The sequence below is a fragment of the Cylas formicarius genome, unplaced genomic scaffold (genome assembly GCF_029955315.1).
Source record: "Cylas formicarius isolate icCylForm1 unplaced genomic scaffold, icCylForm1.1 PGA_scaffold_25__1_contigs__length_1324815, whole genome shotgun sequence".
Classification (NCBI taxonomy): domain Eukaryota; kingdom Metazoa; phylum Arthropoda; class Insecta; order Coleoptera; family Brentidae; genus Cylas; species Cylas formicarius.
Window position 1 is genome coordinate 1041011 of NW_026844294.1, and position 72089 is coordinate 1113099.

At 38.4% G+C, this 72089-nt stretch overlaps 2 protein-coding genes across 2 annotated transcripts; both read right to left on the reverse strand.

Moving 5' to 3' along the window:
- Positions 1-17862: 17862 nt before the first annotated feature.
- LOC132697593 (uncharacterized) lies at positions 17863-20764 on the reverse strand. Its single transcript, XM_060663145.1, has 2 exons — positions 19483-20764; positions 17863-18356 (listed from the first exon to the last, which is right to left on the reverse strand). The coding sequence occupies exons 1-2, from the start codon at positions 20610-20612 to the stop codon at positions 18194-18196; spliced, it is 1293 nt and encodes a 430-aa protein (XP_060519128.1). The 5' UTR covers positions 20613-20764; the 3' UTR covers positions 17863-18193.
- A 34366-nt stretch (positions 20765-55130) lies between these two features.
- Positions 55131-56168, reverse strand: LOC132697612 (uncharacterized). The gene has a single exon (XM_060663168.1). The coding sequence runs from the start codon at positions 56166-56168 to the stop codon at positions 55131-55133; it is 1038 nt and encodes a 345-aa protein (XP_060519151.1).
- Positions 56169-72089: the final 15921 nt, after the last annotated feature.

The following is a 72089-nucleotide window of genomic DNA, read 5'->3' on the forward strand; positions in this document are numbered from 1 at the left end:
CGTTGCTTTGAAAAGATTAAAATTTTTTTTTGAAGATGGAGGTCAATGAGGACTATCCATAGAAATTTGTCCTCCCCAGCTCCTACCATTTAATTATAAATAATAATTAATACTATTTTTTTAAAAATTGCAGTCTCCAACAAAAACTGTTCCCGACCAAAAGTCATACAACTTGAGAAACATCTTTTGGTATCGTTAAATAGAGAAAAGACTGAAACACATAACCTAAAGACTATAGAAATATAAAACATTTTATCAAGCAACTGACTACTTTTTTTTTAATACCCCCGACATCCTATCTTCGTGCCAAATTTCAGCCGGATCGGTTAATATCGACCTCGATCCAAAATTCTTTCCAAAAATTTGTTTTTAATTTATTAAAATACCTGCGTTACTCCGAGAAGATTGAAATTTTTACGAAATATGACGGTCGATGAGATCTATGCGTATATACCCTAAAGTGTCCCCCAGCCCCCTACATTGAATTATAATTAAGCATTTTTTAAAAATTTGCAGCGTCTCACAAAAACCTTTCCCGACCGCAAACGGTACGACCTACATAAGACTTTTTGGTATAATCGGATAGAGGAAGAAAGGTAGATAACGTATAAATTTGAAATTCTGAAAATTTTAAATAAGCGAGATATTGAAGTTTCAAAATTGACAATCGATTTTCGGGCGTGTAACGAACACTCACAGTAGTCCCACCTGGACGTACCATCGTAGGCCCAGACCGCTGTGTCAGTACTGACGCGAGTGTCAGTCGGCAACGAGTTGATACAGAGATTTTACCGCGTATAACCGTTTAAATTCTGTTTTCATCCCAACAAACTCTTCCTACCCATTTTATAATAATAAATACCGTTTGCTTGAATGAACTTTGGGCCAGTTGTGGAAGAAAAACGATTTGTAACGTCGTGCGCCGTAAGGTCGAATATCGGTCAGCGGTGTAAGGACAACGAAAATTCAGTATTGTGACAAGAACTAAGAACTGTTTGTGACTAGATTTGGCATAGCAGATTTCTGTCGCCTGGTAACCAAAAATCGAAGTTAGTAAAAAAAAAACTCGCTTATTAATCACTAGAGTTTGTCGGTGAGTGAGTTTTTTGAATCAATTGTCGTTGAAAGTTCGCTGTGTCGTAGAAAGAGGATTATTCTTATTGGTTCAGAAGCTCATCGCGGGAAGCCCCGATGATCATGGCAAAGGGCAGCGTAACACTTTCCAAAGAACAGTTCGAAATTTTGATTTCTAGGTTAGGAAACGCTAACCTACAACCCGGGGGCAGCTTCGCGTCTTGTCGTTCGAGATTCGATTGCGGTAAAGACAGTAGTGTCGAGGCATTTATAGATGCCGTAGAGACTTATAAACAATGTGCAAACGTATCCGATGCCAATGCGTTACGCGGGTTTTCTATGTTGGCTGATGGATCTGTACACAACCCTGAAATGAAGATTACCAGAGTTGACGTACTGTTGAGAGATCGACGTATCCCCACTACTTTCATAGCATTACCCAACGCTGATAAAACGCTGCTGGGTGTTGATTTTCTTACAGATGCCTGCGTCAGTCTCAATATAAGCCAACAAAAAATTACCGATGAACCGCAAGTCACGTACTCATTACACTTCGAAACATCAGTAACTCGTTCTAAACGTGTTCCTTCAATTATCGAAATATCCTCACTAAATGTTTTAAGGCTAGACGAAGGTTCAATGCTCACCTCTGAGCAAAAGCAGACCTTGTCAGCCCTAATATCGGATAACCAGGATATTTTTGCAGCAGGGGGAGATCCAACTCCATATGCAGAGCATCAAATCGACACTGGAACACATGCACCCATTTCAGTACCACCTTATAGAATGACACCGGCAAATAAGGAAAGACTGAGACTGAAACTCATAAGTTTCTGGAAGATGAGGTAATCGAAGAGTGTGAATCCGCCTGGACTGCACCAGTCGTGCTTGTGCCTAAGAAGGACGGAGGTACCCGTCTATGTATAGAATATCGCGCTCCGAATTCTCGAACCAACCCTGTCTCTTATCCGTTGCCGCGAATGGACGATTTGCTACACGCAACCAAAAGGACGATATTCATGACCACCCTAGACTTACGTGCGGGTTATCTCCAAGTTAGAGTTAGCCCGGAAGATCGTGACAAAACTACGTTTGTCACCCCGTTCGGAACATACCGTTATATAGTGATGCCATTCGGACTACGAAACGCGCTGGCCACGTTTCAAAAATTTATAGACCGTTTTCGTAGTGGACTATAGTACATAGTTCTTCTAGCGTATCTAGACGATTTGTTCATTTTATCTGAGACATTCGAAAGTCACTTGTCGGACTTAAAAAATGTATTCGACCGGTTAAAGCTGTTCAAGTTTCGCATCAACCGTGATAAATGTACATTCGCTAGCGCGCGAGTCAAGTACTTAGGACATATTATCACCGTCGACGGAATTGAAGTGGACAGTGAAAAGACTGCAGCTATCACCCACATGAATCCTCCTACCACTGTCAAACAGGTCCAGTCCTTTATTCATAGTTGTTAATGGTACAAAAAATTCATCGATAAATTTGCAGACATATCGCGACCGCTAACGAATTTGTTAAAGAAGAACGCCACCTGGGTCTGGAGCGCGACACAACAGAATGCGTTCGAGCTACTGAAGGCTGCACTTACCAGCGCCCTCATCCTGTAACAAGACGACGAAACGAAGTCCTACATCCTACGCACTGACGCCTCAGCATATGCCCTGGGAGCCGTTCTCCTGCAAGGTGAAGGAGAAAACGAACACCCGATAGAATATGCTAGCAGATTGTTGACCCCCGCCGAGAGAAACTACACTACTACTGAGCGAAAGGCTCTAGCAGTCGTATGGAGTTTGAGCAAATTTCGAGGATACCTGGAGAGTTCTTCGGTAATCGTGGCTACCGACCACCAACGCCTAAGGTGGTTGCTCAGCCTGAAAACACCAACAGGGCGACTTGCTCGTTGGGCACTACTAATAAAAAGCTACAATATAAAAATTGAGTATCTACTCGGAAAACAGAATAATCTGGCTGATATGCTGTCCAGGCCAAATTGCTCCCATGGTAACACAACGGCCACATGTGACATTTGCTACGTAAGCATAGATATGCCCAGAAGATCATCAGATGGCATCCGTGATGAACAGTTGAATGACCCCGAACTAAAAAAGATCATAGAAACTTTCGAGAACAGCGAAAACGATGATTATGATAAATGGACAGCGCGTAAGATGAGTGTGAAAAGGCTCAACTAGTGGTGCCTGCCCATGAAAGTGTCAAAATACTACAGGAACAGCATGACTCTCCCACAGCCGGACACTACGGAATAGAGCGAATATATCATAAAATTACAAAGTTGTACTATTTCCCCTAAGTCAATTGACGAGATAGAAGCGAATTTGTGCTTGAATTACTTCGATAATATCGAGAAAACTGTTGTCCATTAGGCCGCAATTCCAGTTGGGTCAGAAGCAAGCGATTGCGAAGCATCTTTAGCCGATGCCATGAATTTCTTTTAAAGATGACCTTACCGATTATGAAGTTGTTGACATGGATATTGATTACGACTTAACTTCAATTAGCGCGGAAGAACAAGAAACATTTTCCGATCTATCGGAAAAGAATAATTTTGAAGAAGCTAAGGCTAACAATTCCACTCAGCAGTGCGCTAAGAGGACTGAATCCTGAATTGATGTTTAATGTTACTTTTGCCCATAGTCAGCGCAGTCGGTCTTTTTTGACCACTACACAGTTGCGAACCATCGCCAGCTTGAAACCTTCTATTCCAAAAGAGCAAAAAGAAAATCTACCCATAAAAAAGGAAGGAGCCAACAGTGAAGAAGTATGTCAAGATGTTAAAAACCTAATGCCTTTCTAAAATTTTTTAAAATGTAATTTAGATTTATTTGTTTCATTATTAGTATTATCGTTATTGTAATTGATTACAATTAATATTATGTATTGTCGTTAATAAAGAAATTTTCTTAAAGTCTCATTTAGTTAAAATGACCAAGAATTTTTATAAGTGAATAATATTTTGATATATTTTTGTAAATAATGTTTATTCCATGAATGAAAGTTACATAATTTGGTTACTGTTCACTATCGTATACAAACAAACAATATACAAGTAAAGTTAAAATAGCCCCTGTGTTTTGCATGTTTTTAATTACATTTTCTACATGTAGCTTCACGAAACTTATTCTTTATTAGAAAAAAATTATTGCAAATCTTAATTTAACAATATTACACATTATACTCTATGTTACAAAAATTATTAGTGAGCTTAGATATAATTATTACAAAATTTTAGTTTATTTAAAAAAAAATTAACTTTACTACTGAAATGTTGTAGTTCACAACAAAAAAAGTATAACATATAAAATTAAAACAAAAAATTGAAAAATTTGTACTTCAAAAACGCTTCTATAAATAGGTAAAAAGTAACAAAAAATCACATAATAGATGCTGCTTTAACTATGAAAAACAAGATATAAAACAACATTTAAATCGTTTTAGGTACATAAGTGTATTTTAATGAACCACAGGCTCGCAAAAACACATAGTTTTAAACCTATAATCTTGAAACATTACGATTTGCCAGTTTTGAAGAGAAATATGGAAATGATGCTCAATTACTTTAATAAACTAATGTGGACAAAAAAGAGAAATATTTTCTTGGAAGGCAGTACAGAATTTCAAATTTATTATTTATTTTTGCTGCAAGAAAGATACGGTGCTTATTATTGCTTGAGTTTTTATTTCTATTAATAGCTTACTAAGTTAACTGTGGTTACAGTAATAATGGATGACCCTAACGGAGACTATGATAGCGATGGAAGTGACGATGGCAGAGATGAATTTCCCAAGTACGCATCGTCGCCAGAGGAAACTCCTGGGGTATTGGAAAATTTAGTTCGGTTGATTGTAAAGAATTTCGCCATACTCGCAATTTTGTATTCATTGGGTTGGTTTATCCGTTACCAAACCTAAAAACCCTCGCATAGGCATATAGGGTCAGAGCCCCGGTTGGGGATCGCCCCGTGTGTGAGGCGGGGAGCTCTCGAAGCCTGGGCGAGAGACCGGGTCGCGGGGGCTAGAGAGTTGCTCCGGGAATGAGGCAGGCGAGGCTTATGATGGATGGGCCCGCCCTTCCTCGGACCAGGGAGCTGCTTAGACTGACCAGAAGAGAGTGTAGAGCACTAACAGGGGCCTACACAGGACATTGCAGGCTTAGGAGGCATCTTTGCTTGCTTGCTTGAGTGCCCTGCCTTGACATGGGCAAGATTGGGAGTTTTCGGAACGGCCCTGATCGATCCGGACGGTATTGGGCTAAAGGAGTTGCTGACCTTCTATAGGAGGGGCGGCATTCTGGACGCCCTCTAGAGCGGCCTGGGGGCACAATGGGCCCATCTGGTGGCCTAAGTTCTTGGACGCCCCCCTTTAATACCAATTCCAATAATGCCTCGTGCATATTTCTCGTTTTGTCTGAAATCATAAAATTTAGATCTTTAAGTCGACTTTCGAAATCGGCATAGATTACAAATGGCGAAGTTTCTTTGTCGTCGGTACCGGATCAAAATCATTAATTTTTGTATAATGCTTATTTTGAAATAATATTAAATTGACATTTTTTTCGCGTTTGTCTTTAGTTAAACGGTCCGGTAACACTGAATAAAAACATTTACTGTGGTTTTGAATTTACTCTAAAACCTACACATTTAGGCAAATTCCGTTGGATTTATCAAATATATGAATTTGGTTTAGATTCACCGTCGTTGGACAGTTGTCATTTCATAATACGTTCTTAAAAAAGGATATGAAGTCGGTAAGTATTGTTGGCCACGTTCTTTTGCAGGAAAAAAAAACCACTGATCACTAAAATGCCTGCAATTTTTTATTATTTCTGGGAGCAACTCAATGTAGGTTCTTGAAATTCAGATAATATATTTAAGATTTTACTTTAAAGTTTTTCAAAGAATCATTCGTTTAAATTCGTTCCTTGTCGATTTTCGGTAGAAACATATTTCACTTCGGTCACGTCTTGGCCGTCGTTTTTTCTTTTTATGAATTCACCGCAGTCGCTTAAAATTTGTTCGTCTTTTTGTTTCAAAGTGATTATTACACCCGTTAAAGCTCTTCCCTGGAAACAAGACCCGATCTGCTCCCGCAAAACCCTTTGTTTTATACATATTTGCGGGACTGTTGTTTTGCAAACCCAATCGAAAATGGCGATGATGCAAAATCATTTTTTTAATAGGGAATTGCTGTCTGCAATTTTCTTTGTATCATCTTACCTCTCGATCTCAGGGTAAGACACTGCCCAGGCTAGTTCACTAACAAAAAAGAAAAATTAATAAGGTAAAAAAAAAATACTAAATAGAAGCCCAAGTTGGAAGACGGTAAAGGGCACCTCGGTCAATTCCAGAAGGTGGTAGGTAGGCGCCACGTGATTCAAAAAGCTAAACTTAACAACCCGAAGTTCCACCCGTGAAAGAAATAAACAAGTGAATCGCGAACAATAATTTATTCCCTCGAACCTGGTGGTAGGTGTAAGTGTCAAATCTCACTTTCAAGTTTTGGCGGTGCAAAACAAGGCTGCAAGAACAGGCCACTGAAGTTACAAAAACCTTAAGCTGTTCCGAACATTACACAGCTGTCTGTTACTGTTCCGGGAACCAAACCAAGGTGGAATGTTGGCTTAGTACTCGCACTCAACACCCGCACGTGGGCAGTCCCAGCCTCCTACTCGATAGGGGAAACTCTACAACTAAATATGTAAAAACATTATTTGCCTAACAGGCCTGTAATAAAACAAGTTCGTATCTCATAGGGCGAAGCAGCTTTGTATTTCAAAATGAAGCCGCTTGTCCTACAGGGACACATTGTATCCTGTATAAAGCGTCTTTCACGTCTGGCAGAACTTAAAGTCACGGCAAACTTTGTTAAATATCAAAATTTGTACAAATAATGGCGTTGTCGAATGATATTTTTTCAAATATCTCGCGCGCCCTGTAGAATTGACGAAATCTGAAACTCTTTCTCGACACAGTCTACGATACTGTTCAAATCAAATTAAGGGATCTTCAGAAGTTTTTCATTTATCCCCAATAATTTATCCAAAAAAACGGAAATTTTTAGGTTATTTTAGATTTTTTGTCCATAAACGACACACCCGGCACATAATTTAAACAATGTTCGAAATAGAGGTAATAGCCCTGGAAGATCTTCGATTTTTCCTGGTATATGCATACTTCCAATACAGCAAATGGTTTTGGAAAAAATTCTTGTTTTCTGAAACCATACAGTACGTAGTAATAGTAAATGACGTCATCGCGTTTAGATTGACAGCGTGAAATAGTAATTTTCATTTGGATGTTTTCAAATATCTCGAACAGTGTATGTGATAGATGTGATTTTTTTGTTTTAACTAATAACGTATGTCATTGTAAACCAACCGAAAAGATCCAATAAGGCGTTCAACAACCAACATGGCTGCCGACAGTTCGTCAGTTCGTTCGTTTAGATGTAGCATTTTTACGGAAACATTTTTTTCAAAACATGTCCAGACCTCGTTAAATTTTCTAGGAAAACGAGTTAAATGTGTAGAAATCGCTGTTTTAAAAACATTTCTTGGCGACAATTTCATCTGCTGTCTTGCCCAACTCTACCATACAGTCTTTGGAAATAGTCAAAAAATCGCTGCTCGTATAACAAAATCATCCTAGCAGAAGAGTAAGTGAACACTCTGATGAGACGTCCGTTTTAACTGGCTGATGCGTGAACTGCCAGCCCCGTAAGTCGAAACGGGCTTCGGCCATGGCATTATTCGACTCTCTGATAAACTTGTTTAAGGTGCCAACATTCACATAAAACCTTTCGGACAACTCCCCTCCCATCTTTCCTGACAACGAGATATAAAATATGGTAGCCCCTAACAAAAAAGGACCATTGTTGACTCCAAAAACAAATCGTCTGTAAATTTTTTTGCGGCCCTCTGAAGAAGCGAAGGTAGTCTCTGTCATCTTGATGAACAAATGCCTTACAAATGTCCGCTTTTAACCTGATTTGGCACTGTCTGAACCTGAGTAAGATGTCCGGAATTAGCTCAGTTAAGTTCACCTTCTTATCAAGGCATTGCTTCAACGAAGGACTTTTCTTCCCTTTGGCTGAATCGTCAAAAACGGGTCGTATCTTGATGAAATCGATTTTTTTCGAAGGTAGACGCGCTTGGCAACGTAACTCATATCTCGGCAACGTTTGGTATACAAATGATCAGCGTAGAAAAAAAGTTTTTATTGTCTGTTTGCCCGTTCTCTGTTATTCGTTCTGTGTGGACGCTTCCTAAAAACGCGAATAACTTCAGAACCGGCCACGAGATATTGGCGTCTATCTTTTTTTTGCAATTTTCGTCTGTTTTTCGTACATCGCTATGAAACACGATAAGTGTCCGAGATTTGCAGTTATTTCAATATTGCCGCCCATATAGAGTTTAGTACCCTAATGCGACTTATTGAAATTTGGTGGGGGCGGGGGCTGGGGGGTCGGTAAATATTTTTTAAAAATTAAAAACAGAATAGATGATCGAAAAAATTCTTGACCCAGAAGACGTATGAGGTAGTGAAAATTATTTATTCTTAAAAATGGATAGGTGCGCCGGCAAATTGCAAAAAACTGAAAATTAGGTTCCCCTTATATGGACAATTGACCATAACTAAAAGGCTGTGGCTGTACCACATTCAAAAGTGTAATACCACACCCACATCCAAACCGTAAAAACTGGGAACAATCAAGACTTGCGTAGTATTTTTTTTAGTTTTGAAATTTTTATTTCTGTTGTTTTTTCTTTTAGAAAAAACAAAATTTCTTGAAAACTATTAACTTGATCGGCCAAATTATTTTAATAAGAGACGCGGAAGATTCGGTACTATAACTTTAATTTCAAACATTTTTTTGATTATGTACAGTGTTTTTTAATTATAGACAAAAATTCTTTTCGTCATTAAATTATTAGATATAAAACAAAATTCGTCAAAAATATGGTCAATTTTTTTAAACAGTGTTATAGGTCACATCGACAGCTACAACTTTTGTATTTATAGTTTTCGTCTATCACATACACTGTTCGAGATATTTGAAAACATCCAAATGAAAATTACTATTTCACGCTGTCAATCTAAACGCGATGACGTCATTTACTATTACTACGTACTGAATGGTTTCAGAAAACAAGAATTTTTTCCAAAACCATTTGCTGTATTGGAAGTATGCATATACCAGGAAAAATGGAAGATCTTCCAGGGCTATTACCTCTATTTCGAACATTGTTTAAATTATGTGCCGGGTGTGTCGTTTATGGACAAAAAATCTAAAATAACCTAAAAATTTCCGTTTTTTTGGATAAATTATTGGGGATAAATGAAAAACTTCTGAATATCCCTTAATTTGATTTGAACAGTATCGTAGACTGTGTCGAGAAAGAGTTTCAGATTTCGTCAATTCTACAGGGCGCGCGAGATATTTGAAAAAATATCATTCGACAAGACGTAACCGAAGTGAAATATGTTTCTTCCGAAAATCGACTAAGGAACGAATTTAAACGAATGATTCTTTGAAAAACTTTAAAGTAAAATCTTAAATATATTATCTGAATTTCCAGAACCTACATTGAGTTGCTCCCAGAAATAATAAAAAATTGCAGGCATTTTAGTGATCAGTGGTCTTTTTTTCCTGCAAAAGAACGTGGCCAACAATACTTACCGACTTCATATCTTTTTTTAAGAACGTATTATGAAATGACAACTGTGTAGGTTTTAGAGTAAATTCAAAACCACAGTAAATGTTTTTTTTCAGTGTTACCGGACCGTTTAACTAAAGACAAACGCGAAAAAAATGTCAATTTAATATTATTTCAAAATAAGCATTATACAAAAATTAATGATTTTGATCCGGTACCGACGACAAAGAAACTTCGCCATTTGTAATCTATGCCGATTTCGAAAGTCGACTTAAAGATCTAAATTTTATGATTTCAGACAAAACGAGAAATATGTACGAGGCATTATTGGTATTGGTATTAAAGCGGGGCGTCCAAGAACTTAGGCCACCAGATGGGCCCATTGTGCCCCCAGGCCGCTCTAGAGGGCGTCCAGAATGCCGCCCCTGCAAGCAAAGATGCCTCCTAAGCCTGCAATATCTATATATATATATATATATATATATATATATATATATATATATATATATATATAAATGAAAAACTTAAAACGTGGATAAGACAATGTAAAGGTATGGGAATAGCCCTAGATGAAAACCTCCTTATGACCCTTTTCTATGCTGTTGATCAAATAGAGATAGCCGAAGATGCAGATGATCTGAGCTATATGGTACGGAAACTGAACGAGTATTATGTCCATGCCGGTTTGAAAATAAACATGACGAAGTCAGAATACATGATTGTAGGTAATGACAAAGTAAGAGATCTACCACTCGAAAACGAAAAAATGATAGGAGTAGAAAGATATAAATATCTGGGTGTAATATAGCAGTGTATATAGATAGCAGAGAAGAAATTCGGGAAAGAGTAGCAAAAGGAAGAAGATAATCCGATCACTTAACTCAGTACTATGGGAGAAGAACATACGGAAGACAACAAAAAAAAACGAATGTACTCTTCCTTTGTGGAAAGTGTGACATTATACGGAGCGGAGATCTGGGATCTGAATAGAGACAATAAAAATACATTGTTATCTACATTTATCACGATTAGAAAGAAAAAGAAACATCGATATAAGAAGCGAAATGGAAATATAAAAAGACATTATAGAGGAAATAGAAAGGCGACAAGTGGTATGGTTTGGACATGTAAACAGAATGACAGATGATAGATGGCCAAAACGAATTTTAAAATGGACTCCCCCGCAGAGACGAACAGGTTATTGGTGACAATGTCAACAATTACTTGCATACCTGCGTATGCTTTATCGCGACTATTTTTTTTAACGACACACATCCTTTGAAGTTTTACTGTTTCGCATAATTATCTTTGCGATACATTCATGTACATACCGAATTTCCGCATTTTGTGGTATTCGAATTCTTTGGTGGCAGATGATTTTGATTTTGATAAAAACAAATTTTGGTTATGCGCATTTTGATTTTTGTTTTTGGTTGAATCGTTTTATTCAATAACGGGGTTGTTAATTTATATTAAGATTGGCTGGTTATTGCTCTTTCGTAAATGGAAGCAGAAGTATAATAACAAATAAATCAATAAAATTTGAGGCAACCTGTGGAACCTGTGATAAAGAATGAAAACTTGGGTGTACATGTTCTTATTTCTGGCCGCTTCTTCCTTCCTTTGGATGCTATTTCAGTTTATTTGAAGTCGTGGTTGAACGTCGTCACCGATTTCTCGTTTCGGAAATGTTTTTAATGAGATATTGAGAGATAGAGTTTCTATTAGCGTCTTAAGTTTATTTCGTCAAACGAGATGTGCTGTTCAGAGTTTTGTTATTAACTGGCGCGTAGAGTGTCACAAGAAATGAAATAGTATATTTTTGGATCATATTATTTAAGATACTATGTTAACTAAAGTAATCTTCATGATATATTTTTAACATATTTTGTCAATGTTTCGTTGTTCTCTCGTTTAATATCAATAATAATAATAATAATAATAATAATAATCATAATAATTTTTATTGTATGAGACTGAGAATAATCTATTGAACAAATCCAATAAGACACGAGTTTTTCAATATCTCCTCGGTGCTGGTGCAGGTGCAGGGGGAGTGGTTTTTTTCATCGTTAATTCGCATTGCTCTTCTTCTGGTCAATAAGTTGCTTGTAGGGTGTGCCCCGCGGGGCCCATAGTCGCGCTGACGCCCCCAGTGCTGGGGCGTGGTGAGAATTACATGACATAACGCAACTCGCTGATTAAATTCGTCGAAAACATTTCTCCGGAAATGCAACAAGCTATTTTTATGCATTGCATACCTTATTATGGTGCAATTTATGCCAACAACTTGTTGCAATATGAAATAAATATTTCTATTAAAAGAAGAGAAACTATTTACCGGACCACATCTGTTTTGGACCTATTAAAACCTGTTCCGTAGACGTTTTGGATCTGTTGACATCTGATCTAGACCTGTTCGAGAGATGATAAGCAGACATTCTAGACCTAATTAAGATATGACTAAGAGCGTCCTCGCTAACATTAACTTACTTAAAATAAAATGACTGCAAATATTTTCTGGAGATATTATTGCTTATATTCTTGTTCACGTAAGCGCAGTACTTGGAGATCGGTCTGAACAAGTTTCGAGTTGCTGAATACCTTCTTCACATTCCGTCAGCTGCTTTTCCAAATTATTCTTCAAATTGAACGCTTCACAAACTACCCACGACCAGCGCACTATTTTCTCGCTTGCGCAACACAGTTTCGACGAGAGAAACGTCAGGCTTAACGGTTTCCTGCAATTCTTCCTTTTAAAAAGCGCCAATTTCGAGCTTGATCTTCATATCTTGCTAAATGATAAGTTACCGGATTTGTAATCTAGACTTTTACGATTGTATACAATTCCGTGGTCCAGTTGGGAATATAACCTTTGATGGACGCGTGCCAAACCAAAACTAGACGTGTTACCTTTTTTCACATATTTAGGTTTTATTCCGGTGGTTCTGAGCACGCTACTGTTATACTTTGCGGCCACAGAGCATAAAACATCGATCCATTTGTAGGTGCCGTTTAACGTACGGCAGCTTTCACATTAAAAAACTCTTTTCCCAGATCAGTTTCCAGAGTTTGCGGCCGGTGTCCTTCTTTGAGAATTTGGGTAAACGCTTTAGTAACTTCAACGCCGGTTTTGGTTTTTAGCGGTCAACACCACACGTATTTTGTAAAGCAATCGATCATTACTAGTATATGAATTGAAAGTTTATTTTGTTTCGCGTATCAGCGAGTCCAGCTGAGCCAAATTCGCTTGCCACAAATTACCCAACAGTCGTATAATCGCATAATTTCTGCGTGCCGGCTTGTGCAGCTCTCGGACGAGTTGCGCTTTCTCACTGCACATTGCTTTGTCGAATGCCCGTCGATTTAAATTAAACAACGTTGTTGATTGTATCGCTTGCTCAGTTTGTTCTAAAATATCTGATAGATTTCCCAACGTGGTATTGCTGTCCGAAAGATCCGGCCTACAGTCCCGGGGTATGTAATTACTAGTACACTTACATCTTTGCCGACAATTTCCACAGCCTTTCGGGTTAAGCCCAGAAAAAAATTATCGTTTTTTGTGCCATGAACGATACCATAATAATGGTCAAATGTATGTTGGGTGTCTTTTACGCTGTCATCAATTTGCGGTAATTTATCAAATTCATTCAACCATTGCTTGCAGGCGGGAGGGTCAACATAATCCTGTATCGCTTGCTTAGTTTGTTCTAAAATATCTTGACAGATTTTCCAACGTGGTATCGCTGTCCGAAAGATCTGTACTTTCAGCTACATCATTGCTTTGTTGTTGGATCGACGGAAAGGAGGTATCATGAAGTGAAGTTATTTCTGGTGATTTTGCACTCAATTTAACTTAGAACATATAAATTCACGTATAATGTGTTGCCGACCTAAAACCAAAACAAAACCGTATATAAAAGATCTTCCCGAAAATCTGGCATTTTTACATTCGATAATATAAATCTGAAAAAAATATTTATTGCAAATTTAATACACGTTCCTATTGCCATAAAATATATTTATGCAGAAGACTAATAATGATCAACATAATAAATAATTTTTGTTAAAACCAGTTGTATATTTAGTTAAAAAGTTACTTTATTGAACGTGTTGTAAATTTTGTCCTGATGAATTTTAAATATAATTAAATAATCCTTAAAAAGCTATTTAGCAGGAGAAAGACGATGTTATTGCTCAATTTTTTAATAGTTAATTTTTAATAGTTAACAACAAAATAGTGATCGAAAAAAAATGTTCAAGTCGATTAAATTATAAGGCATTTGAAACTAAGTTGTAGTTTCCTCCGTGAAACTTTAAGTCGAAGATTTTGGTTCATCTGTATAGTAATTTTCGATACGCAGGACAATACCTTCATCGAAATCGGTAAAAAAGGAACCGTCACTTATGTTTTCAGGCTCGACATCGCTGTAGTTATTTTCTATCACTTATTATAATTATAATCACTTCCGAACTGTAGCATTCCTCCGAACTGGGGGTTTGATCAGTGAAGTCCTGCTCAATTGTTGCACCAGCAGAAATCGAAAGTGCCCTGAAATTTTTTGTGGGTACCATACCGTAGATAATAAAAATGGTAATTTTGATGAAAGCCAAATGATGATGATGCTTTTTTAAAATTCTCATGTTGTCGTCAATGTTAATCGCAACAGATTTGCACAGTTTCTAATCCATTTTGAAGTCAATGTGGTGTTTATGATGTCCGAAGTGGTTTTTATGGAGAATCTCGGCAAAGTGGACCCACACGTACGGCAGAATGTGAATTTTTTGGTTTTGTTGAATTGAATGTAATTTCCCGCGATAGCTACGGGTGGGTTCATGACTTTTGTAGTTTCCTCCGTGAAACTTTGTGTCGAAGTAATAGTCGCTCATTATTTCAGGGTCGACCTCATTGTAGTCATCTTCAGTATTTTTAATAACTACTTCCAAATTTTTATCTTCCGCAGATCCAGGCGTTTGATAAACAAAGCCTTCCTCATTTATTGCTTCACTTCACAGAAGAATGGTCATTTCGAAATATTCAGATCGTTCAAAAAAAAATTAGATTCGATAATAATCCAAGAGGTTTGAATTGGAAAATGCTTCGAAAGAGATACCAAAATATTCGAATTTAAAATCATTTCTGGAGAATCAATGTACCACTCTGGAAACGATTTCCAACGCTAGCTCATCTAACGTATAAATAAATAAACATTTTTTCTCTCGAAATCCAACTTTACATGTTTCTTAAAATCAAGCGATCCGAGCGCCTCTCCGTTTTGCTCGACAAACCACTCTTTGCTAGAATGTCATCATTTATTACAAAATCACCCCTCGAAAAGTATCGTTTGGCAAAACAACGATACTTATGGCTTTTGTGTTTGAGTTTATCCCATTTGCTATGGGACTGTCGGTCGAAATTTAAGGCCAACTTCCAGGTAATCCGAATTATGTCAGCTCGCACAGCAATTCACCTCCAAAGGTTGGTTCTGTCGGTGAGCCTCGTTTCGAAAAATATCGGTTCTACTGATTTAGTAGAGGTAGAAGATAGACTATAAAGTAGGTAGAAGATCGACTATAAAGACGATTTGAAGAGACTCTGGGAGTTAGAAGATGTTCCGCAAGTGCCTTTTGATTCTCGAAGATCTAGCTTGTGAGAAGCACGTCTTGGAAAACTATTCTCGGGACCAGTCTGGTCGATTTACAGTCGCTCTTCCCTTTAACGGACCGAAACCTACATTTGGGGATTCGAGAGAGATAGCACTTCGTAGATTGTATTCAGTAGAGAGGAGATTTGCAAAAAATCCATCGCTGCATCGTTCACACCTGGCATTCAGGAAATATTATTTGGACTCTGGGTTTATGGAGGAAATTTATAAATCTTCCGAGAAGCAGCCCTCCAAAGGTTACTACCTGCCGCAACATTCAGTGTTCAAAACGGACAGTACGAGTTTGCGCGTCGTTTGTGCAATGCGCAATGTTGGTGGTATCTGTTTGGATGATACTTTGTACTCTGGGAAAAAGCTGCAGGAAGATATACGCAGTACTCCTATCAACTTTTAGCATTACAAATATCCTTTTTCCTCTGACATTAGACAAATGTACCTTCAAATCGCTTTAGTTCCCAAGAACCAAGATTTTCAGCGTATCCTTTGGTGTTCTTGTCCGGAACAACCTGCGGAAGATTATAAATTAGTAACACTTTGTTTTGGCGCCCCTAGTAGTCCCTTCTTGGCGCTTTGTTGTATCGCCCAATTAGTCACGGACGAAAAATTAAACTTTCCCGAAGCTTGTAAGGTCCTTTAGTTAGACATTTATATCGATGATGTCTCCATTGGTGCTTCCACTTTACTGCCCTACACCTGCAATCGGAGTTGGCAGAGGTCCTGTCATCACATCCTTCACATTGCGAAAATGTATCGAAGTTTGCTAGAATCCATTCCTGTAGATTCTAGAAGGCCTTAGATTTCAGTAACGAGCAGACAGGTATCAAAATCTTAGGGTTAAGATGGAATCCTGTCAGAGATATATTAACATACATGTCGAGATTAAGGTCAGACCTTCTAAAAGATTCATCCTATCGGAATTAGCAAGGATGTTCGACCCATTGGGATTTTTAGCTCATGTATGTTTTCCCTTAAAATATACAATTCAATTGGCCCAAGCACCAATTGGATTGGGATAAAGAAAGATCACAAGATGTTTTAGTTTGGTGGTCGAATTTCAAAGCTCAACTAACTGCTTTATCTCGATTAGAAATTAATAGATTTGTCGATTTTGCATCCAGTTCGAGGTATGATTAAATGGGATTTTGTGATAGTTCATATTTAACTTTGGATAGGAATACCAGGCATGGCCAACAGTTTTTTGTCACGGGCCGGATTGAAAAAAAATTTTTTTTTCGCGGGTCAGGCGTAAAAAATACAAACATTTTAATCAAAAAATGAACAAAATTTTATTATGAAAATATAAATAATGTAACAAATTATAAAATTAACATTATAATAAAAAATACAAAAAATTTAAACAAAAAATGAACAAATTTTTATTATGAGACATATTAAACGACTTTATCAAGTCCAAAATCGCATATCTCGCATCTATTGCGAAGCCGGACAAATTTTTGCGTGGCCTAAAACGGGCGTCGTAAATTTTCGTGTGTATAACTGAAAATACCAAGATATAGTGACATCTATTAAAATAGCAACTAGGCTATGGGATTGAATTTAGTGTTGTCTACACAATGCAGAAAACTGTTTGCCTGAATGCTCAACCAGAAGCCATATATTTAAAGTTATTTAAACAAAGCATGGGCTTCCTAATGGTGTTACACATCTCAAAATATACACCTGTAGTTCACAGAGATCGCCACCAGGTGGTGCTTCCAAATATACACGTGTATATTTGGATCGCCCGATGTATATAGATGTCCTCGCTTCTGCGAAGCGAGGAGAAACGGCAACATTGCCAATTTCTTTGGGTTGAATTTATATTCATTGCGATACACATTTAATTTCGTCAGGAGCGCTTTTTTAGCGCCCGAATTATGTTTCGCACTTAATAAATCTTGTTTTTTAAAAAAAAACAGGGGTAACTTTTGATTTGAACTTAACTTTTAATATACTTTTAGCAATTACCGCGATGGTATTACAAAAAATATGTTGCAACAAGCAGCGTTCTATTCTAGTCTAACGTGTACGATACACTGAACTAAAAAGTAATAATAATCTAAGGGTTCTAAGGTTTATATATACGAAAAATGTTTACATTATCACTAATGTTTGGAAAGCGGTTGTCCTTTGTATTCCGGTTACGTAATTCGCGTGCTTTAACGGAGTTGGCTCATCAGACGTGATGTTATGATTTCGATGAAATCAAAAATTATTCGTCGTCATTAGATAAAATCAAAAAATATGATCAATTTTTATTTTTTAGTGGCATTGAAAAAAAAAACATTAATAAATCATTTTGCATATTAGTCTCATCATCATTAACTTTTGATATACTAATTTTGGCCAAAGAAGAAATTGTTTATTTATCTTAAGGTGAAAGACAATTTTTGTTTCAATTGTTGATCACTTTGTATCTAAAAGTATTATAAACCAAAGTTTTTATCTTTACCCAGTCAGTAATTGTTATATTATTCCGATATTTAGCAACATACTCTTCGCACTCGTGTTTCTTGGGAGTTATTTTTTCTTCTAAATGACTTTTAAAATAGTTCAATACTAACTTTTTCTCTTTGCTGTTCCATTTAGTGCGACCTTTATTTTGAGATGATTTTTCCGGTACGTGTAAAACGTCTTTTGCACAATTAGTTTTTTCGGTTTCGTGATTAGTTTGTTGTATGTCTTCTGAAGACATAATAAATGTTGGTGCGTTATATATTTGTTCAGATGATTGGGGTTTCTGATTTATTTGAGTATGTTATTTAGTTGGTGCGTCATCGTCACTAGATTCTAAAATAGAAGCTTCTTCTTCAATTTCAATTTCACTTAAGCATTTTCCTTTAAACACTTTTCCTTTCCCTTTTTCTAGCAAAAGGAGAACTTTTGCGACTTTAGCAGTCTGAAAAATGTCTTGAGGCAACCTTAAATTAAAAAAAAATATATTGAACTGATGTGGCTTTTACTTGATGAATATCTACTAAACACGATTAAATTAGAACAAAAAATGTTGAGATTTTCACAGTTATTTATTACCTTAAGACAGCTGTAACGACAACACCGTGCCTTTTTCAAATACAAAATATGACGATACTCTGACAACTATATATACAATAAATTAGTAATAAATTCTTAATTACCGGTGTGTATGACTGGATTTAAGTGAATTTCATACGTTCGTTAATCCGTTTCTTAAATGTTCTACCTGTTTATCCGATATAACATGATCCACATTTCAACTTGTAGACTCCGGATTTTAGAGTTTTCCGTGATTTCGTATGAACCCTCTTTGATACATAAGATTATAACAAAAAACAGTTTCAAATAACTCGGAACTCTATCTATCTCTTATTAAATGCCGAACCCAAAACAATAAAATAAATAAATATATATATATATATATATATATATATATATATATATATATATATATATATATATATATATATATATATATATATATATATATATATATATATATATATATATATATATATCGGACAAATAGGTAGAACATTTACGAAACGAATTAACGAACATAAAAGAGCGTATAAAAAAGTTCCGATTCTAACTATGCCATTCATTTAAATTTAAACAAAAAGTAAAAAACTAAATTTCATGGAAGCTATGGAGATTAATAAAATGCGATATTCGAATTTATTACTTAATGACCAAATGGATTTAAATGCGTTTCCGTTGTTAAATTTTAAATTTATAACCCTACACCGGTAATTAAGAATGTATTACTATCTGATTATATATATAGGTGTCAGAATGTTGTTATATTTGAATTTGATACACGCGACACGGTGTCAACAGCTGTCATAAAGCAATACATTGACTGAAAGTTTTTTGTTCTAATTTAATTGTGACAAAAAAAATGCAGACGCAGAATTAGGCATAGAATAGAAAGAAGTTGGTTTAAAGTAAATAATTATGTTTGCATTTGATTATATTTTAGTTAAAAAAAGTTATTTTTAAAATTAAGTTGCTATAAAATCTCAATTACTTTGAGAATAAAAAAATTTATGGACATCAATAATCACTCACCTATAAAACTGAGCATGAGTTTTTCGCGTGTGCCCCATAAAGGTTGCTACTTGCTCTATTTTATGCGGCTGCATTGTCATTAATTGCAAAGTCGTAGCAATATGTTTTCTAAATCGCGTGGAGGTGAAAAGTTGAGGGTGTTTAGCTCCACATTTTATAGCTAAGCGTCTAATGACATGTGCTCCAGAAATCCATTCTTTAGAACCAGGAACTGCGAATATATATGGGTTTGATTTTGGAATAAAATCGGTCATATCCCTAATTTTTAAAAGGCAGGATATATATTTTTGTGTTCGTTTTGAGAAAAGGATAGGAACAGGTCTCGATCCTTTACCTCCTGTTACCACTCTTTTAAATTGTTTGGATATAATTTTTTCCACGGTTGTTAAGGATTCGGTAAATGCTTCCTGATCTAAGTGGTTATCATCCTTCATATACGTTTCTACTTTTAGAAATTGAACATCACCTACTCTTTTTCTATTAAATATGATGGTTTGAGCTAGTACACATTCAATTAGTATTTTATAATTGGTTTTTATGTCAATATTATTCGTTAATTTGTCATAACAATCTACACTTTGAGCATCGATATATGTTTGTAAAGCAAGAATGTCACTAGATAAAGGTAATTGCTTAGGGTTCCCCCATTGTTTTTCTTTAATATTTTTTAACGCAAGACTGGCCAGTTCATTACACCAATGGGCTTCGACTAGTTTCTTAAGATCTTTAATTTCATTCTTTTTTTCGCTATTTTTTAACCAGTTAATATTCGGAAGGATTCTTTTTTCTAATACTATTTTGTAAGCAACATCGCACATGATTTTTATGTTCGTACCCATATGTAACGCCAATGATGGGGCTCTAAACTCTTTCTTTACTACGTCATAGCCACTGATGTCCTTAACTGCAAAAATAAGGGGTTGGAACATTTCAGGTTTAAGAACGTCAAAAAAGGAGCGAATCCCTTCTTCCAGAGTTTTAATAACCATAAGCATCCTAGCCATTTCTCGCATTCTGTTCGACACAATGTTAGCAATTTGTTGTCGCTTATGTTTAGCTAAAAGTGTTTCTCCGAATAAACAGATGAGGGGATCACTTTTAGCAGTAGCACTTATTTCGTCGGCTCTCATGACTTCAGATTTAATGCGAAGCTTTCGTAAGAAATCATGATTTTTTAATGAAACTGATGCTTGAAATGTTTGGGATTTACTAAGGCAATTCTTACCAGGGTTAATGATATCAGCAGGTTTATTCTTACATTTCTTGATATATTTATGTAATAACTTTTTAGAATAATGCCCCAAGCAATAAGAACACAGAAAATACTGTGTATCGGGTAATTTCGAATTTCTTATTGGATTTAGAATATTTTTTTCGACCTTGAGATGAAAGTATCCTTGCTTTCTCAAAGCATTAATCATACCTAACCGCTCCTTACTACGTGGTGTAAGATTTTTAATCACCATCACGTCTTTGTGGTCTCCGTGATATCTTAAAAGGTGTCTCGTGAAATGCGTTATCACGTCGTTGAAGCAAATTGGACAAATTGTAGGTCTTTCTCGGGCGGAAGATTTCTTAACATAACACTGATTATCATCCTGCTAAAATCAAAAACAAATATAGTGTGGTTTGGTGAGTTTGCTGAGAGCAGCCGAGATTTTTTTAGGAGAGTTGGAACAGTGAGGTTTATAAGTATAACTCCATTTAAAATTGAATAAAAAAGAAAAAAATGTTTTGCACGAATTTTTGCTGTTGCGATTGTCCCGTATGCACGTTGCTAATTATGCATTTCGGATATTCGACAAAAAAAAAGTGGCTGGATTAAAATGTTATGCCACCTTATTTTAAGTTATTGTTATACTGAAAGTATCGCTTAAAAGTACCCGAAATTATAAAACTTGTTGCCGAAAATACCACGATTTGACATACAAAAATGTCCGGTGGATGCAGAATGTCATAATTGTTCGGTATTTTTTGTGAAATCTGTAAAATAATTTCATTAATGAATATCCCAGAAATGAAGAAAAAGTAAATAAAATACCTCTTTAGTTATTGGCTGATTATTTTGTTGGTCTATTGGTATTAATATATCTGGTGATTTTACGGAGTTATTTACTTTTCCTTTATAACACTTTACTTGGTCGCAAGAACGTTTTCTGTTAACAGATACAAATGATTCTGTAGATCCGCTAGCACTAGATGATGGTCTATATTCTGAACCAGAATCTTCAAAATCACTGAATTGCATATCGTCATCACGTATGTCCCTTTTCTTTAGCACGGGAGGTGATTTTTTGGAGTTTTAGTAAAAACTTGCTTCGGTTCATTGCAACTGAAAATAAAATTTGGACGCAAAGCAATAGTATCCGCGTATATGTGTTGCTAAGGGGAAACTAACCGACCTACTCAATATGGTACCAGTCAATATGGTACTTTAAAAAACACTTTTCAAAATCCTGGAACAGATCTTCGCCCGTTGTTGTTGTATCTTTCATTGGAACAATTTCTAAAACTTCTTCCAAGATTTTAAAATCATCATTTAAAGCTCTGATAAAAATTAACAATTCTGCAGTATCTTTTACATCGCAACTTTCGTCCAGAGCTATTGCATAAAAATTGGTTGACTCTATATTATATAATAATTGGTTAGTTACATCCACATTTATATCTTCTACTCTTCTGGCAATAGTTTGCCTAGATAGGAATTTATTTTTAAGTTCTGTTACAAACATCCAACATGCATTTCTTTAAAAATTCTCGTTCAGAAAAACGTTTTCCGCATTCAGCAATACGTTTAGCTATTAAAAAACTTGCTTCCGTCACCGAATCTTGCAAGCGATTTTGTTTTACAAATATATTTTGTTGACGAGACAATTTTGTGGCCAAATCTTCGAAATGTTTTTTTCGGTCTTCTTCATTTAAATTGTTTGCATAATTCTCATGTTTCGTTTCAAAATGTCTTTTTAAATTGTATTCTTTAAAAACTGCCACACTAGAGTTACAAATGAGACACACAGCTTTCTCTTTAACTACTGTAAAAAAATATTTCCATTTCCAATCATCATTAAAATTTCGACACTCTGTATCAACCTTTCGTTTTTTAGAAGCCATCCTAGGGATGAAAATATTTCTTAATATAAATTTTTTTTTATAAACAGAAATTACGTAACATACCTTATTAATTAATAAATAAATTAAAAAGTTAATATATATATAATATACTACAAATAACGCCGAGCCGATGATGTAAACTGCACTGGGTGGTAGCGAGCACTAAAGCCTGAAAACAACCGGCTACTAGAGATATTTTAAGATATTTATAACCCTAGTAAGTAAGTAAGCCTTATAGCCTAGTAGAAATAAGGCTTACTTACAAATAAGCACGAAAAGTTTAATAAACAAACAAACAAACGGCAACAAACGTAAATATTGTAAAATTAATCGCGGGCCGCATAAATTCATTACGCGGGCCGTATGTTGCCCATGTGTGGGATATACAAATGCTCTTTGCTTTGCGCAAGGACAAAGGTAGTCCCTTTAAAGAAAATTTCTCTGGCGAGACTAGAATTTCATAGTTGCCTCTTCTTGACCAATCTGCTCAACTATGTCTTGGAGATTTTCTCGCCAAAACTCAAGTGTCAAAATACTTACAAATGGGCTGAATCTTCTGTTGCATTTTATTGGATAAATTCATCACCTCATACCTTGAAGATATTTGTGAGCAACAGTCAGTTCTATAAAGAGAAAATTGGCTCTTGACAGGTGGTTTTATGTTCGGTCTATAGATAATCTCGCCGAAGTAGCTTCCAGAGTGGCGGTACCTTTAGATCTTGTTTAACGGGCCTTATTGGCTTATTTTAGATTCGAAACAGTGGCCTGTTTCTATTATCGGTAATCTGAGGAACTTGTCGACGAGAAAAAAGTCATTTCTATGTTTGTCGATACAACTCCGAACCAAAATGTCTTAGATTCGTTGTTAGACAAACATTCGTCACTCAAGAAAATCCAAGGGATTGTGGCCTATTTCTTGGGATTTCTGCACAACATGAAATGCAGACATGGATTTCATAGATTAGGGCATTTCCTTGTGGAATCTGAAATTAGTAACTCCATGACGGTTTTATTTAAGCACTGTCAGAAACATCACATTAATGGAATCAAATATCTTGGCTCCGGAAAACTTATCTCTAAATCCTTGAGGAGGTTACCTCCATATGGCACCATACAATATGGCCGCCCAGGTTCCAAGAGAGCTATTCGGTCAGTAATCTCTAGATGTTTTATTTTTTTTCCCGTAAACCTAGCCTTTAATCGGCAATTTAATAGTTCTTCGGATTAGTCAGTCCTTTGAAATGCCAATTTAAATTTAGGATTGGGAATGTAAATAGGAAATAATTCATCTGATTTAATGATTATTTAGACAAAATGGTGATGTTTCTAAAACGGTTTTAAATAGGTGTGTTTGAATTGTTCTTCATAATCGATTATTAAGCGAAGACTTGCGTAATTTACGTTCTGCAATACGAATGCCTTTCATGTCTGGGTCGTTATTACTATGAACAGTGACGTCAGAATCGTGGTCGTTAGGTATGTGACCTGGACTTTTCGTTAAGAACAAAATCTTCTAAATCAAAGTCAGCTAGATTAGCGACTGTACCGTCGACATCGGGGATGTTAGATTGTGTTTCGTCTTCGTGCAAAGCATTTATGTCAATCTGCTGCGAAGTTTTCTTCTCATTTTTTGAATTTAATCTCGAAATCGAATTCCTCGAGATTAAGCCTCCAAAGAATAAGGCGATAATTGGGTTCTTTTAACTTTGACAGCCACACTAGTGGGTTATGGTCCGTTTCGATGACAAACTTTTGACCGTATAGATAGGGACGACTATAACCAGATTATTCATTCCACAAGCGCTTATTCTCCTTTTTCTATACTCTACGGTCCCTATTTAAACGAACCAAACATTGACAATGACTTGCCAATTTTCGAACAGTATAACGAGAAACGAGGAAGTGAATTAATTCCCTTCCATTAAAGTATCTACAAAAACACCTACCAAAAATAGAATCAAAACACAAAAAACACAATAAACATTCTGAAACATCCCACGATTTACACCCTGACCAAGATGTCTATCGGAAAAATACACTCAGGAATAAAATGAATGCCCAACACATACCCACAAAAATAACGGAGGTACATCAGAATAAAATTATCGGCGCCCCCAAGAAAAAGAACGTAACTGTACACACTAGAAAAATCAAACGAACTCCTGCCAAGCACTTCCCACCAAGAAGCTACCGAATAATCGATATTATGAAGAATACTCGTCTTCCCTAACGGTAACTAATTTAACTAATATTATTATTAATCTTTTAATTATTGGTTCTACAGTATATTCACAAAATAGTAATTATGCATGACCAACAGAAGTCGAATGTTTGTGAAATACGTAATCTTAATAGCAAAAACCAAGGTTTAATGAACTTCGTAGGAAGTGGTATCAAATTTATTACCGGCAAAGAACACAATACTGACCTAAAAACAATTGTACAAAATTTGCAACTACTGAAGCGGAATCAGCTTCAATCGATGAGGAAAATTAATGATCTGAGTTCATTGACAGAAAATATTGCAAATAAATTTAACGAAGACAAAAGTTTTAAATTAAAATACAGACAGAATTCTATCTACATTCACGGAAATGAAAACTGAAATAAATTCGATGCTTTACTAAACTTTAAAGGTTATCACTTACGTTTATTAATCAATAATTACTTTCCGCAAGATCGTTTCGACAAGTATAAGTTTATTTGCTGGAAATATGTAAACGAAAAATAGAGATTGGAAGGTGGTAGTATGGCAACAAAAAAAAAAAAAACAATAACACTAAATAATAGGCACCAGCGCTGGGCAACCAGTAAATAAATAAATAAATACAAGAAGGATCAGATCATCAGAAAAAATGATTGGAAAACTAAAACCTACGGTTTTTATGACTGTATTTTCGAATCACAAAAATTCTACTCATTCTGATTGTTGTTAAACGTTGATTGGCCTGATTGGTTGATTGGAGATTTTAAATGACCGTGCATGCGCATATTCGAAAAGTCCACTATATAGGCCCTGATAATACATAACTTTCGACACGACCTTGAAATTTTTTTGTTTTAACTAATAACGTATGTCATTGTAAACCAACCGAAAAGATCCAATAAGGCGTTCAACAACCAACATGGCTGCCGACAGTTCGTCAGTTCGTTCGTTTAGATGTAGCATTTTTACGGAAACATTTTTTTCAAAACATGTCCAGACCTCGTTAAATTTTCTAGGAAAACGAGTTAAATGTGTAGAAATCGCTGTTTTAAAAACATTTCTTGGCGACAATTTCATCTGCTGTCTTGCCCAACTCTACCATACAGTCTTTGGAAATAGTCAAAAAATCGCTGCTCGTATAACAAAATCATCCTAGCAGAAGAGTAAGTGAACACTCTGATGAGACGTCCGTTTTAACTGGCTGATGCGTGAACTGCCAGCCCCGTAAGTCGAAACGGGCTTCGGCCATGGCATTATTCGACTCTCTGATAAACTTGTTTAAGGTGCCAACATTCACATAAAACCTTTCGGACAACTCCCCTCCCATCTTTCCTGACAACGAGATATAAAATATGGTAGCCCCTAACAAAAAAGGACCATTGTTGACTCCAAAAACAAATCGTCTGTAAATTTTTTTGCGGCCCTCTGAAGAAGCGAAGGTAGTCTCTGTCATCTTGATGAACAAATGCCTTACAAATTTCCGCTTTTAACCTGATTTGGCATTGTCTGAACCTGAGTAAGATGTCCGGAATTAGCTCAGTTAAGTTCACCTTCTTATCAAGGCATTGGTTCAACGAAGGACTTTTCTTCCCTTTGGCTGAATCGTCAAAAACGGGTCGTATCTTGATGAAATCGATTTTTTTCGAAGGTATACGCGCTTGGCAACGTAACTCATATCTCGGCAACGTTTGGTTTACAAATGATCAGCGTAGAAAAAAAGTTTTTATTGTCTGTTTGCCCGTTCTCTGTTATTCGTTCTGTGTGGACGCTTCCTAAAAACGCGAATAACTTCAGAACCGGCCACGAGATATTGGCGTCTATCTTTTTTTTGCAATTTTCGTCTGTTTTTCGTACATCGCTATGAAACACGATAAGTGTCCGAGATTTGCAGCTATTTCAATATTGCCCCCCATATAGAGTTTAGTACCCTAATGCGACTTATTGAAATTTGGTGGGGGCGGGGGCTGGGGGGTCGGTAAATATTTTTTAAAAATTAAAAACAGAATAGATGATCGAAAAAATTCTTGACCCAGAAGGCGTATGAGGTGGTGAAAGTTATTTATTCTTGATGATTTAGTAAAAATGGATAGGTGCGCCGGCAAATTGCAAAAAACTGAAAATTAGGTTCCCCTTATATGGACAATTGACCATAACTAAAATGCTGTGGCTGGAATATTCTGTACCACATTCAAAAGTGTAATACCACACCCACATCCAAACCGTAAAAACTCGGAGCAATCAAGACTTGCGTAGTATTTTTTTTAATTTTGAAATTTTTGTTTCTGTTGTTTTTTCTTTTAGAAAAAACAAAATTTCTTGAAAACTATTAACTTGATCGGCCAAATTATTTTAATAAGAGACGCGGAAGATTCGGTACTATAACTTTAATTTCAAACATTTTTTTGATTATGTACAGTGTTTTTTAATTATAGACAAAAATTCTTTTCGTCATTAAATTATTAGATATAAAACAAAATTCGTCAAAAATATGGTCAATTGGTTTAAACAGTGTTATAGGTCACATCGACAGCTACAACTTTTGTATTTACAGTTTTCGTCTATCACATACACTGTTCGAGATATTTGAAAACATCCAAATGAAAATTACTATTTCACGCTGTCAATCTAAACGCGATGACGTCATTTACTATTACTACGTACTGCATGGTTTCAGAAAACAAGAATTTTTTCCAAAACCATTTGCTGTATTGGAAGTATGCATATACCAGGAAAAATGGAAGATCTTCCAGGGCTATTACCTCTATTTCGAACATTGTTTAAATTATGTGCCGGGTGTGTCGTTTATGGACAAAAAATCTAAAATAACCTAAAAATTTCCGTTTTTTTGGATAAATTATTGGGGATAAATGAAAAACTTCTGAAGATCCCTTAATTTGATTTGAACAGTATCGTAGACTGTGTCGAGAAAGAGTTTCAGATTTCGTCAATTCTACAGGGCGCGCGAGATATTTGAAAAAATATCATTCGACAACGCCATTATTTGTACAAATTTTGATATTTAACAAAGTTTGCCGTGACTTTAAGTTCTGCGAGACGTGAAAGACACTTTATACAGGATACAATGTGTCCCTGTAGGACAAGCGGCTTCATTTTGAAATACAAAGCTGCTTCGCCCTATGAGATACGAACTTGTTTTATTACAGGCCTGTTAGGCAAATAATGTTTTTACATATTTAGTTGTGGAGTTTCCCCTATCGAGTAGGAGGCTGGGACTGCCCACGTGCGGGTGTTGAGGCGAGTACTAAGCCAACATTCCACCTTGGCTTGGTTCCCGGAACAGTAACAGACAGCTGTGTAATGTTCGGAACAGCTTAAGGTTTTTGTAACTTCAGTGGCCTGTTCTTGCAGCCTTGTTTTGCACCGCCAAAACTTGAAAGTGAGATTTGACACTTACACCTACCACCAGGTTCGAGGGAATAAATTATTGTTTGCGATTCACTTGTTTATTTCCTTCACGGGTGGAACTTCGGGTTGTTAAGTTTAGCTTCAAGTTCAAGAACCTACATTGAGTTGCTCCCAGAAATAATAAAAAATTTTTTTTTTTCCTGCAAAAGAACGTGGCCAACAATACTTACCGACTTCATATCCTTTTTTAAGAACGTATTATGAAATGACAACTGTCCAACGACGGTGAATCTAAACCAAATTCATATATTTGATAAATCCAACGGAATTTGCCTAAATGTGTAGGGTTTAGAGTAAATTCAAAACCACAGTAAATGTTTTTATTCAGTGTTACCGGACCGTTTAACTAAAGACAAACGCGAAAAAAATGTCAATTTAATATTATTTCAAAATAAGCATTATACAAAAATTAATGATTTTGATCCGGTACCGACGACAAAGAAACTTCGCCATTTGTAATCTACGCCGATTTCGAAAGTCGACCTAAAGATCTAAATTTTATGATTTCAGACAAAACGAGAAATATGCACGAGGCATTATTGGTATTGGTATTAAAGGGGGGCGTCCAAGAACTTAGGCCACCAGATGGGCCCATTGTGCCCCCAGGCCGCTCTAGAGGGCGTCCAGAATGCCGCCCCTCCTATAGAAGGTCAGCAACTCCTTTAGCCCAATACCGGATCGATCAGGGCCGTTCCGAAAACTCCCAATCTTGCCCATGTCAAGGCAGGGCACTCAAGCAAGCAAGCAAAGATGCCTCCTAAGCCTGCAATATCCTGTGTAGGCCCCTGTTAGTGCTCTACACTCTCTTCTGGTCAGTCTAAGCAGCTCCCTGGTCCGAGGAAGGGCGGGCCCATCCATCATAAGCCTCGCCTGCCTCATTCCCGGAGCAACTCTCTAGCCCCCCGCGACCCGGTCTCTCGCCCAGGCTTCGAGAGCTCCCCGCCTCACACACGGGGCGATCCCCAACCGGGGCTCTGACCCTATATGCCTATGGACGAGCCCACTCTGGCTAAGGCGTCCGTTGCCTCATATGCATGAGGCATATAGTGCCGCATATTATTTAAATGTTATGACGATTGTTTGTCTTTTTCAAATCCTATCGCGGCCTAGTTGGTTCAGCAAATATCTGACTTGTCGAAATTTGTCCATTCAGAAAGACATTATTGTCCGCGAATACGACCATTTTACGGGGAATTTAAATTTTATAAAATTGTTCGTAGTACCCGCAGTGTTCCATAATCATTTTATTCTTACGGCCTTGGGCAAAAAAGAGTTTTTAGGTTTGGTAACGGATAAACCAACCCAATGAATACAAAATTGCGAGTATGGCGAAATTCTTTATAATCAACCGAACTAAATTTTCCAATACCCCAGGAGTTTCCTCTGGCGACGATGTGTACTTGGGAACTTCATCTCTGCCATCGTCACTTCCATCGCTATCATAGTCTCCGTTAGGGTCATCCATTATTCCTGTAACCACAGTTAACTTAGTAAGCTATTAATAGAAATAAAAAGCTCAAGTAATAATAAGCACCGTATCTTTCTTGCAGCAAAAATAAATAATAAATTTGAAATTCTGTACTGCCTTCCAAGAAAATATTTCTCTTTTTTATCCACATTAGTTTATTAAAGTAATTGAGCATCATTTCCATATTTCTCTTCAAAACTGGCAAATCGTAATGTTTCAAGATTATAGGTTTAAAACTACGTGTTTTTGCGAGCCTGTGGTTCATTAAAATACACTTATGTACCTAAAACGATTTAAATGTTGTTTTATATCTTGTTTTTCATAGTTAAAGCAGCATCTATTATGTGATTTTTTGTTACTTTTTACCTATTTATAGAAGCGTTTTTTGAAGTACAAATTTTTCTATTTTTTATTTTAATTTTATATGTTATACTTTTTTTGTTGTGAACTACAACATTTCAGTAGTAAAGTTAATTTTTTTTTTAAATAAACTAAAATTTTATAATAATTATATCTAAGCTCACTAATAAAGTATAAAATCCTAGGATGCTATGTTTGTAACATTGAGTATAATGTGTAATATTGTTAAATTAAGATTTGCAATAATTTTTTTCTAATAAAGAATAAGTTTCGTGAAGCTACATGTAGAAAATGTAATTAAAAACATGCAAAACACAGGGGCTATTTTAACTTTACTTGTATATTGTTTGTTTGTATACGATAGTGAACAGTAACCAAATTATGTAACTTTCATTCATGGAATAAACATTATTTACAAAAATATATCAAAATATTATTCACTTATAAAAATTCTTGGTCATTTTAACTAAATGAGACTTTAAGAAAATTTCTTTATTAACGACAATACATAATATTAATTGTAATCAATTACAATAACGATAATACTAATAATGAAACAAATAAATCTAAATTACATTTTAAAAAATTTTAGAAAGGCATTAGGTTTTTAACATCTTGACGTACTTCTTCACTGTTGACTCCTTCCTTTTTTATGGGTAGATTTTCTTTTTGCTCTTTTGGGATAGAAGGCTTCAAGCTGGCGATGGTTCGCAACTGTGCAGTGGTCAAAAAAGACCGACTGCGCTGACTATGGGCAAAAGTAACATTCCGTCCTCTTAGCGCACTGCTGAGTGGAATTGTTAGCCTTAGCTTCTTCAAAATTATTCTTTTCCGATAGATCGGAAAATGTTTCTTGTTCTTCCGCGCTAATTGAAGTTAAGTCGTAATCAATATCCATGTCAACAACTTCATAATCGGTAAGGTCATCTTTAAAATAAATTCATGGCATCGGCTAATGATGCTTCGCAATCGCTTGCTTCTGACCCAACTGGACTTGCGGCCTGATGGACAACAGTTTTCTCGATATTATCGAAGTAATTCAAGCACAAATTCGCTTCTATCTCGTCAATTGACTTAGGGGAACCCTTGTCAAAAGCTGAAATAGCTTCTTTTTTATAGAATTAGATCTGCTTATTTTCAGTTATGTGACAAAAGTGAATAACTTTCAAAACTTTATAAAATAGCGTGCAACGCTCACTTTGATTTTAAATTACCAAATATCAAAAGTTGGAAGTGGCGACCACAGAATATAGAAAAATAACAATATATTTATTAATGTTAGTCTTATTATTGAATGGAAAAAATGCATTCTGAAATAAATTAAAAAATAATTTAGATTTTTAATGGTTTTTCAGCCTGCTCTGTAGAAGTTTTTTTTTCCCTAAAGAAAAGAGTACGCACAGTAACATTATAATCCCGAGTCAAAAATAGTGTTTCTCGTATACTCCATTACTTGGTTCTGCATGTAATCAATTCCTCTACCACAAAAAATCCGAGAATCTATAGAAATCTATAAGCCTAACCTAACAATCTCAACCGCGACTCAGGACTTTACCTGTCATGAATATGGGAATCAGTCATCCGAGATGATCTTTATGCTCCTCATTTAGCTCCGCCCGCCGAAAACAATATAAAAGCAGGTACAGGCTAAAATGCGAACCAGTTTCAGTCAAGCTCTGAAGAAGCCAACAGGGTGATTGGCGAAACGTTAGCTAGTCGAGTCAACAAAAACCGACGCAGGAGGAATCCACAAGTTTTATAAAAAGTATTGTTCTGGTCTTCCGTGTGACACTATTTCGCCCCTCAGAGTGTTTAACTACATTTTTAATTGTATTTATTAATATATTAGTCGATATTCTCATTTAACCCTTGCAACATTATGTCCGTTTGAATAATATAATTTTATTATTCCTCGGTATAATCCATTTGAAATATCTTAAGTTATTTAACTTACGTTGCAGATCTTTAGTTTTTATTAGTTGTCAAAAGTAGAACATTGTTAAGCTAATAATATATAGGGCATTTCATTTTAAAAAAATCAAAAAAATAGTCGGTTTAAATATAAATTTTTTAATCGCGTCGGGGGAACAAATATTGGTAAAAACAGTTTTTTTGGAAATAATGTTGATAATTTATCGATATTTTCAAAAAATAATTATAAATTTCTCGTCCTCGAAAACCCCCTATGCAAGATTTTATCTACTTTTGAGAAATCACCTCGAAATCGCATTGCGGGCTCAAAAATCCGCCTGTTACACTCGCTTACTTAGGGTAACAACCCGCACTCAAGCAAACGGTATTTATTATTATAAAAGTGGGTAGGAACAGTTGTGATGAAAACAGAATTTAAACGGTTATACGCGATTAAGTCTCTATATCAACTCGTTACCGACTGACACAGCGGTCTGGGCCTACGATGGTACGTCCAGGTGGGCCTACTATGCGTGTTCGTTACAGTCTATCCCTCTGGTTGCGAGGTTGAGAAGTCGAGGAACCAGCACTCGGTAGGTATGCGTTATTTTTCTTGGGCCGCCCCCTTTTCCTAATGGGGACTTCGGGAAATGCGTGCAGTTGTCCGTTGTATGACGTCAAATCTGAAGAATGGTAAACTCCTAGTGGTACTTCCAGGGCTTGTGGATCGGCAATCTCGTAGCAAGGAAGGAAACTTGACGTATAATAATATATGGGCCGTCCCTTCTGGGGTTGAATTTCGAAGTTGTCTTCTTGTCTTTACTACTCTTTGTATGCAAGGTGACCAATACTCTGTCACCTAGCTCATATGCAATGGGAGGTTTTCGGCTTGTATCGGTGTATCGTTTTTGTCGATCTGGCTATTTATTGTGAACTTCTCGAGCTTCCTTTAGCGTGACAGCCAATTGGTTCAAGTATGCAGTAATCTCAAGGACAAAACTTTCTGATTGGATGATATGTCGGAGATCGTGGTCTACTTCATCCGGATTATGCAATTCTCTCGCAAATGTCAAAAATGAAGTAGAGTGTCCAGTGTTTTTACATTTCACTGAATTCATGGCGAATCTTATCGCGGGCAATTTTTCAGCCCATTTAGTGTGATTATCGCCTACTAGGATAGCTAAGCGGGGTTTAAAATCCCGATTCCTTCGTTCCACCATATTCGCTTGTGGATGAAACAATGGTGTCAGATTCTGTTTGATACCTAAGCAGTGGCACACTTTTTGCATGATATGGGACATAAATTGAACTCCGTTGTCCGATATTATTTGTCGGCGACAACCATATGTTAAAAAAACTTCGTTTACGAGTGTTGTCGCGGATTCTGCTGTTGTAGCTTTGGTTAGCGGGAATAGCTCGACCCATTTGGTCTTCTACTATGAAGACCGATTCTTGTCCCATGCTGGCCTCTTTAAGGGGACCGAAGAGGTCAGGTCAGGACTTCGAATCTTTGATTGTACACAGGAGTCTGCACCAATCCAGCAGCCTTCTGATTAGTGGCTTTGTACCTTTGGCACTCTGGGCAGGTTTTGAGATATTCATGAATGTATTGCCTCATCCCAGTGAAATAGTACAACTTTGTAATTTTATGATATGTTCGCTCTACTCCGTAGTGTCCGGCTGTGGGAGAGTCATGCTGTTCCTGTAGTATTTTGACACTTTCATGGTCAGGCACCACTAGTTGAGCCTTTTCACACTCATCTTACGCGCTGTCCATTTATCATAATCATCGTTTTCGCTGTTCTCGAAAGTTTCTATGATCTTTTTTAGTTCGGGGTCATTCAACTGTTCATTACGGATGCCATCTGATGATCTTCTGGGCATATCTATGCTTACGTAGCAAATGTCACATGTGGCCATTGTGTTACCATGGGAGCAATTTGGCCTGGACAGCATATCAGCCAGATTATTCTGTTTTCCGAGTAGATACTCAATTTTTATATTGTAGCTTTGGATTAGTAGTGCCCAACGAGCAAGTCGCCCTGTTGGTGTTTTCAGGCTGAGCAACCACCTTAGGCGTTGGTGGTCGGTAGCCACGATTACCGAAGAACTCTCCAGGTATCCTCGAAATTTGCTCAAACTCTATACGACTGCTAGAGCCTCTCGCTCAGTAGTAGTGTAGTTTCTCTCGGCGGGGGTCAACAATCTGCTAGCATATTCTATCGGGTGTTCGTTTTCTCCTTCACCTTGCAGGAGAACGGCTCCCAGGGCATATGCTGAGGCGTCAGTGCGTAGGATGTAGGACTTCGTTTCGTCGTCTTGTTACAGGATAAGGGCGCTGGTAAGTGCAGCCTTCAGTAGCTCGAACGCATTCTGTTGTGTCGCGCTCCAGACCCAGGTGGCGTTCTTCTTTAACAAATTCGTTAGCGGTCGCGATATGTCTGCAAATTTATCGATGAATCTTTTGTACCAGAAACAACTATGAATAAAGGACTGGACCTGTTTGACAGTGGTAGGAGGATTCATGTGGGTGATAGCTGCAGTCTTTTCACTGTCCACTTCAATTCCGTCGACGGTGATAATATGTCCTAAGTACTCGACTCGTGCGCTAGCGAATGTACATTTATCACGGTTGATGCGAAACTTGAACAGCTTTAACCGGTCGAATACATTTTTTAAGTCCGACAAGTGACTTTCGAATGTCTCAGATAAAATGAACAAATCGTCTAGATACGCTAGAAGAACTATGTACTGCAGTCCACTACGAAAACGGTCTATAAATTTTTGAAACGTGGCCAGCGCGTTTCGTAGTCCGAATGGCATCACTATATAACGGTATGTTCCGAACGGGGTGACAAACGTAGTTTTGTCACGATCTTCCGGGCTAACTCTAACTTGGAGATAACCCGCACGTAAGTCTAGGGTGGTCATGAATATCGTCCTTTTGGTTACGTGTAGCAAATCGTCCATTCGCGGCAACGGATAAGAGACAGGGTTGGTTCGAGAATTCGGAGCGCGATAATCTATACATAGACGGGTACCTTCGTCCTTCTTAGGCACAAGCACGACTGGTGCAGTCCAGGCGGATTCACACTCTTCGATTACCTCATCTTCCAGAAACTTATGAGTTTCAGTCTCAGTCTTTCCTTATTTTCCGGTGTCATTCTATAAGGTGGTACTGAAATGGGTGCATGTGTTCCAGTGTCGATTTGATGCTCTGCATATGGAGTTGGATCTCCCCCTGCTGCAAAAATATCCTGGTTATCCGATATTAGGGCTGACAAGGTCTGCTTTTGCTCAGAGGTGAGCATTGAACCTTCGTCTAGCCTTAAAACATTTAGTGAGGATATTTCGATAATTGGAACACCTTTAGAACGAGTAACTGATGTTTCGAAGTGTAATGAGTACGTGACTTGCGGTTCATCGGTAATTTTTTGTTGGCTTATATTGAGACTGACGCAGGCATCTGTAAGAAAATCAACACCCAGCAGCGTTTTATCAGCGTTGGGTAATGCTATGAAAGTAGTGGGGATACGTCGATCTCTCAACAGTACGTCAACTCTGGTAATCTTCACTTCAGGGTTGTGTACAAATCCATCAGCCAACATAGAAAACCCGCGTAACGCATTGGCATCGGATACGTTTGCACATTGTTTATAAGTCTCTACGGCATCTATAAATGTCTCGACACTACTGTCTTTACCGCAATCGAATCTCGAACGACAAGACGCGAAGCTGCCCCCGGGTTGTAGGTTAGCGTTTCCTAACCTAGAAATCAAAATTTCGAACTGTTCTTTGGAAAGTGTTACGCTGCCCTTTGCCATGATCATCGGGGCTTCCCGCGATGAGCTTCTGAACCAATAAGAATAATCCTCTTTCTACGACACAGCGAACTTTCAACGACAATTGATTCAAAAAACTCACTCACCGACAAACTCTAGTGATTAATAAGCGAGTTTTTTTTTACTAACTTCTATTTTTGGTTACCAGGCGACAGAAACCTGCTATGCCAAATCTAGTCACAAACAGTTCTTAGATCTTGTCACAATACTGAATTTTCTTACACCGCTGACCGATATTCGACCTTACGGCGCACGACGTTACAAATCGTTTTTCTTCCACAATTGGCCCAAAGTTCATTCAAGCAAACGGTATTTATTATTATAAAATGGGTAGGAAGAGTTTGTTGGGATGAAAACAGAATTTAAACGGTTATACGCGGTAAAATCTCTGTATCAACTCGTTGCCGACTGACACTCGCGTCAGTACTGACACAGCGGTCTGGGCCTACGATGGTACGTCCAGGTGGGACTACTGTGAGTGTTCGTTACACGCCCGAAAATCGATTGTCAATTTTGAAACTTCAATATCTCGCTTATTTAAAATTTTCAGAATTTCAAATTTTACGTTATCTACCTTTCTTCCTCTATCCGATTATACCAAAAAGTCTTATGTAGGTCGTACCGTTTGCGGTCGGGAAAGGTTTTTGTGAGACGCTGCAAATTTTTAAAAAATGCTTAATTATAATTCAATGTAGGGGGCTGGGGGACACTTTAGGGTATATACGCATAGATGTCATCGACCGTCATATTTCGTAAAAATTTCAATCTTCTCGGAGTAACGTAGGTATTTTAATAAATTAAAAACAAATTTTTGGAAAGAATTTTGGATCGAGGTCGATATTAACCGATCCGGCTGAAATTTGGCACGAAGATAGGATGTCGGGGGTATTAAAAAAAAAGTAGTCAGTTGCTTGATAAAATGTTTTATATTTCTATAGTCTTTAGGTTATGTGTTTCAGTCTTTTCTCTATTTAACGATACCAAAAGATGTTTCTCAAGTTGTATGACTTTTGGTCGGGAACGGTTTTTGTTGGAGACTGCAATTTTTAAAAAAATAGTATTAATTATTATTTATAATTAAATGGTAGGAGCTGGGGAGGACAAATTTCTATGGATAGTCCTCATTGACCTCCATCTTCAAAAAAAAATTTTAATCTTTTCAAAGCAACGTAGGTATTAAAAAAAATGAAAATGGGAATTTTTGAGGAGTATCACGATATCCATGAAAATTATAAATTGGGAATATTAACTAATGGGGGGGGGGGGCTGGAAGCACACTTTATGGTATTTACGAATTGACCTCATTGACCTCTGTAAAATTTCAATCTTCTCGGAGAAAAGTAAATATTTTAAAAAATTAAAAATCTAAAATTCTTGAACAAAAACATAAATATGAAAAAAACAAATTTTCAAATATTAACCGAAACATTCTAGCATCTGCTGATAGACCTCATTGATGTGTCTCTTATGATCAATTTTTAACGTTTTATATATTATTTACTTATTATTTTGAATAGTTGAAATTTATGCGTTAAATGCTTTGATCCTTCCTTTATCAAATGATACCAAAAAGATTTTCACAAGTCACACCGATGCTAGATAGACTTTGCGTTGTCGACGTTTTGGTTGTGCCAAGCCTTCCCCATCCTTTGATCTCAGGTATTGATTTCTGGACGAAAATGGGTATCGTCCCTGACTTGCGCCGTAATGAGTGGCATTTCTCTATTTGTCAAATGAACACTGTCTGTGACGTAGTAGATTTGTCTGTAGAACAACGTAATTCTCTTAACATCTTGCTTGACAGAGAATTTTTCAAAGATGGGACTTTAGGTCTTACTAATGTGGTTGAGCACGAGATTATTGCTGAAGGTTCGCCTATCTATTAAACATCGTTAAAAATCCTGTCTCCCCAGTTAAACAAAAGCTAATAGTCGAAGAACTGACAAAAATGCTAGAAGCTGATGTTATCGAACTATCGAAAAGCGCTTGGTCTTCCCCGATATTAACGGTTCCGAAAAAAGATGGAACTCATCGGTTTTGTGTTGACTTCAGGCGTTTGAACGCTGTTACACCACAGGATGCATATCCTATTCTTTATGTCGCCTCCATATTTGATAGCCTCGGTGGTGCAAAGTAATAAAGTTCCCTTGACCTTAAATCTGCTTTTTGGCAAGTACCAATTAAGGAAAGCAGTCGAGAATATTTCGCTTTCACGGTCCCCGGTCGTGAACTTTTTCATTTTAGAAGAATACCATTCGGACTAACTATTGCCCCGGCAACCTTCCAAAGGTTGATGGAAAAAGTGTTAGGAGTTGACCTTCAACCCAATGTTTTCGTCTATTTGGATGATATAATTAATATATCTTCAGATTTTGAGTCGCATTTGAGTATTATTGGTAAGGTTTTTGATCGTCTTCTAGAATCTGGTCTTACAGTCTCGCGAGAAATGTCAGTTTTGTAGACCGCATCTTACATATTTAGGTTATATTGTAGATCGTTATGGACTCCACGTAGATCCCGAAAAAGTAAGTGCAATACTTAATATACCTGCTCCGACTAGTGTTACTCAGATTCGCAGTTTCATAGGAATGTGTAGCTGGTATCCTCGCTTTGTTCCAAATTTCAGTTCGCTCCTTTGTTTGGTCTGACGGGTGCCAAAAATCCTTTGACAGTCTAAAGCAATACTTGGTTTCTAGCCCTATTCTTACTTGCCCGGATTTTTCCCTACCGTTTACTTTGCAGTGTGATGCTAGCGCTTTTGGTAAAGGTGGTGTATTGACTCAAGATTTCGATGGCACTGAAAGAGTAATATGTTATCTTTCTAAGACTCTTACTACTCAGGAAAGAAATCATAGTACTACAGAACGCGAATGTCTCGCAGTGATTTGGTGTGTTGAAAAGCTTCGTCATTATTTGGAAGGTTATTTAAAGTTATTACTGATCACTATTCCTTGTTGTGGTTGAATCGTTTGCAGTCACCTACCGGTCGTTTAGCTCGATGGTCACTTCATTTGCAGGACTACAACTTTACTTTAGAACATCGTCGTGATAAAGATCATGTAGTTCCCGATTTTCTCTCTAGATCCGTTCTAAATTCGATTGAGGTCAACGCTGTGGATTCATCTCAGGTTACTAGCTCAGAACTTTTCTCTTCCAAAAGTATTAAAGATACACACACACACACACACACACACACACACACACACACACACACACCACACCACACACCACACACCACACACCACACACCACACACCACACACCACACACCACACACCACACACCACACACCACACACCACACACCACACACCACACACCACACACCACACACCACACACCACACACCACACACCACACACCACACACCACACACCACACACCACACACCACACACCACACACCACACACCACACACCACACACCACACACCACACACCACACAACACACACCACACACCACACACCACACACCACACACACACACACACACACACACACACACACACACACACACACAAATCTACAAAAACATTATTTATTAAAAAAAAAACTAAAACTAGAGACAAGACAAAATAAAATGTACACTTCTTTCGTCAGCGATCTATCCATCTATAAAAGCATTTGAAAACAAAAAGGTTGCGGTTTTACTTGAAACTCTTTTTCTTTATATATTCATTTTGAACAAAGGCTTTGATTTTTCACCAGTCTTTATGGTCGAACAGTCCTTGATATTTTTCTTTCAGTGCTAAACATTCAAACTATTTGGCGGGTTGACATTTTTTTTTATATGTTTGGAAAAGAAATGAATGACTTTCCTTTTTTCTCAATTCTCAAGAAGCAAATTTTGTCCTTTCGCTTGGTGTAATTTATCCGATGTTCCCATTCTTTTTTTTCCTGTGACGCCAAAGCTGTTCTGAGGCAAAAAACCTTTACAGTTTGTGCAGGGTAATATTTTTTGGCTAGATTGTTGTTTTCTAACAGGCTTCTGAATCACGCTACTATTTAGAAAGTTGCCCTTTCTTCTTCAGAAATTCAACAATTTTCTTCTTTCAGGATCTCTAGCTGCATACATGTCGAGCAAATTTTAATAGATAGCTTTCAGAATACATACAAAAGTCCATTTTTGTATTTCCTTTCCTTCTTTCCCCTTTTTGCTTAAACTCTCCTAAATTTTGTGATGGATTGGATTCAGTGATTTCATTTAAGCTTTGTCGAGAACCAGTGGAAGTTGCCGCTTCTTCTTCATCGCTATTCGGTATCTACAAAAGAAAATAATTATTATGCATGTAAGTGAATTAATTGGCTACTTTTCAAACGGGAAAAATGGAAATTTTAGTGATTTTAAAATTTGAGCCAAATTTTGGTTCTGTTATGTACAGTAGAAGTTTTAAATTGAAGGCATCTTACTTTGCTAATTGTTAAATTTGTTAAATTGCTAAATGCTAAAAAAAACTTAATTGAATTTGTAGATGGTGAATGCACGTTTGAAGTATTATCGCAATTAAATGGCCTAAATGTTAAGAAATAGAACAAAAAAATGCTTGTCCTTGTTAGTGAAATCGAGATTCTGGAAAAACTTTGTCTATTATTGATATTTTAAATTTTTTTATTAATTTAAAGTTCCTAATATTTCGTGTGTAGTTGCACTTTCCATATCTGATTATGATCTGAAACTATCCAAAAAAAGGCGGAAAAGCATGCCTAGGAAAACAAATCACAATTTAAACTACGATTTAAACCTTTAATTCGTAAATAATGGAAACTACGAGATATCTCTAACATTTGCACGATCGTAGAAAATAGTTTTTTATATCTAGTAACAATAAAATGTGCAGTATGGCGCTAATAAGAATAAGAATATTAATGACTACGATTTTTTACAGATCCCATATTTCTTAATTTGCCAACAAAAATGTTTACGTATTTAATAAAAAAAAAGTTCCCGAATGTTTTATTCAATCCAAAATTGTAAAAATATACAGCGTGTTCTATTTAAATATATATATATATATATATATATATATATATATATATATATATATATATATATATATATATATATATATATATATATATATATATATATATATATATATATATATATATATATATATATATATATATATATATATATATATATATATATATATATATATATAAGTTCCTTTTTTCATTGTTTCTTTTATATGCGGTTTAATGCAGTCTTGTTACGTTTAGTATTTCGTAAATGTTTAGTGAGAAACATAACAAAGAGTGGATTCGACAGCAGCACCGGAGCCCCTCTTAATGCATTACAATACTGCAGAAAATTGGGATAGATTTGTACAAAGGCAGAACAAAAATGTTTTAAAACTTACTCCGGTCAAGCCATAAAAGTTATATTACAAGATTATACCAAATATTAAACCAACCACACAAACCCAAGTAGAGAAATTGGGACACTCAGCCCTCAATATACCCCACCGATTTATTAAAAAATATATTTATAATCATTTATTAAAGATGCTTTTATTATTTCTTTTTCCTGTTTGGAGGTAAATAATTAAAACGGCATTCGGGCATTACGTTGTCATTTATTTATGTCAAATAAACTAACAAATTCTATTATGACAATGAGAATGATTGAGTATTACATAATATATTAACTAAATAATTGTCAGTTGGGCCGTGGAACCATCTACAATTTGGCTTGGGTTCGATGCTTGACTTAGTGTAAAGTGAATCTTAGTATTATATAGATCGCGATGAGGATGGAACAGAATTTCCAAAGCACCCACGTGCAGAAAATGAAATTGTACTCGTCTATATCAATATGATCGCCGAAATCTAAAATCAGTGAATTTTCGGGAAATACAACAAACAAATCATTCACATATTGGCATAAAAGTGGGAATTTATAGTTTACTTTATCTACAAACGAAATATAATACTTTATTCATCACAATTTCCGCGATCAATAGGGAGGCGGCACCACCCATCGGAAGACCCTTAATTTGTTGATAGTAATCGTTGTTAAAGGTGAAAAAAGTGTTACTATATAGGTCCATGTCAATAAACTGTTTTTTCGGAATATTGCAATTGGGCTCAATCAAATTGAAATGCTCGTCTAAAATTGCCAATCTAACTCTAGGGTGATATTCGTAAAAAGGGACATCACATCAAAAGAAGCAAGCACAAAGCCCTGAGGTATTTGAACACCGTTAAGACGTTCAGCAAATTCGAATGTGTTTCTAATTCTAAATTTATTCAATTCAGCGAAAGAGGCACTCAAAATCTCACCAACGAAACATGCCAATGGCTGTGTAGTTTCTCCGACACAGGACACTATGGGACACAGTGGGCAGTCCTCTTTATGGACTTTCGGTAAGCCATAGTATTTTGGGCATACACGGTTATATGTGATAAATTTTTTTGAGATGGCTTCTTCAATATACCCTTTTTCTTTCATTTTTTTCACTAATATATTACATTTATTTTTTGTTGAGGACGTAGGGTGACTGGAATATACGTTGTATTATCTCCTAGGAGTTCCAATGATTTTTGTATATATGATTCTCTAGACATGGCAACCGTGACCCTTGTCAGACTTGGTAATTAGTAGGTTAGAGTTAGCTCAGAAATTCCCTTGTCCGTCTCTCAATGTCATGTGTCGGCGCACGTGTTACTATTAATATAATTACCAATGAGGTTTGTGCCACTCGAGGGAACCAGGTGTCTATGAAAATATTAATGTCCCTTGGTGGAATAGAGAAGCTAAATTTAGGACCTAAGGCTAGAAAACCACAAACGTCAACAGGTATTATTGTGCTAGAAATGTTGTTAAACCATTTAACATAATTAGCAAAGAACATGGATCTTCGGTCTGCCTAAGTCCTTTGGACTTAGGCGGGGGGTCTGAGCTTCACCACTTGGACCAAGAGGAGTTAACCTCAATAAAAATCCTAAATCCTACGGTGGGGGGTCGGGCCTAGGGGATGCATGGCTGAATAGAAGATCAGTCTCTACCGATCCCAACCCCGAGGCACCGGGCGCACCTCGGGGAAGGAAGCCTTACCTCTGCATGCGGGGCTCTGCAGAGGTGGACCGTTATGTTTCCCTAGCTACTCGTGGGACCTTTATTGAACCAAAAATGAAATGCGAAGTAATGAAGAAGGAGGAGGGGACCCAGGGGGGCTCCAGCAAGCAGGGGCGTCCTCAGGAAGGCCCCCTCCAAGGGCGATCCGAACAGGGGCCCCAGGTCGCCAGCGGGGTGGAGGGCTCGGTACAAACTGGGAACACCACCTCGATGACACACCGCCCCAGACATAGGAGTGGGGCGGAAAAAAGGAGGGCGAAGAAGAAGAGACTCGCGGTGACGGTTTCGGAACCGCAGACGGGCTCTCTTCCGGCGCCCAGGAATCCTGCCACGCCGTCAACGGAGGGCTCCATAGGGGGCACACCGGAAACGGTAGGCGGGAAACGGAAAAGAAAAATGGGAGAGACCACCCAGGTTGGGGCACCTGCCGGGGGTCAGCGGCCGACACGTGGTCCGGCGAAAGCTAGGTCCGGGAAAGGCGGGTCGTCCCGGGGGGGCTCTGAGAGGGGGGCTCGGTCCTATGCACAAGCGGCGGCGGGGGGGCCTGAACTGGTGGTGGGCCTCAGAGGACAGGAAACTGACCTGTCTTCCGAGGACCTGCTGCGGTTCATAGGGTCTCTTAACCTCCGCATAAGCATGTATATCATGCAGGGGGGGCAATACACCCCTCCCCGGATACGCTCGGTTAGGCTGTGGAGGAGCCGCATCCTGATCGAGATGATGGATGAAGAAACCAGGGAGTGGGTTCGCAGGGAGCTGATTAACGTCAGGCCCTGGGGCCTCGCAAACCTGGTGGAGGTCGATCCGGAAGGATTGAGACTGAGAAGGGCGGCGATATGGATTCCGGGCCTGGGGGCGGGTGTCTCGAATGAGGCACTAGTCCGCTGCCTGGCAGCTCAGAATGGCCTAGATTGCGGTGCCTGGAGGGTCTGGCAGAGGACGGAGGATGTAAGGGGCACAAGGTTGGTGGTGGGCGTGAACGAGAAATCGGCAAGCGCCATCACGGCTAAGGGCTCACTTCTCTTCTGCCTGGCGACACAGGTAAAAGTAAACCTGGCGGCGCCGAGGCCGCAGGGGGATGAGGTGGCCGCGGGGGCTCACGCGAGGAGGGCTCGTCCATGGAGGTTGGCGGGCCTGTCGGAGAGGCGGCGCCCACGGCTTCTGTGGAGGAGACCTCCGGAGGGCCCTCCGAGGAAGCGAGAACCGAGGAGGTATCTCAGGTGGAAGTTGGCCGGGGAATCCCATCAGGGTCCACCAGTCAGGAAGCGGAAGCGGAGGGAGGTGCTACCTCGGGCTCGGATTCGGGCTGAGGCTAGCATCGTGACCCGCAGGTGGTATTCCCGCAATAACATCTTCACGGGGATATTACAGATTAACCTGCAACACAGCAGGGCTGCAACGGCCCACTTATGCAGGAAAATTTCGGAGGGCGGTACATCTATTGTACTGATCCAAGAGCCCTGGATTGTAAAATCAAGGGTTAGGGGCTTATCTCTGGGAGGATCGATGCTGCATAGTGTCGACTCCTTAGAGGGCGGTCCCAGGGCCTGTATTCTAACCATTGGGCTGGAGGCCTTTTTCCTAAGGGATAAGGCGTCCAGGGACCTGGTTCCAACTCTGGTCAGATCCCCCACTCGGGACGGCGTGAGGGAGGTAGAGGTAGGAGATCAGTGACTTGGTCTCCTACTGCGAGGAGGCGAATCTTCCTCTTTTGATTGGCTGTGACAGCAATGCTCACCACGTTTTGTGGGGCAGCGCGGCAACGAATAGAAGGGGGGGAGACCTCGTGGAGTTCATGGCCCCTGCAGGGCTGCAGGTGGCCAACAGAGGGGTAGAACCCACGTTTTTCACGACGGGTCGGAGCTCGGTCATAGATTTAACACTTTGTACCAGGGCTCTGCTCCCGGAAATAACTGGGTGGTGTGTCTGTGGGGAAGACTCTATGTCGGACCATAGATACATCACCTTTGGGTTGGAGATGGGTGTTCGGGAACCCGTTAGATTTAGGAACCCCCGGGAAACAAACTGGGAACTCTATAGAGAGGAACTTGCTTGGCGCCTAGGGGGCTTACCAAGGAAACTTGACGAGGCCGCCGACCGAGTCAGCTCCGCTATGACGCGGGCGTTCGAGAATAGTTGCCCTGAGACAGAGGAGCATAGGGCGGGAAGGACTCCTTGGTGGAGCTCTTCCCTGGAGCGTCTCAGGAGGAAAGTGCGGAGGCTGTTCAATACAGCGAGGAGCAGCAGCCAAGGTGCGGACTGGGATCTCTATAGGGAGGTCCGCAGACGGTACAAAAAAGAACTACGGGCATCACAGAGGAGGGCCTGGAGGGGCTACTGCGACGGAGTAATGAATACCCCGGACGCGGCTAGGCTCCTTAGGGTACTCAGGAGTGACCCTGCGGGAAGACTGGGGGTGGTCCGCAGGACCGGCGGTGGCTACACAGCGGGACCAGCGGACACACTACAACAGTTGCTGAACACGCACTTCCCAGGGTCCGCTGATCCGGACACAGGGGGGAATATTGAAGCCGGTGGTCGTCTTGGAGGCGACTACGCCACGGCAAGGAGGGTGGTTACCCATAGTAGGCTGAGGTGGGCTATTGACAGCTTTGGCCCCTTCAAGTCGGCGGGCGGGGATGGAGTATTTCCGGCTCTGCTGCAAAGGGACGGAGGTCTCCTGACCAGCCCGCTGATGGACCTGTTCAGGGCCTCCATTGCGAGGGGGTACGTGCCCGAGCTGTGGAGACACAGCAGGGTAGTGTTCATTCCCAAGGTAGGGAAGAGTGACTACACAGACCCGAAGTCGTACCGGCCTGTTTGCCTCACCAGCTTCATTATGAAGACTCTGGAGAGGCTGGTGGACCGGTATCTGAGGGACTGGGTGGAGCTGGAGGCCCCTTTAGAGCCAGCACAGCATGCGTACCGAAGTGGCGGGTCTGTGGGCTCAGCTCTTCACCATCTGACTTCCAGGTTGGAGGAGGGTATGGGCTCGGGACGGCTGTCGGTGTGCGTGTTCGCTGACATCGAAGGGGCTTTCAATAACACGGCCCTGTACTCGATCTGCAGGGCGGTGGAGAGTACTGGAGTGGGGACGGCCATTGTAAGGTGGATCCGCTCCATGCTAACCGACAGGAGGGTCGAGGCAAGACTGGGTGGGGAGCAGGCCTCCATCGGTTCATCACGGGGTTGTCCACAGGGCGGGGTCTTGTCCCCGTTCCTGTGGTGCCTGGTAGTGAACGAGATATTGCATATTCTGAGGCAAGAACACGGGGGTCTATGCTCAGGCATATGCAGACGACCTTGTGATAATGACGCAGGGGACGGACGTGAGGAGGATGCAGGGGCTCCTGAACGGGGCATTGGCAAGATTCTCACAATGGTGCCTGGACAGCAAGTTGGCTGTCAATCCTAGCAAGGTGGAGATGGTCATCTTCACTAGGAAAAGGAAGATGGAGTGCAACCTCAACATTTCGATGGATGGGGTGCCTCTTTCTGCAAGCGGAAGTGTCAAGTACTTGGGCGTATGGTTGGACTCTAAGTTGACCTTCCAGGAACATATAAGATCAAGGACCAGGTCGGCCTTTGGAGCTCTGTGGGCGTGCCGGAGAGCGGTAGGGGGCACTTGGGGCCTGGGGCCGAAGATCATGCAGTGGATCTACGGTACCATGGTGGTGCCTATGCTCACGCATGGGGCAGTGGCATGGTGGCCGGGGACCAAAAGAGCGGGAGCAAGGCTAGTTCTTGACAGACTGCAGAGATTGGCTTGCCTCTGCATAACGGGCGCCATGAGAACGGCGCCCACGAGGGCCCTGGAGCCTCTGGTGGGGCTGCCCTCTCTGGCGGATCGGGTGCAGATGGAGGCGGCCAGGACAGCTGTGAGGCTGGTGAGCTGCGGGCTCTGGAGGGAGGGAACCTTCAATCGGGGTCCGTACGACATTTTAGAGGGCTGTCGCGGGGATCGCGGAGTCATGGGCATGCCGAGTGACGTCATGATCCCCGAGATGACCTTCTTTGATAAATTGACCTTTCTCTTTCCATCAAGGGAAGATTGGAGAGAGGGCAGAGTCGGCTCCTGGGATGGACTTGTCTGGTATACTGACGGGTCCAGAATGGGAGATCTGGCCGGAGCTGGAGCGTACTGCGAGACAACGGGATCAAGCTTGTCGGTCCCTCTGGGTCAGTACTGCACTGTGTTTCAGGCGGAAATTTTCGCTTTATGGATGGCGGCCAGAGAGGTGCTTCGGCTCAACTACGGAAGCAGTCTTCTTCTGCTTGGATAGTAGGGCTGCACTCATGGCGCTGAAGTCAGTGCGTACGCGCTCCTTGTTGATAAAGGAGTGCAAAGGGGTACTGAGGAGGGTGGCCGAGGAGAGAAAGGTCACGTTGGTCTGGGTCCCGGGTCACACCGGTGTCCGGGGCAATGAGGCAGCGGACACCTTAGCCAGGGAGGGCTCCTCGCATAGGCATATAGGGCCAGAGCCCCGCTTGGGGGCCCCGTGTGTGAGGCGGGGAGCTCTCGAAGCCTGGGCGAGAGACCGGGCCGCGGGGGGCTGGAGAGTTGCTCCGGGAATGAGGCAGGCGAGGCTTATGATGGATGGGCCCGCCCTTCCTCGGACCAGGGAGCTGCTTAGACTGACCAGGAGGGAGTGTAGAGCACTAACAGGGGCCTACACAGGACATTGCAGGCTTAGGAGGCATCTCTGCTTGCTAGGCATTGGAGACGACCCGGAGTGTAGGTGGTGGTGCATGGAAGGGGAGGAGACCCCGTATCATCTGCTCACCGAGTGCCCTGCCTTGACATGGGCAAGATTGGGAGTCTTCGGAACGGCCCTGATCGATCCGGACTCAGTGCACGGTATTGGGCTAAAGGAGTTGCTGACCTTCTACAGGAGGGGCGGCATTCTGGACGCCCTCTAGAGCGGCCTGGGGGCACAACGGGCCCATCTGGTGGCCTAAGTGCTTGGACGCCCGCGAGGGCGCCCCCCTTTAATACCAATACCAATACCAATAATACTCCTACAAGCAAAGTGTAAAGTGTACAGTAACTTGGTGTACAAAATAACTACGAGATCGTCCAATATTGACTAAAATAGAGGGAGCAATAAAAGATGTAAATGCTCATTGGATTGTGGCTTTTTATTGTTAAGTCAAGCTTTCGCCCAAGTATTTAGGCTAAACGTTCGCTTGAGCTTAACTCATTGTTCCGTGTTGGTTCGTCTACCACAAATATTAGCGATGATGAATTCGACTCTTCGTCTGATAATTCGGATGTCGTCCCCAAGAATTCTACTCTAATAGATTCGTCTTTTGCATCTGGTCGTTCTCAGCCTGTATACAAATGAAATGTTGTAAGGTGGGGGTTTGTGGGTACACGAAATTAAACAATTTATGTGTCACTATAAATATGTAATTCCGAATTCAAGTAAAATACTATGGGTGGACAACGAAATATTCGAAATTAAACGCGTTTTCCGAGAGTCGCTGCACAACCCTTTGCGGTCGGGGTTCTACTACTTCTCCGCGGTTCGTCTGATGCACGGTAGCGCGGAGGGTCGCGACGACGGGTACGTCTGGGACGTGCGGCGCCACACAATGTCAAATTTTCGGGTGACCCCAAGAGTATGTCGGTAACACAATTTTTAGAGCGTGTAGAAGAACTACTTTGGTATAGGTCTGATATTAAAAGGTGTCAAAATTGGAGAGAACTTCGTCAACTTCTTATTTCGCATTATTTACCACCAGATTATAAGTCTCGTTTATTTGAGGAAATTTTATCACGTACACAAGGTCCCAACGAAACAATTGTGGATTATCTCGCTTGCATGAGTACTATGTTTAGCCGTTATGGCAATGTTCCAGAAGAAACTCAGTGGGGGAGAAACGTATCCTTGCTTCACCACCATCTAACGGGTTGATTTGTTGGGGGTGTGGACTGTATTCTTGCGGGGCTGGTTTATTTTAAATGATAGCCGTTTAACACAACACAAACTATATTCTGTCACAACGCGATGACGGTACAAGATAAGGCATTTAACAATCGGTTTATTTGAGTTAATCACAAACACAATTTGCGTTAAAATAGAGATTAAACTTCCTCGAAAGAAACCGTTTGAGGAGCTAGTCCAAAGAGGACACCGACTTATAAGGGAATATTAAGAGTGAAAGGGGCTTAAAGGGGGGTTTAGCGATAGGGCGATTTTCACTTTTCTATCGTCAAGGGCGGTCGCGGTCGACTGACTAACTGCGCGCAACGCATGTCTGGAAAAACAGGTGCCGTCGGGGCGGTCAGTCACGTCTATGCAGCGTGATCAAGGGAGGCGATAGACGTTGTCACGTCTAACGCAATATCCGCGTTTCAGGGTTCGCGAGGGCATTGGGTTGTTTTATCAACATTCTCCCCCGGTTGAAGTTACACTTCAAAAGAGGAAGTATGGAGAAATAAAGAGATTTAAGGGTGAATATGGGAAAAAGGGGCTTCATCTCTCGGTAGAGGACAAATCTTTGTTATTGGCCTGGTTAGATGTTCGAAAGTCAATATTGAGCTTCCGACAATTCGCTTAAGGTGGTACTTAGCACCTTTGATGGCACTTTCCCAGATACCACCCCAGTGTGGAGAACTTGGGGGTATGAATCTCCAGATTATTTCATTAGGAGTCAAAAAATCTTGGATGAAGTTTAAATTGTCCTTATTTTTGAAAAATTGATAAAGTTCCTTGAGGTTGTTTCTAGATCCTTGGAAATTAGTTGCATTATCACTGAATATTACAGATGGATTTCCTCTCCGTGATATAAACCTTTTTAAAGTGAGTAAAAACGTCTGGGTCGATAGATCACTAACCAATTCGATGTGCACTGATTTAGTGACCATGCACACAAAAATGACAACGTAAGTTTTAATGAGAGGGGCTTTTTTGAGAGATGACGACTTAGCCATGATAGGTCCTCCAAAATCGATTCCAACCCTTTGGAAAGGGCGAGATATTAGCAATCTGTCCTTGGGCAAGTTAGCCATAATTTGCTGGGCAGCTTGAGCTCTAAAACGAAAACAAGTTTGGCAGCTTCTGATCACCTTTTTTATTTCTCGAAGTGCATTTAACGGCCAAAATCGAAGCCGAAAATTGGACAAGACATTCTGTACTCCAGTATGTCCCAAACGATTGTGCTCTTGAATAAGCATGAGTTTGACGACATAATTTTTAGAAGGCAGCAGCGCGGGATGTTTCTGCTCATAAGGAATGTTAGCGTTTTCAAGTCTGCCACCGACTCTCAGAATATCATTATCTAGAAATGGGTTCAATGATAAAATTTGTTTATTTGAAATCCGCTTACCAGATTTGATATCGGAGATTTCTTTGGAGAAGTTTTCTTCTTGAATAATAGTTATAATTTTTTCTAACGCACAACTCAATTCTTGTACCGAGAGGGGACCAGAGAGTTTATTTTGGTTTCGAGAATTGTGGACAAAGCGTAAACAATAGGCAAAAGTGCGGCGTAACTTAGAGAATCGGGAGAATTTTGTGAATAATTGTTGCCAAAAGTTGTTTACCGAAGATTTGCCTTGGACTACTAAAGCGATTTTTCTTTCCTCGGGTAAATCAGATAATTTGTAACCAATATCAAACTTTTCCAACTTTAACTCGGGATTTAATAAGAACTTGGGGCCATTCCACCAAAGGTCGCATTTTAGAACATCTTGAGGAGCTAAACCTCTAGAAGCGATATCAGCAGGATTGTCTGCAGATTTGATATGTCTCCAACAGTAGCTTTGTGTCAACTCCTGAATTTGAGATACGCGATTGGCTACGAATACGTTCCACCTGCTGGCGTGCGATTTGCACCAACTTAGGGCAATTTGGGAATCTGACCAAAGATTGACAGAAGAAACATCTAGTTTTTTACAGTAAGCATTCACAATTCGCTCATTTAATTGGGCTAAGAGCAACATGGCACATAGTTCTAATTTTGGAAGCGACAGTGACTTGAGAGGAGCGACTCTGGATTTGGAAGACACAAGACGAACAGAGACTGCATTATCAAAGTACATAACTCTCAAATAGATACAAGCAGCATAAGCTTTCGAACTAGCATCGGCGAAACCATGTATTTCAAGGATCTTGACGGGACTGTCTAAAAAGAGCGGTCTGGGTATGTTGAGAAAATTAAGTTTATAGAGATTTTGGCAGAAGTTAGTCCATTCATGGATTATCGATTCTTCTGTAACTTCAGTATCCCAATTTGATTTTTGAAGCCAAAGCTTCTGCATGAGAATTTTGCCTCTAACTATAACGGGGTTAACGAGACCGAGGGGGTCGAAGCACTGAGCTATCGTGGACAAAATTTTTCTTTTAGTTATTGGACCTTCCAAGGGGCCTTGCGGTGTCGAAATTAAAAAACAATCAGATACAGAATTCCAAGTCAGACCGAGAATTTTGCTTGGAGAACCATCTAGATTCATGTTTCGAGTCAAATCTGATGCGTCAGGAATCTGATTAAGAAAACTCTTTGAATTATCACAAGTCAATACAAACTTAAAAATTCTGAATCTGCAAAGTATATCATAGAGTTCCGGTTGTACTTGATAACCTTTCATGGTTGTATCGTTTAGAGATATTCCAGAAGAAGTGGGACAAGAAGCGTCAAAAACGACTCTTAATTTAGTAGTCACACTCGAATCTTTCAAGACACACAAATGAGGGATAAAATATTTATTGTGGCCTTCAGGGGTTTTTAGTGTTAAAGGGATGTTCCTAGCGTGTCCTAGTTGCACAAATTCATCGATGAATTTTTTGTATTCTAAGAAGAGAGAGGGATCCTTTTCGAATCTTCTTTCTAGACTAATAAATCTTTTCGATGCATTCGAAAAGGAATTTCCGAGTTTCTCATATTCTGAGGGAGTTTTTAGAGGAATAGAAACTTGATATCTACCATCCTTTAAGACCTTGGTAGTTGAAGTGAATATTTTTTCGGCAGCGGACTCTTCTTCATTCAGGAAGGTCTTGGGCGGAATTTGCTCCAGTTCCCAGAATTTTGCGATAGTTTTTTCTAATTCAGTGGTTTGAGCGAGTAAGGAGACCTTTCCGTGTGCACTGGTCGTGAAATTGGTGGTAACACTGGGTGAAGCAGTCACCGATGGAACGCTTCCCGCTATCAAATAGCCTAAGTGGGAATTTTGAAGTACTGGGAGGTTAGATCCTAGTTTAATTAATCCTTCATCGAGAATGTCGTAATACAGATCTGCTCCAATGAGCATATCTATTTCTTCGGGGATGTGAAAATATGGGTCTGCGAGTTGGATATTTTTCGGTAACCTTAAGGATTGAACATCAATTTCTACTTGGGGTAATTTACAAGTGATCTTTTTAAGGACAGCACACGTGACCTTAAATTTCACATCAGGATTGACATCAGAGTAAATAAAGATGTTGACCATTTTATGCGACGCAACACAATTTTCGGAAATTCCGAAGATGGACAATATCTTTTTGAATGGTTGGCACCCGAGTCTTGAAACTAACTGTTCAGTCGCGAAGGAGCTTTGACTGGCAGAATCCAATAGGGCCTTGACTTGAATAGGAGTTCCTTCTTTCGAGTATACTGTGACTAAAGCCGTGGCTAATAGAATTTGAGAACTAGTTCTTGATGTCGATGCGTGTGAAAGAGATTGATTTTTTCTCACGTCAGAGGTTTGGGGCGAGTTCCTAGAGGTGCTCGTGAATGTTTGTTGAAGAGAGGTTGAATTTTTAGTTTGAGGCACAGGCTTGGGAGCATTTGACACGTGCAAAAGGGTATGATGACTGGATTTTTGACAGATAAAACATTTCTGCGTTGATCGACAATTTTCAGTAACGTGTCTATTGCCTAAACAAATCGAACAAATATTATTTGACCTTACAAATTCCTGTTTTTCAGACATCGGTATGTTTTTAAATCCGTAGCACGTATAAATACGATGACCTTCCTTGGTGCAATAGATACATGAACTTTGATTTCTGGAATTCTGAGGGTTATTATTTGTATGTAAACTAGTTCTTTCATTTTTCTTTACGAATTTGTTTTCGAAAGCGAGTAAATTTTCGAGGACAACACAGCGGCTATTAAGAAATGTAAAGAAGTCTTCTAAAGTCGGTAACTCGTTTTTGTCTTTATCTTTTTCCTCCTCAAAAAGTTTCTTTGAAGTGTAGTCTAATTTTTTTTGGAATAAATTTATCAAAACTAGTTCAAACAGTTGTCTATCAGACAAATTTAATTTTTTTAAAGATTCAATATTTTTCTTACAATTTACTACAAAGTCTCTTAAATTTTGCGCATTACATTTTGTTATAGTTGGCAAGTCTAATAGTGAGTTCAACAAATGGTTTAAAAGCAAACACTTATTTTCATATCTGTCTCTTAAAATTTTCAACGCGATTTCAAAATTTTCGTTCGTCACACTGAGGGAGTCTATAAGTTTTAAACTTTCACCTTTCAAGCAAGATTTTAGATACAAAAATCTTTGAATGTCACTTATACTAGGGTTCTTAATAATTAGCGCATCAAACAGCTGATAAAAGGCCGCCCAATCACTTTGATTATTAGAAAACTGGTTGATTTTGATCTCTGGTAATTTAACAGACGGTATATTTGACACAGAATTAGAATTTGTTAACATATGCGAGGTTACAGCGGAATTATTTAAATTAGGTGATAATTGTTCAATTACATGTTGAATTATTGATAAATGTTTAAAATATTTACTTTCTACAGCATCTCTATCCTCAGCATGATCTCCTTGATCAACAGGTAACTCAAGTAAAAGCGTCTCGATGCAATTCTGAACATCATTATATTCCGAAAATACTTTTTCTAATTTATCAGCGCGCATTTGAAATTCAAATTTATCTTTGATAACATCTTTGTTGGAGTTTACCCAGTTACAAATCCTAGTTATCGAGCTTTTTAAATGGGCTCTTTGATTTTTTAAATCTTCCAGCGAATTGATAGACATTTTAAAAGTATTCACTTGAATTGATTTTTCAAAACAGCGAAATGAACATACGAATTTTTTCCGTTACGTCCGAAATAACGTCAAAACGCGAAGTATTGCACAACACTTTATAAAATTGGAATTGTCTCACCAAATTTCTGAAGTACGGTCCTGTCTAACCGCGACGAAAGCGAGTCCAAACTCGTGTCGGTAATTTTTCAAAGACCGAAGGAAGCTGCTTCCGTCCGAGCGTCTCCGTCGGCGTCAATTCAGTACCAAGCAAGCTGATTTGGTAATAATAACCAAACGTTACGATGCGTTGAGGAGTTTTACAATTTTTCTGATAGGCAAAACGGCCAACAATCCGGCTGCTATGGACCAAACAATGGGGGAGAAACGTATCCTTGCTTCACCACCATCTAACGGGTTGATTTGTTGGGGGTGTGGACTGTATTCTTGCGGGGCTGGTTTATTTTAAATGATAGCCGTTTAACACAACACAAACTATATTCTGTCACAACGCGACGACGGTACAAGATAAGGCATTTAACAATCGGTTTATTTGAGTTAATCACAAACACAATTTGCGTTAAAATAGAGATTAAACTTCCTCGAAAGAAACCGTTTGAGGGGCTGGTTTAAAGAGGACACCGACTTATAAGGGAATATTAAGAGTGAAAGGGGCTTAAAGGGGGGTTTAGCGATAGGGCGATTTTCACTTTTCTATCGTCAAGGGCGGTCGCGGTCGACTGACTAACTGCGCGCAACGCATGTCTGGAAAAACAGGCGCCGTCGGGGCGGTCAGTCACGTCTATGCAGCGTGATCAAGGGAGGCGATAGACGTTGTCACGTCTAACGCAATATCCGCGTTTCAGGGTTCGCGAGGGCATTGGGTTGTTTTATCAACACTCAGATTGATATCATTTTAAGGAATTTGGCTCCATTCTACGTTATGCAACTCCCAATTGTAAGCTCTTTTAATGAACTTTAGGCTGAATGTCTAAAACTTGAGGTTAAGAAGTTTCGTGCGGATCACTATAGAACTTGCATATTTGTCATGAATTGTTTTTAAATATATGCGAGGTTAATGTTGTTCAAGCTACTTCTTCCTCAATGGTTTGCTTTAACTGCAATCAACCCGGTCATTCGTTTCGCAACTTTTCTGCTCCTATCAACAAGCGTTGTTTTCGCTGTAAAAGACAAAATGTCACCGTTCGCACGTGCCCGGAATTTATTTATTTAATAAGCGTATGGCATAAATATACACAGTACATAATTAAGTCACAATTTAATATCTAAATTATAGATGTATTCAATCGATGCTGGAGTCGCGTACAGGAAGTCCTCTGGATCACCGTCGTATCTTCTTATAGGACATTCGGTTGTAATGTGCTGGATTGTTTGCCTCTCTGCACCACAGTCACATTCGGGACTTTGGGTTTGGTCCCATTTATACCGGAAGTCTGCACAGTTTCCATGCCCAGTTCTTATTCTGTTTAGAGTGGACCAGACCTTCCGTGGTAGGCCAAATCCCGGAGGGGTAGTATTTATACCGGGCATGTCTCTGATAGCTGGGATGGCTTCATTCTGTATGTTGCTCCACTGATTGTTTAACTGGAAGTCGTTTGCCCTCAGTTCTTCGGCTGTTCTCGTTGGCGGGTTTCTCGAACGCAAGCGATTGCGGTTGGCATCAGCAATTTCATTCTGGATTGGCAGGTTAGGGTTGTTCTGTATCTTCTTAAAGGTTTTCAGTAAGGCATTTTGCCGTCGTAGTTCTGGAGGTGGTATAAAACTTAGTAGCGGAAGCCATTGGGTCGGAGTGGATTTTATTGTACCAGATATTAACCGCATTGTTGTGTTTAACTGTGTGTCAACAAGTCTTGTGTGAGCACCATTCAGCCACACTGGCGCACAGTATTCAGCAGTTGAGTAGACAAGCCCCAGGGCCGAGCATCGCAGTGTGGAAGCATTTGAACCCCATGTTGTTCCGCATAATTTGAGGATTATGTTGTTCCTAGTTCTTAATTTGGCTGCTGTATTTTGGAGGTGTTGTTTAAAAGACAGTGTTCTGTCTAGAGTCACTCCCAGATATTTTGGGGTGGTGTTGTGTGTTAGCAGGTGGTTGTCAGCATAGACTTGGAGCTGCCTGTGAGCCATTTTGGTGTTCGGATTCAGCTTAAGTCGCCACGACCTAAAGAATTCCCCTAGTGTCGCAAGGTCCTCTGTGAGTACGCGCTCGGTAGTTTTCATTGACTTGTCCCTGGTTGCAATTGCCCAATCATCCGCATACCCGAATTTTTGACTTTGGGTAGGTGGCATATCTGATATGTACAGGTTAAATAAAGTTGGGGCGAGTACAGATCCTTGTGGAAGTCCGTTGTTTAGGGTCCTATTAGAGCTTTTTGCACTTCCCATGGAGACCGCGAAGCATCTACTACTAAGCATGTTGTTCATTAGTCGATATATTGTTTTGCATGGGATTACTTTTAGCAATTTGAAGAGCAGACCATCCTTCGAGACCGTGTCGTATGCTGCCGTCAAGTCTATAAATGCCACTGAGGTCTTCAGTTTCCTTTGGTAGCCACCTTCTATGTAAGTTGTAAGAGCTAAAACTTGGTCTGTTGTGCTGCGCCCTGGTCGAAATCCTGCCTGCTCTATTGGGATGTGGCAGGACAGTACTGAACAAGTCGTTCAAGAAGTTTATATATTGCATTCAGCAGTGCAATGGGGCGGTAGCTTTCTGGCTTGTCGGCAGTTTTTCCAGGCTTTAGGATTTCAATTATGTTGGTTTGTTTCAGCTTTTTTGGGATTTGTCCTGATTGTAATATACTGGTGTAAAAATTCGACAACCATGTTCTTGCTGACTTTCCACAGTGTATCAAAAACTCTGGGTGGACGCCATCCAGTCCAGGTGCTTTGCCGCTCTTTGTGTCTTTGATTGCTGTGTTCACTTCCTCTATAGTAAAGGGGCAGGAGAATGTTGATTCTTCCGGGCTGGTCAGTTTTAGGTACTTCAGCTGCTTCTTAATGTTAGTCGTGAATTGCTTGATGCTTTTCCCCCTTGAAGTATTGACTATGTGGGAGGCGACTTTATTTGGGTGGATATCAGTGTTAGGGCGGGCAGTTGGGCCTAGTTTTCTTAAAAGAGACCACGCATTGCGGCTCGATTTTTTGAAGTCCAGTGACTCGACTGTGCTTGTCCATTTATCCCTTCTAGCTTTGTCCAGGCTGTGGAGGAGTTCATCTGCTATCTCACCGTCGCCGCTGTCAAGGAATTGTTGATAGGGACGGTCGCTATCAGGAACGTACTCTTTGCGATAGCCCCTTGGAACATGTTTCTTAGCAGAAGAGATGACGGTACCAATGAACCTATCGTAATTTTTGTGCGTCGGCGGAATCCAGCGGAGGCACTTGTCAAGCTCAATGGCAAAGGAGGTCCAGTTAGTTCTGCCAAAATTCCAGCGTGGTCGAGGGACAGATGTGATTAGTGGAACTTGGATACCTATTTCGTAAATAATGGGTCTGTGCTGGCTATGAGGGAAGTTGTCGAGCACTTTTCTTCTAGTTGGTACAGTTTTATGGTACTGGTCTCTTGTCACAAAGCACAAATCAGGGTTGTATTCCTGCTTCCAAGCAGCGGACCTGTAGGTGGCCTTGGCTTTAGCATCGAAAACGTGAAAAAGTTGGTTTCTCTCTGCCCAAATCACCAGAGTATCTCCATTTTCGTCGTTTTTGCTATATTTCCATTCCTGGTGGTGGCTATTAAAGTCTCCGAGGTAGACAGCTGGGTGTGGGCGCAAGTCTGTAACCTGTGGTGGCCAAAGCATTTTTGGAGGCTTGTAAATGTTTGTTATATGTATATCTCCAATCTTTGTTACCACGGAGTGAATGTTGTTCTGTGTGCTACAGGATATGAGATGGGAATTTTCAATGCTGCGTCGAGCGTATGTGGCATTGCCATAAGCGTGATGGTAAGTGGCTCCCAGAAGGTCGTAACCGGGGATTTTTCCTCTGGTTTTTAGATGTTGTTCATCTGCAGCATGAGTTTCCTGAATGACTACCAGGTCGACATCGTTCGAGGTTAACAACTTAGATAGAATTTCACTCTTTGATCGGCTAATGCCCTCTATGTTTATTTGGCAAATTCGGACATAGGCCCGAGAGTTCTAGTCATTGGGCCCTTAAAAGAGCCTGTGGTTTGCTGATGTGCGCCTCTCATTGGGGAAAGAGGTTTCTGTGTATAGGCCAGGAGATCTGAGAGATAGTTTGGTCGCCTGTTCGCTCTAGCTCATTTAGCGCTACCCAGGGTGCACGTGTGGTATCCTACCACGGACGCGAGCTAGCTTACACCCCACCGTTTGCACGTGCCCGGAATGTTCACCTCGTGCGGGAAACGATCACAGGAGGAACTAATCGGTTATAATAGTACCTCCACCTCTTTGCATTGTTCGACGACTCATGTTTTTGCTCATAGAGCATTACTCGATTATGTCATACCTCATGCTGATAAAGATCAATGCCCTTATCTTGAAATCATCATATTAGGGAAAACTATTTTAGGAATGCTTGATTCCGGTGCTAACGTTACCGTTGTTGGTCAGTCTGGTTAGGAATTTCTTTGCCAATGGACACTCTTGTAGAGTTTAGGTCGAGTACCAGTGCCGATGTGCATGCTAGATAGACTTTGCGTTGTCGACGTTTTGGTTGTGCCAAGCCTTCCCCATCCTTTGATCTTAGGTATTGATTTCTGGACGAAAATGGGTATCGTCCCTGACTTGCGCCGTAATGAGTGGCATTTCTCAAATGAGCCTTCTGTTTGTCAAATGAATATTGTCTGTGACGTAGTAGATCTGTCTGTAGAACAACGTAATTCTCTTAACATCTTGCTTGACGAGAATTTTTCAAAGATGGGACTTTAGGTCTTACTAATGTGGTTGAGCACGAGATTATTGCTGAAGGTTCGCCTATTAAACAGCATTAAAAATCCTGTCTCCCCAGTTAAACAAAAGCTAATAATCGAAGAACTGATAAAAATGCTAGAAGCTGATGTTATCGAACCATCGAAAAGCGCTTGGTCTTCCCCGATATTAATGGTTCCGAAAAAAGATGGAACTCACGGGTTTTGTGTTAACTTCAGGCGTTTGAACGCCGTTACAAAAAAGGATGCATATCCTATTCCTTATGTCGCCTCCATACTTGATAGCCTCGGTGTTTCAAAGTACTAAAGTTCCCTTGATCTTAAATCTGCTTTTTGGTAAGTACCAATTAAGGAAAGCAGTCGAGAATATTGCGTTTTCACGGTCCCCGGTCGTGAACTTTTTCATTTTAAAAGAATACCATTCGGACTAACTATTGCCCCGGCAACCTTCCAAAGGTTGATGGAAGAAGTGTTAGGAGTTGACCTTCAACCCAATGTTTTCGTCTATTTGGATGATATAATTATTATATCTTCAGATTTTGAGTCGCATTTGAGTATTATTGGTAAGGTTTTTGATCGTCTTCTAGTATCTGGTCTTACAGTCTCGCGAGAAATGTCAGTTTTGTAGACCGCATCTTAAATATTTAGCTTATATTGTAGATCGTAATGGACTCCACGTAGATCCCGAAAAAGTAATTGCAATACTTAATATACCTGCTCCGACTAGTGTTACTCAGATTCGCAGTTTCATAGGAATGTGTAGCTGGTATCCTCGCTTTGTTCCAAATTTCAGTTCGCTCCTTTGTTTCGTCTGACGAGTGCCAAAAATCCTTTGACAGTCTAAAGCAATACTTGGTTTGTAGCCCTATTCTTACTTGCCCGGATTTTTCCCTACCGTTTACTTTGCAGTGTGATGCTAGCGCTTTTGGTAAAGGTGGTGTATTGACTCAAGATTTCGATGGCACTGAAAGAGTAATATGTTATCTTTCTAAGACTCTTACTACTCAGGAAAGAAATTATAGTACTACAGAACGCGAAAAGTTATTTAAAGTTATTACTGATCACTATTCCTTGTTGTGGTTGAATCGTTTGCAGTCACCTACCGGTCGTTTAGCTCGATGGTCACTTCATTTGCAGGACTACAACTTTACTTTAGAACATCGTCGTGGTAAAGATCATGTAGTTCCCGATTTTCTCTCTAGAACCGTTCTAAATTCTATTTTATATATATATATATATATATATATATATATATATATATATATATATATATAATCAGGTTACTAGCTCAGAACTTTTCTCTTCCAAAAGTATTAAAGATAGTTTTGGTTAGTTGGTTATATATATATATATATATATATATATATATATATATATATATATATATATATATATATATATATATATATATATATATATATATATATATATATATATATATATATATATATATATATATATATATATATATATATATATATATATATATATATATATATATATATATATATATATATATATATATATATATATATATATATATATATATATATATATACCTTGCGTAGCCCCTTGAGACGTTATCGAGCCCGGGCGTATATTCTCACCATTTGATTTCATTGGCTGTTGCCATCGTCCCACCTAAATATTTCGGGGGCTCATCAGCTACGCGTATATTCATAGGAAAACGTTGAAATAGTTCAAAGCATGCACCTATAGAGGGCGCCTTATATAATACATACTTTTCGGATCTTGCTAAGCCCGCACTAAATATACGGAGTAGATATTATTTGCATCTTCTTTAGCCCTTCTAAATATACAAAATACATAATATTCGCATCTTGTTTAGCCTTTTTGCCGGTAATATACAGTATACAGTATTCGCTTTTTGAATGTTTTAAAGCCCCTCCTAAAACATACTCAGTGCATAGCATTCGCACCTTATTTAGCCTATTAATTTTAATACAATCTGCCTTATTATCTACTTCGTTAATATAAATGTCGTAGACATAATGCAAATTTATCCCTTTTCTGCCTAGGCATTTTACAAAAAGCCGCCAAAACTAAAATATACTAAGTACGTAGTATTCGCACTTTGTGATTAATTTTAATAAATTCTGCCTAATCGCTGACTTCCTTAATTTAATTAGAAAATTTAAAAAGCAATTTGATTAAGATTGTACCATGTTTTGAATTAACCATAATAACTCCATAACTCCATGTCCTACTTAAGTGCTCTAACAGGTGAAAAAAGATGAAATTAGAGGAGTGATGTAATAAACAAAACAAATATCTCGAAAAAACTTTATTTCTAAAATATCAAAATGAAATATTCCATGTGAATTAGTTTGTCGCCTTTTTAAGTTGACAGTCATCCAGTGACTGCCTATTTGTAGCAATTGTATAGGTATGACTTAATTTGTATCCACTTTTTATTTTCAAATTGCTTAGATTGTTTCCTCATAAATTCTTGCACTTCATGTTTTCTGGGCGCTTTCTTAGACTTAATATGTTCTTCGAAAGCAGTTCTTATCATCTCTTTTTGTTTTTGGGCCCATCCAACATTCTTTTCTATACACTTCGTTTTTTTTTCTTGCTTGTTTTATCTTGAGAAACAGAAACAGAAAAAGCAAAAAAATTATCGATAGTTCGCGCATCATAAAAGAAATAATACCTAGTCTAAGAGCCGCTGAGATTTTTCATTTCATTGATGATTTAGTAAAGGTTTTTTAAAGAATGTTTTTCGCTTTGCTACCTCACTGGCTCACTAGGAATCGCGTGCGTGCAGCATAATGATTAGGGAAATATTTCTTTGTGAAAATTCATTTTGCGAGTTTAATAATAACACACGATTTTCATTTTTTTAAATTAATTTAATTATTTTAATTTCATTAATTTAATTAATTTAAATAATTTAGTTAATTTAATTAATTTAAATAATTTAATTGATGTAATTAATAATAATGTTAATACTGTTTCGACAAGACTGTGTTTTTATCAAACACCTGTGTAAAACCATGGTGTGTTCGAAACAGTTGTCATACAATTATGTTTTTATTTAACCTGATTACTTACCAATTTCTTTTATTTTTGCCAGCGCAGATTTCTTCTTGATCGACACGTTGGTGTGGTTACTTAGTACTAAATGTAAATATTGTACTTGTTAGTTGGGTAATAACAACAGAAGAACTATTCAAATATAAAAATTACTATGTACTATGTACATAGATAATACGAATGACATTGATAAAAATTTCTATAAAAAATGTGATTCATCAGCAAGAATGTAATTTTATTTTCGAATAACCCAGACGTAATAGATAATGAAAATATTCCATGATATGTTCGTTGCTACACAATAACGTACCATTTTTTCCAGAGTCCGTATCAAAGTTTGTTGCACTTTCTTCACATGTGTCTTCTCTTTCGAGTGTTTGAGTAGGTTCAGCTTAAAATAATATAATTATTATTATTATTTATAATTATCATTACAACATTACCTATGTCGGAATCTGAAACTTCTGATATCTCTATTTCTTCTAACGATTTTCCTTTATATTTGTGACCTTTTCCACTATTAATGGCTATTAGTAATTTCGACACTTTTACAGTTTGGTATATATCTTGGGGAAGCCTTAGAAAATAAATTTGTGATCTATTACTAGTCGTTATACAATTTTGTTATACATACATATGACGCTGTTGAGCACGAGTACGGGCTCAACAACGTAAAGTGGGCTACACAAAATGATAATAATACGTAGAAAGGGCTCCATGAGGAGCGTTTGTATGTCTATATGAATTCCTAGCATCCAGTGTTAATGTCATAATATAATAATAGTATAATATAATATTTAACTACCGATTAACTTAACCAAATTATAACGAGGCGATGCAATTAGCTATAAGTAATTTTTTAAAAAGATACTTCCGCAGGCTGTGGAATTTGTGGGTATACATTTTGTGGATTTCTCCTGAGTCGGGCGTTGACTCTGTCTCGCTGACGTTTCGTCAAAATTGCTGCTGGCTTCTTCAGAGCGCTGTCTGAAATTGATTTGGTGATGGCTCTGCATGCACATTAAATACCTACCGGGGAGGGGCGAGTGGTATGGGGAGGTACGATCCCCAAATCCCCAATGAAAGGCAGCTAGAAATCTATGGCGCGGTTTATATTGTTAGGTCGAAAAATATCAACCAGACTAATGGAAAACCAGAGATCAGTCAAACACCAACACCGACAAATAACTAAATCAACTATTACTGAACAACGCTACGAAATAGGACACCAGATTTTATTCGAAAAGACCAAAAAATAGCAAAACTAATCAAAATATAACACTTTTTTATCCAAGTGAGTCTAACGAAATAATGAAACACTCCAATAACCTAACCGCAACACAGGTTTCAACCTGTCTTTCAGGCAGGTATTTAAGGTGCAAGCAGAGCACTCATCAAATCAGTTTCAGATGGCGCTCTGAAGAAACGTCAGCGAGACAGTCAACATCCGACCCATGAGAAATCCAGAAGATATGTATGCAACAAATTTAGTGCTTACCGATAAAAGCTTGCGTGTGTGTCTTTGGTATGTCCCATAAACTTTGCAATCTGCTCGAACTCAGTTTCCGTAATATTTAGCACTTGGAGAATGGTAGCTATTTGTTTTCGCAAACGGTTGGATGTAAATAATGTTTTGTCAACAACTCCTGATCTTTCAGCTAGTTTTCGAACTGTATGATATCCACTTAAAGCACTTGCATCTGTATTTGGATTTGCAAATAAATATTGATTTTCCTGAGAAATATTTAAAATTCTAAGACGTAATAATAATTCTATAGAATTTTGCATATCTTTTGAAAACAAAATGGGCACTGGTTTACTGCCTTTCCCCGGTGTTATCACTCTTTTAAACGCACTTGTCAATTTTCGTTCGACTGTTGAAAGGGTTCATAAAAATTCTTCCTGAGTATTGAGTGATTATACCTATCTACTGTTAAGTATTGTATTTCACCGATTCTTTTTCGATTTAGTAACAAAGTCCAAGCCAAAACGCATTCAGATAAAGCTTATATTCGAACTTCTGTTTGTTTTCTCGTAACAAAGTATTTTTAGCATCATTAGCTTCTTCCTTCACATATTTATGAAATTTAATAACATCGCTTGTTAAAGGCAAGAAAGTAGGTTTCTCATGCCTCTTTTCATTTAAATTTTTTAAAGCTAAACTTGAAATTTCAGAGTTCCAGTGATTTTGTATTAAATTTCTGAGCCATTTTATCTCCTTCAAAGTGCTTTCTTGATTGTCATAAGATAACACATTGCTTTTCTTTATAACTAACTTTGTCGCTATGTCACACACTTGTTTCAAAGATGTTCCCATATGAAGGGCTAAACTACCCGCTTTAAAACATAGCCGCTGATTACCCTGGTGGCCGTCACAAAATTGTCAAACATTTCTGGTTTCATTGCATCAAAAAATGTGTTTGTTCCTGTTACCGATCTAATAATTAAAAGCAAACGCCCCAATTCTCTCATCTTGTTGGAGATAACATTTTTTATTTGAATCCGCTTGTGTTTGCGAAGTAAACTTTCAGCGTAAAAATATATAAGAGGATCTTCTATGGCAGTTTTAGATATCTCATCATTTCTCATAAATGGAAATACCTCTCTTTTTATTCTTAACGATTCATAAAATTCACCATCACCTTTCGTACAAATGGCAAACATCTGGGCCTGTGATAAATGTTGTTCTCTACTTAATTTTGAAACATCATTTCTCATTGCACATTTTTTTCTGTGTCGTATCAGATAATTTCTGCTAAAATATCCCAAACAACTCTGACAAATAACGTATCTCTCTTTTAATTCCTCAGAATTAACTTCTATGTCATTATTGTATTGCGCTTTTGGTCTTCTGACGGGACGAACGATATTCGTCTTTGTGTTTGAGACAAAATTTCCCTGCCGTCATATAGCATTAATAAGCTGTTTTCTCTTCGGACTCTTTAAATTTATTGAGGATAGTTCTTTTACGGCTCCTTCTTTCCTGTGTCTTCTTAAAATGTCTTGAGAAAAATGCGTTACATCTCTGAAGCAATATGGACATGTATTTTTTTTGTCCACGGCCTACTGTTTGTATTGTTTTCTATTTTTGACTCCGTCGCTACAAATTTGCCGAAATTGACAATAGTTCGATCTGTATTGCTATTCGGTTTATATGAACTCGTGGAAATCGATGGTAAATCAGAACTATTTAATTGGACATTACCTTTCTCTCTTGAAGTCTTCAAAAATGTACTTTTAATGAAATTATCATCATTTTCTGTATCTGTTGTATCAGGAATGTATTCCGATTCCTCTGACATGTCTGTCAATGATGACTCGCTGTTATAGTAATCTTTCTGATTGTTAGACCCTTTTGATTCCTTAATCCCTTTTTGTGTTTTCCTTTTAATTATATTACCCATTTTTCTCCTTGTCCGTCTTTTTTTAGAATTTCTTTTCTTTCTGTAAATTGTTCCCCCTGCCCTTGCTAATTTTTGTTACGTACTATTCCAGTATATTCTTCTTCGTGATCTCTTAATTTTGATTTTTTATAATTCCTTTTTATTTTTACTTGTTCCTTATCATCTGAGGTAACACCGGCGCCATATTCTGGCGTCTTTAATTCAATTAATACACTTTCTGTTGGGGTGTTCTTTGATGCTATTGCTACTAAGGTTCCTTGTCCACTTCATATGTAATATCCGTGTTTTCAGTTCGATGGCTATTTTCGTTTCCTGTGTTTTTTTCTCTAAATTCTGTCTCTGTCTGTTTCTCAGTCTTTCCTTTTCCTGTTTCCTCATGGTTCTTTTCCTGTGCATTACTCCTCCCTTCAATACTTCGACATTGATAACCAGTGCCGTCCAATTGTCCACTGTTCCAGTTTTTCCTCACGTAGTGCATTATCTGTTAACCATTTTTGAGATTTTTCAACTCCCAACTCCCAATAACTTTCTTTCTTTCGTACGATGTTTGTAGTTCCATATTTTGGAAGATCTAATAACTTTTTATCGGTTGTCATGACCATGCCCAAAATCACTTTTGTTCTCCAGTTGTTCATCTGAAACATTTTTCAATATTTTTCAATATTTTGAAAAAAAATACACGTAAAAAATTAAAACCAGATGGTTTCAGAATTTTTTATAACAAATTAACTAAAATCTGACATACAGCGATCAATATCTAGATGCTCCTGCAAATTTAGTTTAAAACTATGTACCACACCCAGAAATTTTAGAATATAATTTTGTAAACCTCTAATAACCTGTTAACATTACATCTTATATTTCTTAATATCAAATACTCTAGCCCAAATATTCCGTATCAAATGACAAAGCTACTGTATATTATGTATAATTCCCTGCCAAAAATTTCATAGTTTATAAGAGTGTATGGAAAATTTTTCCAATACGGCATAGTTTCCCCAATGTAAAAAATGCTAAAAGTATTAAAATTATATTGTTTTATATTATTGTTTTTTTTTTTAATTCGAAAATACTTTCCCTAATGAGATTTGGAAAAAAAAATTCAGTGAAAATTTTATATTTTTATGACCAACCTTGGATACTATTTAACTTAAACTCACCTAAAATGGCTATAGAATATGCAATCAATAAACATTTTTCCCATATGACCACACCTGACCGCACTATATAGAATTAAAAATTTCCTTCATTTTTCCGAAAAGTTATTTTCTTTTGCATGAACAATTTTTAATAGATTTTTTTATGAAGCAAATAATATTTAATGTTCCGATGATATGGTTATTACAGTTTTAAATTTGTAGTAGTGAGTAATTTAGTATTTTGCTTTTCATTTATTTAGTAGACTTCAAAATTGGTTTAAGACATAGAGAAAGTACATGTTGAATTTAAATATTCACTTCTCTTGTTATATTTCATAAAATACAAAATATCTTAACTTACTTAAATATCTTAATAACCCTATTATATTCTATTTGAAAAATCCGGTACCAAAATAAAAAACAGGGTGTTGCTTTTAAATTATGCTAGTTATCAACATTTGAACTTCTTCATTCACCTATACCAACTTCTTCACTTAATGGACATCCTACGGAAGTTAATAAATTTTCGCTTTCATTTAAAAAATTATTGAAGCCTTTATTCATCCCCCAATTCCAAAACGTTACTATTCGAAATTGTTTATAGTTTTCACATTATTGCCATTTAAAAATGTAGAATCGCATCACTGCTGCGAGAAAAAGTGCCAAGTGTTACTTTAAATTTGAAGTAATTACCTTTATTCTTTCACAAAAAAAAATCACGCAAAAATTGCACCATTAGTTGTAATTGGTGTAAGACCAAATTGTCTTATAACATTTAACATTTTATTTTTAGAGCCACTATAATAAATTATATTGGCGTTAGTAGTTATTATTCATTACTTGACCATCCCCCGTCCCCCGGGGGAGATTTTGTGATTGCAAATTTACAGATTCCCAAGCAACCGAAAAAAAAAATTAGTTTGACCATTCTACGAGAGATGTCGCCGCCCATTAAGAGCTCAGGTTTCGATCGCCAGATGTCACCCTTAATGGGGAGTAGGGGGTAGTTTTCGCGTTAGTGCCTTTTTGGCAATTTCGCCCCGCTAGGGGTAGTTTTTGCGTTAGTGCCTTTTTGTTTTGACGTATTTTTGTGCGAGGTGAAAAAAGCGACCGGTGTGTCGCGCGCGGTCGGGGGATTCGAACCTCGAACCCGTTTCGCGCGCTACGTTAGTCGAGCCTAGCCGAGCCTAGCCGACGACGATTTCGCGGCGGCGGCGACGATAAGAGAATTCAACTAATAAAAGGCCGTCGAGGTAGTATTGACATCCGATATGTTTAAATTTGTTAATCAGGGAAATATTAGAAATGCGCGAATTCAATAAACACATTTTTATTAACTTACAATGTATCTGATAACGATAAAAAACATTATACGTAAATAAAGCATTTATATTCCATATTTGCTAATGTGATGAAATTTTGTTTAAATTCATAAAGTGTGACCCCGAGGTTAGCTACTTTGTGCGAAATTGCATTGTTCTGGTTCCGCATAAAATATAATTAAATTAAATAAATGTGCACGGATAAAATTTATGATGTGACATTTATATGAAATATCGCTAACAAATGGCAAATTGAGTTAGCCAGGTCCCTTTTTTGACTTAAAGTAAGTTGGTGGTGTATGTTGTTTTGCGGTCAGACAGAAACAAATTATAGAGCAGTATATGTTTAGGAATTAAATGAAAAATGACATAAACCAAATACGTGTTACTAATAAAATTATTTATTGATTATATATATTTACATCTCGGTTATGTATGTATATTTACATCTCGGTATGAATTCATAGCTTTAAAAAGACTGTGCCTTTTTGACATAATTTTTTCAATATCTTCTCTTTCCAGAAACATTTGCGACCGTCCATTTTTTAATAGCCTCAAATCACAAAGCTCTTCTTCGTTCCAATACATCACCTCTATGTCGTCACCGATGTGTGCTGAAACGTCGTTCCACTTTAGATGTTCTCCTACTTCTTCGTTCAGAAAATTGAGAAAATCCAAGAACTCTTCTAGTTGAAAATCCGTATGGTCGTCCCTGCTGGTGAAACGAACGCCAGTGTTGTAAATTTAAAACAGCATATTTTCGTCAATCCTAACATCAGTGGCCATTTTAATTTTTTTTTTTGGCTGCGTTAAGTACACTTTTTGAGTCATAGTCGATTTAAGAGTTTTGGAATATATGCGAACAATTTATACATCCACATATCCCCTACTTGCGAAGATGGGCGGAGCAATGAATTTTTGTCAACTTGTATAAGGACTTTGATAGTAATAGGAAACAAGCACCCGTCACTACATACAGTAGAATCAAAACCTTTTGGAGGTCTGTCCCAAAATTTTCCTCCTTATCACTGCGATAGCTGCTATTATTGAAAGCAATCGTTTGCCATTCGCCGTGGTCGCCGAAACTGCGATCAAAGAAAACCAAACGGACTTTGTAATTTAGATACTGAGCGGTAACGTTTGGTAACCTTGCTCCAAAAATGTGTAGCTTATCGTTACACAGCTGACTCCATTCTTCCGGCCAAACGCCACTGATATTGTTATTTTTAAAACAAACGTACGCTTCGATAATCCCATTGGGTTTATTTAAGTAGAACATATTTTGCACTACCGCTGTTAATAAAACATATTGAGCACTTAACAAAGCCATGTTTCTCACTATATTCAGGCGATTTAAATCAACGAACTACTTTTTATAACACTCAAACAAAGCGGACATTTATTTTGTGGAGGCACGGATCCGTCGATATGAGTTCTACTATCCGATCGATTATAGTGAATAAAACAAGGCAAATGAGTCTGCAGGTCGAAATTGTTTTTCTGCTTGTCGGATAACCTATGCCACATAGCCAGCAAGTCGTAGGATTTCACGTATTTGATTAGGTATTCCGCGGGAAGCTCATCGACGTTGCTTATGGGGCGATTCATCACTTAACACTTGAGAATTAATTTTGATTTGCTCGCTTTGCGTTAGTCTGTTTTATATGTTGCCGCTCAAAATAAAATTGCAAATTTTGAAAGCACATCTTTTTATTGTCATTTTCATATAGGAATTTTAGCATATAACCAATTGAATAATAATACAGAGTTTCGTAAGGCACACATGCGTAATCCACCATTCATATGAAAGGTGCACTGAGGTCGATCCAATTCAAATTTGAGCGGTATCAGCCAACTGTCGTCGAATTTTTCGATATTAACAATCAAAGGAAGGTGTAGCTGTAGTTGTTGGATCTTCGAAGTCAAAAAATCAATTTTCCGTTGCCCTCTGAGGTATATAATGTCCGCGGTTTCAACCAAACGCCTAACCAATTCGTCGATAAAGTTATAGTCTATAAGACCTGTACTATATTTTAATCCGTGGTGAAAACGCTCGAGCCAACGTACGCTTCGCTTATCAGCATCAGTCAACGTTCAAAAATCTCTCGGCGGCTTCATTATGTAGTGGGCCATTTGATTTCCGTCGTAAATTGCAATTTCTTTAGCGACGAAACCTTCACCGTCCTTCAGATTAAACCCTTGTATATCTAGTGCCACGATCCGCATGATGACAACTGTCAAAAATGTACTGTTTCGCCTGATATTTACGGCAAATTTTTTGAACATCTGCGAATCGGGTTTTTAAAATCCGTTACATTTGTTTTACTATTTTAGTTAGCGGATTGTAACTAAATACTTTGTCATGTAAAAGGAGACAATAAACCGATGTATCCTTCTTGATATTAGGGCTAGTTTCAAATTCAATTCGCATTACCACGGAACCAGTTTGTAGAGACTCTCTTTGATGAGAACAACCGATGTGTGTAATGGGACATTTTTCTTTGAAATGCTGCGGTGTGAAAATTGGCTCATTGGACGTCCCGTAATAAGAGTGTCTAAAATTAGCAAACATATCATACAGAGTCGAATACTTGTTTTCTTTAAAATTTAGGTTTAAATCATGGTACGGATATCGTTCCGAATTTAAAAATACTTTTATATTAGTTAAATCGACTTCATCAAATTGACTCATATCCTTTTCTACTCGACCTTTCCTATTTTCGTGGAAGGCGATAATGATATGACGCGGAGTTTCTAGTTTATTTGTTGTTTTCACGGGCCACGTGTGAGTTGTGGTTTTAGGCAGATATGAATATTCAATAATTTCCCAAGATCTGAAACCGATTGTTATCTCTTTATTAGACTCCATGATTTTCGTTAAAACAAGTTCTTCTGCAATATTTGTCATTATTTTTGGGATTTTCCAATATATCTTTTTAAGCGAAACTTTAGGTATTTCGGGAGTTGTGGTTTTTGGTTCATTGTCGTCTAAAAAAAGGACCGCATCTAAATCGTTGCTGGCTCGTATTAAAACTAACTCTTGCTTCATATTCAATACAATTTTTTGATAATCTTCGAAGAATCCTGATAGCATTTTCAACGGAATAGAGATGTTAAATTTTCCGTGATCGTCGACCATAATTCTGTCACTTGCATTTCGATTGGGAAACCATCCTGCATTTTGAAGTTTTATACTTTCGTTGGTATTATAGGAAATATATGCTTTTAATGTTGATGCCAAACCAACGTTCCTGACTGCGTCCAAGGTGACGCCATTAAGTTCGTACCGGATCTCTCTAAAGAGAAAAGCAATTCCATTGTTAATAAACCTTAATTTTCCAGTGTACTTGTCATCTTCATTAGTAAGGACCCCCTCGATGTACAACACACTTTCACAGGGTAAAGTGAAGGAATCTAGTTCCTGAATTGGTATGCGTATTTCGTCGTTATAGTCGAATTTTGAAGACACGAATGGTTGATAAGTATGAAACTCTGAACTTACGATGGAGTTGTCGATATAGAGTTTTTCGTTAACATCTAAAATTGTCATTTTAAGAGCACTTGGAATCTCAATGATTTCAAAAAGGTGCGGTTTGTACGTGTTAAACGTTGGCCGTTTCTAATGGCACTGGATTTGCAAACGATATTTCTCTTTTTATAGTATTCTTTTTGTGATTGTACTGTAACCACTGATGGTTCTCTTATAAAAGTCCTGTTATATCTGGTAACCATTATTGCTTTTTAAATGCAACCTCACTGTTATCGTTTCGTTTCTAAAATTAATAAGATCTCCGTCTTGGTCGATGATTTTTATAGTGATATTATTAATTGTCTTAACACTGATTGGAAAATAAAGTATAGGTAGGGGCGACTCGACTATTTTATACCCAGGAGCTACAGCCGGGAAAAACTGATGTATTATGTGAACCGGTTTACCATTACTGTATGAGCCAACACATATATTACAATCGACGCAAATAGCATTGACTTTATTAATATTTACTACTTCATCCGACTGTTCTGTAGTGGATGCTTCAACTACTCGCTTTTTAAATCCAAGCAGTTGACCTATGGAACCATTCGAGGAAAAGTCAATTCGTTTAGAACAAAAAATTGAACTCTTTAAAGTGTTCGAATTTGATTCCAGAATAAAATCGACCTTCTCTTTAAATATCTTTTTCACTTGGTTTTTGACGTATTTCTCGATATCTGTTAAATCGTACGTTCCCTCTGGAATAGTTATAACTTTCTCTCCTATATGTAATTTGTTATTACCGGGTTCAATATTTGGTATGCTCATGTACGTCTCGAAATCTGCTAGTTCCAAAAAGTATTCCTTATCATCATCTAAATAAATTGGCGGATTGAAATCGGCGGATAATATAGAAGTTTTCCCACTT

Coding starts and splice junctions, on each gene's coding strand:
- LOC132697593 (XM_060663145.1), bottom strand. CDS start 20,612: ATGAGAGCCGACGAAATAAGTGCTACTGCTAAAAGTGATCCCCTCATC. Junction 18,357..19,482: donor ACTCATGCTCAGTTTTATAG/GTGAGTGATTAT, acceptor TTTTAATTTAAG/GTTGCCTCAAGACATTTTTC.
- LOC132697612 (XM_060663168.1), bottom strand. CDS start 56,168: ATGCCACCTACCCAAAGTCAAAAATTCGGGTATGCGGATGATTGGGCA.